This window comes from Marmota marmota, unplaced genomic scaffold (genome assembly GCF_001458135.2).
Source record: "Marmota marmota marmota unplaced genomic scaffold, marMar, whole genome shotgun sequence".
Taxonomy (NCBI): domain Eukaryota; kingdom Metazoa; phylum Chordata; class Mammalia; order Rodentia; family Sciuridae; genus Marmota; species Marmota marmota.
Window position 1 is genome coordinate 7,160,360 of NW_025999968.1, and position 72,089 is coordinate 7,232,448.

General features: G+C 37.4%; 2 protein-coding genes and 1 long non-coding RNA gene across 9 annotated transcripts; all 3 read right to left on the bottom strand.

Annotated features, from left to right (window-relative positions):
* Window positions 1-17,374: 17,374 nt before the first annotated feature.
* Cd200 (CD200 molecule) lies at window positions 17,375-44,569 on the bottom strand. Of its 7 annotated transcripts, none has more exons than XR_007347673.1 (7): window positions 43,305-43,396; window positions 36,998-37,079; window positions 33,705-34,031; window positions 31,293-31,565; window positions 28,811-28,961; window positions 28,300-28,419; window positions 17,375-18,687 (listed from the first exon to the last, which is right to left on the bottom strand). XR_007347673.1 is itself a non-coding variant. In XM_015478523.2 (7 exons), exons 1-6 carry the CDS (start codon window positions 44,372-44,374, stop codon window positions 28,328-28,330), a joined length of 894 nt encoding a protein of 297 aa, XP_015334009.1. In that variant the 5' UTR covers window positions 44,375-44,569; the 3' UTR covers window positions 17,375-18,687; window positions 28,300-28,327. The 7 variants fall into 7 exon arrangements, 6 of the variants coding, with proteins under 6 accessions (XP_015334009.1, XP_048659273.1, XP_048659278.1 ...); XM_015478523.2 differs by lacking the exon at window positions 43,305-43,396 and adding an exon at window positions 44,363-44,569 and having other exon boundaries at window positions 28,811-28,918; XM_048803316.1 differs by having other exon boundaries at window positions 28,811-28,918.
* Window positions 44,570-44,686: 117 nt separating this feature from the next.
* LOC125616897 lies at window positions 44,687-45,295 on the bottom strand. Its single transcript, XR_007347674.1, has 2 exons — window positions 45,158-45,295; window positions 44,687-45,043 (listed from the first exon to the last, which is right to left on the bottom strand). It is a non-coding gene; the product is annotated as an uncharacterized LOC125616897 (long non-coding RNA).
* An 8,857-nt stretch (window positions 45,296-54,152) lies between these two features.
* Window positions 54,153-67,216, bottom strand: LOC107136036 (OX-2 membrane glycoprotein-like). Its single transcript, XM_048803846.1, has 4 exons — window positions 67,103-67,216; window positions 62,810-63,148; window positions 61,827-62,126; window positions 54,153-54,262 (listed from the first exon to the last, which is right to left on the bottom strand). The coding sequence occupies exons 1-4, from the start codon at window positions 67,164-67,166 to the stop codon at window positions 54,153-54,155; spliced, it is 813 nt and encodes a 270-aa protein (XP_048659803.1). The 5' UTR covers window positions 67,167-67,216.
* Between the last annotated feature and the right edge of the window lie 4,873 nt (window positions 67,217-72,089).

Below are 72,089 nucleotides of genomic sequence, written 5' to 3' on the forward strand. Positions count from 1 at the left end.
TTAAGCCACTTTATTTTACAAGCATTTATTGAACACTTTCTGTGTGCCTGGTTCTGACAGCTACTGAAGATAGAAAGAATAATAAAATGTACATTCTGTCCCTACAGACCAGTGGGGAAAACAAGCACCTAATGTTACCAAATAAAGTACTAAAATATAAATCTACAAAAGTGCTGTGATATCTTAGCATGGGAAATCTGAAAACATCCTTTAAGAGGGGAGGACACAAGATTGTGTTTGAGGGGAAGCAGGACTTGTATAAACAGAGAAGATGTGCTTTGAAGATGTACAGCCTCAACAGCATCCTCCAAAAGGAATCACAGGGCAGGATAGACACAGCCAAAAAAATGACAAATTCAGAAACTTCTGGAATAATTCCTTTAGAGTCTGCCAGGAAAGACACAAAATAGAGTTGAATGAGTCCTAATCTACCCACCAGACATTTTAATCATTTTGACTGTGCTAAAATCCCAGTAAACACTGAAATTGTCTCTGCATTCGAGATGCTTGTCATGTGCTAAGAAAGGGATTGGACAGCTTAAAGAGGAAGACAGGTGGTAAAATGGAGCTGTGAGCCTTCACCCTGGGAAAGGGTGGAGTATTTCAGAGGAAGCTTCCTTTCAATCCAGATACAAATTCCGCTAAATCAGAAGTTGCAAATTCAAGCTTTATGAGAAGTCCGGTAACCAAAATGAAACCCCTTGGTTCTCCCATGATTAAGCAAAGGATGTGGTGATGAGGTCTGTGGAAAACCAAGGATCCTGGCAATCTAAAGGAAGTTGTGGTTTGTGCATAAATTGTACATTTGGTCAAGCATGGGCAGATTTCCTTTAAAAAAAAAAATCAAGGAATTCATACTTTTACAAGAAATTTTCCAATTTTGTTAAAACTTTTTATTGCTAAACAAAACATAACCACTAGTGGCTGAGGTCATTTGTCCATTTTCTAAGCCTTTTTCAGAATTCCATAATTTAAAATGATTGGAAGTAATGTAATACTTTCGTATGAATTAGCTCACTTTCTCCTTAATTGGAGAAAAGGGAACTAGTGCTTCCCTAGTCTCTTATGGGTTGGGTACCAAGAAAATAACTCCTAACACAGCAGAAGCAGTGGCTTTAGATAAAAAGGAAAAAACTCTGCTCTGCAAGGAAGCCCTCAGCTCTACACAGAATGAAATGCCAGAAACAGAAGGAATGGAACAAGATGTCTCCAGGAGAGGTGACCTTATTTCTGTCCTGTTTGCTCTTTCTTAGCAGAGTTGGGGGAAGAGAGATTCTTTAGCATGGGTGAGCTAGCTCTGGCTATGGATTATAGAAGAAAGGATGCAATGGGTGGAGAAAGGAAAGGGTGGGAAGGAAGGTCGTATGGGGCACTTGAGCAGGCTTTTCCCATGTAGAAGCAGGCATGCCCACAGTGGAGCCCAAGGGAAGGGAAACCACAGCATCTTCTTTCTCTTTCCCTCTCCCAGTCTCCCTACCCCCAATTCCTTAAAGGAGACATTCAACTGGATGCCCTGGATTTCCAGGATCTAGATGCAGCAATAGGTTAGGACCCTGCTTTCCCAGTCTGCCAATAGAAATGTGTACATTCCACCAGAACAAGGCACCAATGAAAGCTTTGTCAAAAATTCACATCCAAAGATCATGCTGTGCAAAGAGCAGAGGTGATTAAAAAAGAAAAAAATCGCAGAGTCAAAGAGCACATGTGATTCCTGTCAATGTTGACAGCTCCTTTAAAAACATTCCATTTACAGTCCCCACAAGTATTAGTCAGACCACGTACTCTGACTTTTAGCTGCCATCAGAGACGTGAGGAGTGTTCAGAAGGTTAGAAAGGAGTCTACATCTTGAATAACTTGTGAGTAAATGCTGTCATTTCCACACAGGGCTTGTGTTACTGGGAGAACAAGTGGAGTCAGTGGGAAGGAAGAAGGATCATGTCTTCATGGAGGATGAGTAGCTCCACTGGTTATGCCAAAAGTGATTACAAGATTTTTCTCCTCCAAACACCCTTCTGATCTCTGCTTCCAGTTCTCTTGGCCCTAACAGGGTGGGTGCTCTAAAGCATAGATGTCAGCAATTTACTCCAGGACCCAGTGGTCTAATACTTAGAAACATAATATGGAATCACCCTTAAGGGTGGGAATGCAATAGAGGAGGAAAGGAATTTTATTTAGTGTTGATGTCATACATGGGATTGGGCGTTGAAATGGGCACAGTAGGTCCATCATCTCCTTGTTTAAAGGGAGGCCCAGCTGTTATTTTATCTTCTCAAATAGTTGACCCTTTTCGTTACGCCAGTGGTTTCTTTTGCAACTCATTTTCCTCTGAAACTTACAGCCTTCTGTAGAATTTCCTGTTCCGTGAGTTCTGTATCCAGGACATGTCTAATGCACTTAGATGAAGGTTTCCAGCCCACCTTTTCTGTGTGCTTCCTTTCCTTCATGCCTCTCCCTCCCTCTCTCAGCTTAATTGAAGCTAATTTGAAGGCTGCTATGCTAAAGTGATGACATATTGCATTGGGTTTCCCCCCCCCCAAAATAAGGAACTCAAAACTGAAAAAAAAAAAACTAAGAAATATTTTCAAAATTAGTAGGTTAATACTGAGTAAAGTGAAGATTCTATCTCACATTTCTCTAGCTCCAAAACTTGGTACACTTTATCTTTCAGCAAGCCTGGTGGGGAATTCTCAGCATTTCTCAGATGCTTTGGAAGATAAAACTTAAAGGACTAAAGCCTCCTCTATCACATCTGAGAGGTAGCTGATGCAAGGCAGATTGGGGGCATTAAAAACAAGGGAGAAAGGGGGACAAAAGATGACAGAAAAAGTGTGCACAAAGAAAAAGAAAACAAATATATTTGTATGTTGGGAGACAGTGGTTTTGGCCTCAGCAAAACCTACACCAAGGAATATCCTGCTAAGGCTTAATTAAGTTCTCTTAATTATGTCTATTTTGCCACTAAGAAAGAAAGAACGAAACTGAAAATGTGCATTAGATTGAAGTCAAGACTATGAAAGTTAAGAACTTCATTTATTTAATCCCATTGACCTTTAGTTTCCTCACCCGTAAAATGTAAATAATGATACAATTGTGTGGATTTGCTGCAAGTATAAAATAAAGCAATGTAAACTGAGTTCAACATAGTATCTGGATTATCTCAAAAAATACCTATTTTATTTTGCAGTTATCTTCTGCTTGTCTCTATAGTGATAAAAATGCCAAAAAAGGAATTGATATGAAAATAGTTCTGCAAACTGGTTCAAAAGGCCAATAGGAAGAGAACAAAAACAGGAAGTAGAGGAAGTAAGTTTTTGGTTACCATCAAAGCTTCAACAGGACCCAAGATATTCCTATGTTATATGTTGGACCGCAGGCCACCAACCGAGTGCTCAGTTCAGATCCCAATTTCCCCAAGCTGTAGAACTTCCATCCTCCAAGTGTATCTTCCAGAGTCATATCATCTTCAGGAAGTGATTCTTAATGTTTTTGAGAATTGCCAACCAACTTGAAGTTCTAATAAGAACTACAGATCCTTTTCTCAGATGTAGGCATTCAGTCTTATCTGGGGCAAATATTTGCTGAGCACCTAATCTGTGTTCAGTTCTAGAGACACAAAATAAAATTATTTAAAAACATCTCTTCTTGCTCTTACTGAGACTGTCAAAAGGTGGTCAGAACTTTATTGCAAATTACGCAATTATTTATGTGGGTAGAAGTACTGACTCAAGAAGAGGATATCTGGGGCAAAGTAAGGAGACAGAAATATCTGAGCTTTGTGGAGGGGGCAGTTGTAAAAGGTTTCTTCTAGATAATTTTGTTATCTAAGTGCTGAAGAATGCATAGATTTTAGGCAGCCAAAGGGAGTGGTGAGGTCAAGGTGGAGCCTTGTAGAAACAAGAAGGAAAAGGGAATATTCCAGATATGAAGGCAACAGATTGTGATGATGATGCTGAAATTCCATTCTTTATCTTTACCCTTTGCTAAGTGTCTTTGATGTTCCTCTCACAAAAAAAGTTTCCATTTATTTTCATACATATATTTTCTTATTTTCATACTTCTTGAATCTGGGTTGGACTTGATTGATTTGATGAACAGAGTGTCGTGGAAGTGACATCTGCTGTTCCAAACCCAGATCTTGTAAGTTTCTACTTGTTTAGAACTTCTTTAATTGCCACAGGAATGTGTCCAGGATAGTCTGCTGGAGGATGAGAGACAGGGAGAGGAAAATTAAGGTGCCTCAGTTTTCCTAGGTGACTGCCAACTTGCTTCCCCAGATGAGTAAGCAAGCCTAACTAAGACCCGAAGGTATGCTTGGCCAACCGTCAAGGATACATGAGCAATATATGGTGGTTTTGTGTTCCTGTGATGTGGTGGTGGCTTGCAATATAATTGACATGAGTAACTGACACAGTCAATATGACTAAAGCCTACAGTGTCAGAGGAAATGGTTAAGGTGAAGCAGGTGAAGTAGTTAGAGTCTAGATTATTCACTCTGTTACAGATCTTACATTTTAAGAGAAATGTAAAACCATTATTGGATATGAATCAGAGGAATGACATTATCAGCACTTAGAAAGTTCTTTGGATATGTTGTGATAGGCTCAAGTTCAGGACCTCCAAAAGACCACCAGAGACCAAGATTGATGCAAGCAGCAAAGAGGAATTTTTTGTGAGCTAGCTTGGTCCTCTGTGCACACAGCAACTGGTGATGCTGAGAGGCCCCAAGCCCAGGGTTTGCAGAAGTTTTATACACTCTTTGGGGAAGGCAGGGACTTTACATACATCATAGCATCTCTTAGCAAATCATCACACACTGCTGGAAAATCAAACAACAACTCTTAACATTGATTAGCACATTCACTGGCGGGAACAAGTTGGGTAAGGGTGATTGGTTAGTACAATAGGGGGATTCCTTTGAACTGATTGGTTTAAGCCATGAGGGGTGTATGTACTAAACTACATGGTTTCCCAACATGTTATCAACCACCATAAACTACTGGGGGGTCATCTGGCATCCCAGGTATTTTCCCTGTCTCATGTTGATTGGTGGCTGCTAGGGAGTTGCTATGGGTCCTCACCTAGCCTAACTGAATCAGGGACACCTGGCTCCGAAGATCTCTCCTGTTATTTACAGACAAACAACTCAGCAGGGTGGCTATCTGCTTAGAAGTGCTCTGTGGGTTTTTTTCCCAAGGACAGGGGTCATGCCCCCTTCCTTGGACAGGCTTTGCTCTGAGGTAGAGTCTGGTTTCTCAAAAATGGAGTCACATCAGTTTCTCAGTTGTAGAAAATGGACTGGCAATATTTCAGACAAGTGATAATACAGAATAAAAATAGCAGTGGGGATTCAGAGATACATTTTTTTATACTTAGGATGTAATGGTAATAGGATTTTTATTAGTTGGGTATGGGGACTGATGGAAAGAGAAGCATTAAGCATATCTTCCAGAATTCTGGTTTGTATGTTGTAAAGATAATGACACCATCTGCTATGATATGGAAAATTGGAGGAGAATCAGTTATAGGACTGAGAAAGAGCAGAAATTCTTTGGACATGTTTGGTTTGAGCTGCCTATAAAGCATTCAGTGGAGATGTTTGATAGGCAGTTGGATGCACATATCTAGAGCACAGAAGAGAGGTCTGGGTTGGAGGTAGTCATTTTGTAGCTGTGAATATATAGATATTAGTCAAAACCATGGATATGAATGAGATCATGGGGGAAGTATATATAATAAGAGAGTAAAAAGACTTATGTCTGAGTTTTCAAAAGCTGAAAAATTTAAAGGTGAGGTATAAGACAGTGGACTAGAAAGATCAGAGGAAAACCAAGAGCCCATAGGGTCACAGAGGATAATGGGAAAGAGAATTTCAAGAAAGTGATATCCTGTGAGACATGCAGACAAGAGCTAAAAGATATTCATTAAATTGAGTGATATGGAGGTCATCTGATTTTTCTAGAAAGCAAAAACTGACTCAAATTTTGAAGAAAATCATGGAGTTGACCATTTCATATTCCTAGGTTAAGACCTACCTGTGGCTTCTGAATGGCAATCTAATAAGATAACCTAAATGAACTTAAAGTATTAATTCTCTTTTTTTTCAAAGGCAAGAAAAATGATTTTGCTAACTTTCAGGTCAACTCAAATTTTTCAAGTTTTGTGTCCCAGATTGGCTGGTGATCCAAAGAAAGAGACCATGTTAATATTAATAAGGCAACTTCTTTCTTTGCCCTTAAAAAAGTCTGATTTTCTACCAGCAAAGAAGCATTAGATGAATTAACTGCAGGGAGATGGTTGCACACATAGGAAGCCCCATCTGGTATTTCCAATCTGTTTTCCAGGCATTGTCAACAGAGACTTCCTCCTTTTCTGGAAACTAATCTTCCTGTTTGGACCTAATTGTATTATTCTTAACCCAATCAGAAATAGTGAACAACAATGTGAGTCTGGGGATTCCTGAGAAGTTATTCCAGAAAACTGTGTTTAGAAATATTAAATCTTAGAAAAATAACAGCAGAAAAGTCCCAATAGACCCCCAATTCAATGCAATGAGCTCCCTTCCTCCTGGCTATTCAGCCACTGAACCACATTTCCAATGATTGGAGCCAACTCTTTCCTAACAGCCTCTCACACTCCTGAACAGCTCCTATAATTTGAAAATTCACCTTTCTACTTCCTCCTAATCGGTCTGCTCTTCAGTTTTGTTCCCTAGGACTATCACAAATTTGATGGCCTAAAAGAACAGACATTGTTTCTCTCACTGTTCCAGAGGCTTGAAGTCTAAAAGCAAGATGTTTGCTGGCAGGGATGCATTTCCTCCAGAGGCTCTGGGGAAGTCTGCTCCCTGTTGACTTCCATTTTTGGTGGCTCCAGGCTTTTCTTGGTTTGTGGTCACATTGCTCCAATCTCTGCTTCATGATCACATTTCCTTCTCCTCTTCCCTGTGTGTATCTAAGGACACTTTTCATTGGATTTAGTGTAGGTCTAAATAATCCAAGATGATGTCTCTCAAGATCTTTAAACCTTAAATTATATCCACACAGACTCGTTTTCCAAATATGGTCATGTTCATAGATTCTGGGGATGAGAATGTAGATCTATATTTTGAGGGACTAAATTTGATGTTACAACCTCCAAAGAATACATCTATTTCTTATTCCACAGAGCTGCCCATTCATTGTTTAAATACAAGTTATTGGTTTTCCTCTTGTTCAGATTAAGGAAAAAATGATTCCCATTACTGAAGACTTGTTATGTTCTAGGCATGTCTAAAATTATATTATGATATATTAGTTTATAGTTTCTCCCTTCCTATTTATTAACATTTCTTTTCTGTGCATTTTTTTCTGTGCATTCTTTTTCTGTGCATGGTGATCTTTTTGTTTAATGTCTCACTTAAAAGGCGAGGGGAAAGTAACATTAACCTATTTTAATTTCGCAATATGCAGAAAGCCCAAACTCTTGGGTAGAAGGGAATTAATTGCACATGTGTGGGGAAGAGGGAAGGAACAGAGCAGAGCTGGGAGAAGGTCTATGGATCCCAAGAACAGAGGGTACATGTGTGGATGCAATGATGCTCAAGTATCTAAAGCAGATTAGGTTGTTATAAGGAACCCATGGCAAGTCACAACAGAAGAATTACAATTTCAAAGTACTTGGTTTTGGAGAAAAGCCATGAGTTTTTGTAAAACAAACAAACAAAAAACAGCTCCTGGTTTGAAATTGAGTCTTGGCATGTTCTAAATACATGGTCACCAGGATAAGTGAAGCCCTACTCATAATCATGATCTTTGTGATCTGACTCACCCAACCATAAAGTCTAAGGACACTGTATTATCAAGTATAATTACTATGTATAAGCCCAGGCTTGAGAAGGGCATGAGGATAGCAATTCTAAAAGATACAATTAAGTTGTTTGGGCATATGAATACTCTTGCAGTGGATGTACTTGAATTTTATCCCAATCAAGTCAGCTGAATAAGGAACACAAAAATCTGGCCTGATTTATAAGGTTACAAAGAACAACATTCTCCTGCTAATACTCTTAACGAGATTTTTGCTTCTTTTCTTAAACTGATCTGAGCGAAGCTACCTGTGAAGACCTACCAGCCAAGCCAAAGTCACATCATCATCTGTGTCCATAACCTTGAGTAAGTTAGAGTTCTTCATCTGCAAAATATGGGCATCTGCCAGGCACGGTGGCATATACCTGAAATCCCAGCAACTTGGGAGGCTGAGGCAGGAGGATCACAAGTTCAAAGCCAGCCTCAGCAACTGAGCAAGGCCCTAAGCAATTTAGACAGACTCTGTCTCCAAAAAATAAAAAATAAATAAAAAGAGGCATGTCTCCAAAAAATAAAAAATAAATAAAAAGAGGCATGGGTATGTGGCTCCGTGGTTTAGCATCCCTTGGTTCAATGTCCAGTACCAAAATATAAATAAATAAATAAATAAATAGGGGTTAGACATGATAAATCTGAAGTTTCTTGGTTCACTAATTTTCCTATTATATGATGGAGGCAATCTGATATTCAATGTGGAAAAAAGTTAACAAGGTCTAGCTATAGCACTGAATTCCTTTGTTCCTTTTGTGCAAAACCAGCAAAACCAGGACATCTCCCTGTTTGTTTGTTTGACATAGATTGTCACTACAGAATAAAATATACCAGGCTGGGGATGTGGCTCAAGCGGTAGCGCGCTCGCCTGGCATGCGTGCAGCCCAGGTTTGATCCTCAGCACCACATACCAACAAAGATGTTGTGTCCACCGAGAACTAAACAGCTCCTGGTTTGAAATTGAGTCTTGGCATGTTCTAAATAAATATTTTAAAAAAGAATAAAATATACCAAATTCCTGGCTTTGGAATAACTCTGAATTTCAGGAATCAAATATATTCCAGAGAGAAATATTCATCAATTCAATATCAAGTCTCACACTTTTAAGTTTCAGTACAAGATACAAAGCAAACTCCCTATGTTAGAATGATCTGTGGTGCAAAAGTATCCTGCTTTTCCCCTCTCTATTCATGGTCCTTTTCTGTTGCCCACCCCAAACCCTGGACCTCATGTTTCCCTCCTTAATCTCACCTGTTCCACACCTGCGTGTACCAGTCTGACTGCCTGAAGTATTCATCATGCTGTACTCCATTCATTGTCCTCGCTTATATGATGATTTCCCTGAACACCTCTAGAGAAAAGAGCTCTTCTTATTTATTTTGTATCATTAGAAGTAAGCAGAATCCCATAATTGATGCTCAAAAAATATTTGAATATCCAATCACATGATTAAACCAGTAATTTTTAATCTCCTGGCTCTGCCTCGGGGTAGAAGCAGTTCTCTTCTTTTCAGCCCATTCCATCCTTCAACAGTTCCCTGAAGATGATTCCTCTTTTATTCTCTCTGCTTCATTGATCTCCAGTGAAATAGTTTATGGAGAGGTCAATGAAGTGTCTTACTTCTTCTGTTTGTTTCTTCGAATAGAGGAGTGATATTTCTACTTAACTATACTAATCCAGAAATGTAACCTCAACTTATTCTCCCATTACCTTACAAAAGAGTAGAGTAGACTGTTTAATAACCAAAGGCTAAGATTTAGGTATGACTTCCTGGAGAAATTCTCAAAGAGGTTTTTACCAGAACTACTTCAAAAATTTTTAATGTGTCAAACTTTTTTCATCTAGTAACATCTAGCTTAGAAAATTTCTAACTGGAAACATTACTTAGCCTTCCCAAGTCTCTAGAGTTTGTTGTTGTTCGTAAATTAAATAATATTACCTTCTCACAGGGCTGTGGTGAATATTATATGGCATGTTTATGAACAGCAATCTGTTCCATTCCTGGTCAAATACCAAAGTACTCGATACATGGGAGCTGTTTTTGTTAGAATTACTTCATAGTATTGCAGTCTTCAGTTTTCCACATGTAAGCAGTGATTCACCTAATCAATCTCATAATCCCCTGATTGAATTACTGTTATGTCAGGAATCCTACGTCTGGCAAGACTTACCTCATATTGCCACAATATCAGTTTATTTAAGGATTAATTTTTATCTGCCCTTCCTTTTCCCAAAAGTCACTTGGAACAGCTCCAAAATATATAAACTTAAAGTGTAAATTGTAAAAATTAAAACTAAGGAAAAAGTGAACCCTCCTATATGAAACATAATGGCAAATACAATTTCACCAATCAAGTGTCATATTTGACTTTCACACACACATAAATATTAATACTGGCTTTTCTTGATGATGGGATTGTCCTTTAATTTTTTTGATAGCTCTCCTTTCCTCATTTTTACTCTTCTGTACTTCACAACTTCTTTATAATGAGCATATACTATTATAAAAATCAGAAAAAAATTTCTTAATAGTCAAGGCAACAAGGGAAAATTAGTCATTTATATAGTTAGAATCAGAAAGTAGGGGATATGCCAATTCCTTCAGTAAAACAATATTTTTTCTAGCTTTGCTTCACTTGCAGGGCTTAACAGTATGATGTATTTTGACCTCAGCACCTCTCCTTAGTAAATACACTGAAAATAGCTGGTGATACTTCTTGTAGCATTGTCCAAAAAAAAAACCAAAACAAAACAAAAAAAAACCAGAAAGTGCAAATAACTCTGTAATGGGCTAGGATGGTGTGCTTCAAGAATAAATGCCAATTAGATGGATTTTGTGCCCTTAGTCAATTGCCCCTAAGGATCAGTGTGAGATGAGCCCAAGAGGGAGAATAAATGCACAGTGATCAGGTCTGGTGTGACTTTCCTGGCTTGAATATGTTCTTGGAGCTGGCTCTTGTAGCTTGGAATATCTGAGGATGATAAACGAAGTAGGAGTTAAGTTTTGCAATATTATTGTATTTTGTATAACTCCAGAAATGATGAGGTCCTGGCATGGGTGAGAGGTTTCCAGCCTGTACCCAGTCTGTACTTCTGGTTGTGTCAATGTGGTCACAGAGGAAGATGTTGATACTACCAGAGGATGTGAAGGGAATGTCACTCAGACCTTATTGTGTGCAATAATGCACGCTTTGATAAATCGCTGGCAGTTAAGAAAGTCACACTAACTAGTCAGAAATGATTGTAAACCTCTAGAAAGAAGAGCCCAATGGACTCTTCAACAATTTCAACAATGATCAGCATATGAATAATCTTATTCCTTATTATCCATGTCCAGGATATTTGCAATTATGTGGAAAAAGAATACAAATTTAATTATAAAAAAAAATACTCAGCTGGAGCATCTCTAATCTGGGAATCTGAAATCTGAAATACTCCAAAAGCTGAAACTTTTTGAGTGCCCACACTATGCCACAAGTGGAAAAACCCCACAGCAGAACTTAAGGGAAGGATTACAGTTAAAATGCAGGCACACTAAAAATGTATAAAATTATATTTAGGCTATAACTATAAGGTCTATATCAAACTTACATGAATTTTGTGTTTAAACTTGTGTGCCATTCCCAAGATAGCTCCGTTGTATATGCAAATACTCCAAAATCTAAAATCCTTCTGGTGTCAAGTATTTTGGAGAAAGGATATTCAATTTGCATTTCTAAATTTTACTTTTATATTCATGATATGACTTCATGAATTTCCACAAGTTGTTTCTAAATATATGCAGATAGTTTTACTTTGTCTCTTCTTAAGTGTTAAATCTCTCCAGGACAGGGTTTTATTAATGCCTTCCTTTCCTACTATCTCTCAGGACCCAGTACAGTGAGGTACCTATCAAATGACAGCTTAGTAAATGCTACCCATTGCCAGACATACTGACCCCACAACCCCAGTGCTAGGGATTGAACCTAGGGCCTTATGTACCCTTGCTCTACCACTAAGCTACATCCCCAGCCCAAAGTGCTATTTTGATCACCATAAATATTACTGTGCCAAAGCACATATATAATATAGTAAAGAGATTTGTAATGTTGCCTTCTAACAATGGTATGTTTAGAAAATTATTAGAGATTTATTTTTTATAAAATCCAATAGACACAAACTTCATTTAATGACATCAGCATCTGTATTCACTCTTTGTTGAGTAAATCAAGCCAAACATGGGCCCCAAACTTTTGAAGTCACTTGTTTTCTTTTTCTTCATCTTTTTTTCCACTGTTGAAATTTCTCTCTGATATGTTTGTCTTTTGAAACTTGATGAGAGAGAACAGAAATTCATTTGCGTCTGGCTTTGTAAGTGTTTGCTTCTTGAGTGTATTTGCGTGTTTTTGTGGCAGTTGCTAAAGGTATCTCTGGATACCTCCCCCTCCCTAGCCAAGCATGCACTCATACACTCAACTCCTGTGCTTTCTCTGTCTCTCTAAGACCTAAGGGGGGGAAAAAAAAAGTCTTTCTGAAAACAATCACAATGATTCTAGCCAAGAGAAATCTTTATACCAGAAAAGGTGTTCTCCAGAACTAAGTGCAACATCAGAACTGTTCATACAGATTATCAAACCAGGTGTGTACTTTTCCACTGCCAAAGAAGCTGGAAGTAAGTCAAAAAACCAATGATGGGAATAGCTTTGAAATACAGAAGCGGTTAAGGAAAGTTTTGGATTCCAGTAAGCTCTGAGGTCCTGACACTCTATTTAAACTTAGGAAGTGGCTATCTGAGCTGAGCCAGTGCCCAGACCAGACTGTTAAAGCCACAGGAGAGTATTTGTTTTTAATGGTACTGAAATTTCTGCCATCTGGTTCTCCCATCTATCCCCACAAAGATGTGTGTGGGTCTTGTGCAGTCTCAGGAAGTCCCTTCACTTTGCTAGACCTGATATCTAGAAAAGAGATCCCTTCTAGTACTGACCTTCTAGGGTTCTCAGCCAGTCTCTTCTAGAGACTCATAGGGTACTTTGCCTCTTGGTGACCAGCAAGAATTTCAGTATCTCCAAGGGCATTTTGTCCTTTGAGCACTGAGACACCAAGTCTCAAGCTAACCTTTTCTTATAACAGTGGCTTCTTGTGGCACTTTGAGATATGATCTAGTTAAATCAAATGCAGTATGATAGGCCTGAATTCTCTGAAGGAACACATTCTTTCTTTCTAAGCTTTTTTATATTTTGTTAACTGGTTGTTTTTAGTTTTGCATGACAGTAGAATCCTTTTGACATAATTTAAAAAGCCTGGAATAGATCTCATTCTTATCCAGTCTCCATCCAGTACCTCTCCTCTCCCTTCCCACTCCCTAGCTCTGGCTCCTTTCCCTCCACTGATTTTTCTGCCGTAGTTATTTTTTAAAATTAATTCTTGTGGTTGTACATGATGGTTTGTAAATTAAAGTTAGCTCTAAAATGAAATAGAAGCATCTTTTTTCCCTGAATAGCTCCAACCATGTCTGAGCAGCCCAAGAACCAGTTTGACCTCTCTGAAATCCACTGGGACAAGGGGTAGGGGAGAATAATGTCTAGGATAGCTACAGGGTATATTTCACAAACACTGCTAAGCCAGTTCTACCTACCTCTAAAGGTTCACAGGTGATCAGTGTGCTTCCATCTGACTGCTCACTGTTTTTGCAATTAGTTACTGAAATTGTAGTACTTCCTGATGTTTCTTAACTAAGAGTCATCCAGTCTCTTAATCAATATGCTATTTAAGGATATTTAATCAAAGCCAACACCTGACCTAATGTTAAATGAGATCTATATGATAATTATCATTGATCTACCAGAAAGGAAACCAACATGTGTAGAATTTAAGAAAATTATTAGGTACAGAGCTAAACATCACCACTTGATCATGAGGTATTTGAGCTTCATAACCTAAGCAGCTGGGCTTTCTGTACCCGGACTGAAAAGGGAAAACTACTCCCAGAAAAATGTAACTACATATTTTTTTTATAACTCCATTTTTGGATTCCAACTTTTTTAATTTAAAATTTCTAAAATTAACACATAAAATTGTACATATTCATGGGGTACCAGCTGGTGTTTCAATATATTTTTGAGTTGAATACTCCACTATCTAGACTAATATTCATCAGATTAAAACTATCAAAGAATTTGTTGAGTTCTCTGAAACCACTCAAGTTCTGGCCAGATCTTTCTGTCATGACATGTTATCTCTTTGATTTAATAACATAACTCTGGAAAGGGAAACCAAGCATGTCAGCTTTGGCATCGGCTTTAAGTGATCTGGAATCTCTCTGCTGTCTCTGAAGGGGTCACAAACAGTCATACTCCAGCGTCAGACAACACAATTGTTCTGGGCAAGCCAACGCAGCAGAGACAGACTTTGACCTTTTCCATGTTTTTCCTTCTGCCTCATCCTCAGCACAGGAAAGGCCAAGTCATGCTGGGTAGTACACTCAGGCCTCTGCTTCTGAAGCAAAACCCAATGGGTTTTCTCTCTGCTCATCCAATGGCAGCTCCCATGGGCTCCAGGGCTCCACTTCCTCCTCAACCCTGTGTGTAGTTCTGAACAGGGATGAGGCTGACTGTGGGGTGAGGGGGCACTGGACAGGTCACTGAGGATAAGAAGCTTGTGCTGATGCAGTGGGAATTTTGATGTCATGGAGAAGAATTTACTCCTTGTATCTTTGAAACTTGTAACCACCTCGGGAGATAGATTTGGTGCACACTGTAGTTTATACTTGAGAAAATATAATTCCAAAGAGATTAGGTGACTGGCCCATGATCACACATACGAAATGCCAAGCATAGAACGAAACTCCATTCTTTGGGATCCATCATGTTTGTTTCTGTGCTTCACAACTACCAATTTCTCTCAGTCCTTTTTTTTTACACTCATTCTCCCATAGGGCAGAAAGGATGCTCCAGTTCAATGTCTTCTGAACTGCTCCTCTCTCCCATAAGGTATTTGTAGGAAAAGAATTCACTTGAGAAGGATTTACTGACTGATAAAAATCTCCAACTCCCATGAAGCTTACAATCTAGTGGAAGGAGACAAATAATAAATAAAACAAGCAAGTAAAATATATAGAATATTTTGAATAGTGATGGTTGCAATGGAGGAACCACATGAAGTGGGAGAGGGAGTTAGGGCATGTTGGTCACGGGGGTTGAGGGGGGACCACATGTGGCTCTCTGCAGAAAGAATCTTCCAGAGAGAGAAGAAAGTGCCAAGGTCCTGAGGTGGAAACATGTCTGGAAGATAAGTGAAACATCAGAGAGGCCAGAGATCAGGAGTGAGAGCAGTAGGAGATGACTTCAGAGGAGGAGGGAGCACCTTCATGTGAAGTCTTATGGACCATGTAAAGACTTCGCCTTCTGTTGTATGTAGGATGGGAAGCACTTAGACCCTTTGTACCAAGGAGTGGCATGATTTGACTTGATGTAGTTTAGAAAAGTTATGTTTAGAATAAACTAACCAGAAGAGAAGGCAGAAGCAGAGAGATTAATTAAAGCAGTTGCCAAGAACTAGGAGAATGATAAGATGGTTTGGGTCAGAAGGTAGGACTGGAGGTAGGAGTTGAATTCCAAAGCAAACAGGGTACACTCACACGTGGGAGATAGGATGGATCACAGCAGAGGTGGTAGAGCAGAGGACACTGGACAGGAAACCTGGAATTCTGAGTTGCAGTTTTGGCCCCATAACACATACTCAGTGATACTCAAAGAAAGTCGCCGAAAAAATTGGAGTCTTGGCCTTTATACCTCCACAAATGGGCTTACCAGGTATCTGTGCAATGATTATGGTATCTGTGCAAGTGTTGACTGGCTTGGGTTGTGTCCTAGCTCTATGTGACCTGCTCAAGTTAATTATTCTAAGTATCCATAGAGGGGCACTGAGATCAACTCTGGAATATTTTGAGGACAAATACAAAAAAAAAAAAAAATTATAATTTTGAGGAAATAATCCAAAAATAATCCAAAACAAACTTATTTTAAAAAGTGAAATCACTGACTTGGTAAGTTATACATATATATATCATGGAAGAAATTTGTTTCAAGAAAATTGTTTTAACCAAAGAGTTCAGTTCTTAGTACTAATATGGATTTTGTTTTCTTCCAACCTAGATTTATGAATTATCTAGTCAGTGACTGATGAATAACTACCAAGAAAAAAAAAATCCTCAACTTCAGATTTCAGTTTCGGTTAAGGACACAAATCTTCTTTTGTTTTCCCTTATCTCTGAGCAAGCTTACCAGCACCCTGGAATTTTTTCAAATTTTTACTAAGAAATATGAGATTGAATTATTCTAAGTGACTCAAAAGTTTACAACTTCCTCAATTTTGCTTAAATATGCAAAGTCCTGGTTACCTCTTTCTAATTCACAAGTACAAAAATCACCCATAATCTCAAGTTCAAGATGAGTAGAGAGCGGGAGGGCTGGGAAGCCCCTCCCAGGGGTGAAAGGGCAGGAGTCACAGGGAAGGCAGGACCACAGTGCCACACACTGTCATGCCCTTTCAGACAGAGGCACTTGCTCTACCTGACCCCTTCCTGCTCCTCTTATCTTCTCTCTGACCCTCCAAGTCATCTCCATCAAACATCCCTGTTCTAAGTCAAGGGTCTTAAGGTTCCGAAAGGTAACTGATAAGCTGTTTAATACCCAATGTAAATTGAATGATTAATGGTGAAGAAGGATTAGTCTCAGGGCTCTCTGAAATCTCTAAATTTTGAAAGAGAGATTCCAGAAAGGCCATTTCTTGAATACAGTGCTGGTGAAATGGTGAAGTGCCCACAAACTCTGGTAGCAGCTGTCTAGGAAGGAATTCCTTTGAGAAAGGCTCATGAAATATTCTTATAAGGTGTTCTCCTGAGAAGTCTTGAATATTGTCTCTGAGACCATTTCAGGGGTCCATGGAATCAAAATCATTTTCATAATTACATCAATCCATTATTTTCTCTTTTCTCTCTCATGGTCTCCCAAACGTGCCGTGTGATATATGATGTTGGCAACACTCAGAGAGCTACAATGATATGTGATTATAAATTTTTGATTTAAAACTTTATAAGTTTCCATTTCAAATATCGTTAATATGAGCATATATAATTCACCTTACAAAACAGCTCTTTGGAGTCCCCTTAAGTGCATAAAGCAGTACTGATACCAAAATGTTTGAGAACTGGTGCTTTCAGTTACTCTGACTGCTCTACAGAAATCTAGCAAAATACAGAGTGATGGTTCCACTAAATTCAAAACTATGTGAGCTATTGAACCTTTGAAATCTTTTATTTTTTTGGTATCTAAAAGCAAAACCAAAACAACACACATCAGGAAATGTACCATGACCCATGGTCCATGTTAAAAGACACAAATTGGGGGACCTTCCTCCGGCCAGGTCAGAGTCCTCGATTTGTGCTTTTGTGATTAATCAGAAATGTCAACTGCATCTTTTATGGAGTGGGAGATAGAAAAGAGAGAAGGGTTTCACACACACAGAGAAAAATATAAGAATTCCACATTTCTCAAGAGAGTAGCATACATCAAATATTTATAGGTGACACGTTTAATTGTTCAGTACTTTAATACAAATATAAGAAATAATACAGAATTAAATAACACATGAAAAACTTACTAAATATATAAATATTCAATTCAACAATGAAAACAACTTACATTTTAATTTCTAGGTCACTGGATAGAGAAAGACAAGGGAAAAAATACTGAAAAGAAACACACAAATTCGGTCTTATGGTTAAGAATCCATATTGTTCTACTAGTTAGAACAATATCTTTAAGATAAAGTCATTGTAAGTTCATACTTGTCTCCTCTCCTGTGGTGAGAAGTTGTTAATTCATGGGAAAAGGATCCAGGAGAGGCCAAGTATATGAACAGGCTGACTGCTCTACAGGATGTCTAAATATCTGTTTTCATAATATATTTTCTTTACACTAGACTGAGTTCAGAACGAGGGCTGGGGTCATAGGATGGGACAAATGGTCAGGGGAAGCATGCTGTCTTTAAAATGTGAGCTATTGTCTAAGACTAACACTATTTATACTGCTACAAAAATAAGTTAAGTAGATAAGTTAAGGTTGCCAATGTTATTTCACAATAAATTCTGTCCTATTTTCATCATAGTAAACTTCAGAGAAGCACACACACACACAAAAAAAAAAATGGCAGGGAAACCAAAGGTTCTAGCAAGGTCAACAATTAGCAAAACAGTGAGCAGCTAATAGACTAGATCCCAAACAGCAGGAAAACAGGCTCCTGGGCCTAAGAACAACAGAAGAGACAGAACAACAGAAAGGCAAAGGTAGTCTCAGAAAAGTTCTTTGGACCCTTCATATTTTTTCTTCTCTCTCTCATTTCTTCCTCCTTTTCCTATTCCTTTTTTTTTTCTTCCTGGAATTTCATCAATTTTTACAACTGCATGGTAAATTATCAGGTCCAACACTGTTACCATTTTGGATGAGGACACAGACACTCATTGAGGTAAAGTGACTAACACAGGGTTCCCACCGGTGGGAGCCCACGTCAGCCTGTGAGCTCAACGTCCTGATTCTAAGTCCAGTGCCTTCCAACAGCACAACACTGCATTGCTTTACAAAATCAAGTCCTACAACAGACCTGAGAGGTAAAATGACTTTCTCTTGGACTTCAAACACTGAGTAGCTTAGATGGCAGTGAAAAGTCATGGAATTCTTAAAACATTCGTTCCCGCCTCTTTTGCTCATATAAGTGCCTTGGAGAATGACCTATTTTCCTCCTTCTTTCCTCTTACATCAGATTCAAGTAGATCAGGGAAAATCTTTCAGGGTTCCGTGTGGCTCCTCTAGGGCTCTGGATAAAAGAAAGACCAAGATGTTAACTTTGGACGTGCATAATTTCTATGTTCATGTATTTTAAGAAGATATGCAATAGAAGGTTTAAGAAACTCAGAAATCTAGTGTATATTTCATCAGTAAAGATGAAGAAGTAGATGTTCCCCACCCAAAATGATAAGTGAACCATGATGTTCTTTAAAAAACACATAGGGCATCCAAGAAATATCAGTCTGGAGAATCACCTACGATTACAAGTAAAAGGACATGTTCAAGAATGTCAAATGATCTAAATGTGTTTTATTGATAAGCCCTGGAGCTTTGTTCCCAATGGAGAGTAACTTGATCGACCACACATTGGGAATGGTCACAAAGTAGACACAGGGGCTATTGACTTTCTAGCGCATAACCTGAGAGGACATGCTCCTCTCTACAAGGCATGTGGACTTGAAATAAGCCCTACAATTTATCCTGGCTCTAGTTCTCACTCTCTATGTAATCTTGGGTAATTTACCAGAACCTGTGAAGTTCTGGATATTTCAGAGCCTGTCAACATGTCTAATATCAACTATTAATGTTCCACAGAAGTACAATTTCCCCCCCCAAATTAGCTCAATACTAAAAAACAAACAAACAAAAACCAAACCCCAATGAATTATTACCAAAATAAAATATATATAAAACGTAACTCTAGTTTTCTAACTATAATCTCATTTTTAATTATTGGATTCAACAGACATAAAATTACTGTCAAATTGTTATCATGGTATCTACTCAGTTATGTGCTTATTTTACTTCAGATTTAGTAAGAAATGGTTCTCAGAAGGGCAAACATCCTCAGACCATATCTGTGTAACATTGTTCTATAATATCAATGAAATTTGCCCTGCAGTTTTCACATCTGCCATTCGTTTGCTAGAAGCCACCTCGCCTTCTCTCCTCTATGGTTGATTTATTCTCTCCTTTCAAATCTAGTGTATATTTCATCAGTAAAGATCATTAAACATCACCACCTCAGAGAAATCTTCCAAACAAATTGCACATAAATAGTTTTCTTGTCACCTAATTCTCTTTCCTTCTGTGTGATGTACTGTGTTATTTCCTAACAGTCACATTCTCAGGACTTAAGAGCATATCCTTTCTTTCTAGTTCACTGGTGGCTTCTCTGTCCCACTGGCCTATCATCTCCACAAGAGTGGCAATGTCCTTTTTTGCTCATTATAATTATTAAAACACACAAGGAAAACTTATTAATAAATATCTGTAAAATGAATGAATGAATAAACTTCTGCAAGCCTTGGTTTTATCATCTGTAAGACAGAAATAACTACATCTTCCTCATACACTGCTGTGAGAATTAAATATAACTTCTAGAAAATCTACTCCTTTCGTCCCATGAACATCCTTTTAAATATTTTAGTGCCCAGTCCATGTTTTCCTCTCATCTCCAATAACATTCCCACTTCCAAAGTTTTCTCCTCTAAAATCTAAGCACTTTCCCCTATGACTATTTCTTTTGGATTTTCATTTAACAATAACAAACATTTTCGTATGACCCAACCACTGACTGGAATCCAGAATAATAATCCAAATGACAGCATAGTTTTCTTTAGAGAGCACTAGAATAATTTGATGTTTAAATCTCTTAAGCCTGACTTTGAATGACTGAATGTTTGATTTTTTGCATCTAGTTTAAAAAGTTTTTTTCCTTTCTCTAAAATATAGCTTTTCGAGCAAATATATCCATATGCCCTCCCTTCCCAACAAAAGGGGCCATACTTCACTCACAACTCTTACTCAAATGGAACCTTTGAGCTTCTGAGCTCTAGGATGCATGAGAATCACCAGAAGTACTGGGTCATTTCAAACACCTAGGACACACTTAGAGATTCTATGGTTTTAGGCAGCTCAGATGCATCTTTTAAAAACAAAACAACAAAAAAAAACTGAGTCATCTATGAACCACTTTTATGAAAGAACAGAAACTATGAGTTATGTTTAAGATACACAGAACAGAGGATGAAGAACTTGTTTAAAAAAAGGAGGAAACAGTAAGAATAGGGAAACCAAATGGAACACCCATGATTCAGTGCTGCTGAGCAGCCCAGGGCAACTTGGGACCCAAAGCCACTGCTAGCATGCTTTTCCTGACATTTTTGGTTTCCTAGAAACCCATTCACACACTTCTGCACAGTAACTGTTCTCATTCTACACCCTGACTCCCAGTAACTTTAATAATTAACTATTTTTTTTCATCCTCCAAGAAACAAAAAGTCTAATCAAAACAGTTCCCCATATCCAAAAAGAAATAAATACTATACACATATCTAGAAATCAATTTAGGTATCATATGTTCCTTTCAGCACATGCAGGCTTTTGGGTACATATATTTTCTGATCTTATCTCCCCTCTTACCTTCACTCCAAACTTCTCTCAAGACTGCTACTTCCATATATGCCTGCCCTCATGTCTAAATTTAGGTATCTTCTAAAATCTTTCTCAAAACCTACCTGCTAATAATTATAATGTCTTCCTCCATTTAGCTATTTAACTGGACACCCCTCTATCATTTGTACAACTCACAACACTGATAAAACTTTGAGGGACCTTAGATTTAGTAACAACAGAAACTAATTATTTACTGGAAACTAACTATGTTGCATTTGTGTGCTGGACCTTTATTGATTCACACTGATGGTTAAATTGTTGGTAACCTGAAATTAACCATGGTGGGAATATCTGCGCCACAGAAGCTGGCAAGAGCAGATCTATCAGCGTTCCCCAAAATTGGTTTCCCAACACACCATTGTTTCAAGGCACTTTTCTGGTCCCAGGTATTCCCTTCCGAATCCTCACAATGGCTTGCCCAAAAGTACTCAGCTAATTTGTCAAAAGATAGGACTTGATCTAAATCGCTGAGTAATTGGTCACAGTTGCAAGTGAAAATAATGACTGGTTGGAAAATAACCAAATCTATAGACATTTATAATCATCTGTGCTAAAGTTGACAGTTAAAAATTTAAAGTCTTAAAGGAAGAAATATTTTTATAGAATTAAAATATCATGTTTAGTTTCTGAATTATTTCATGCAACTTTGCATAAGATTAAAATAATTTCAGCCAGATAGGAGGAATAAGTTCAAGAGACCTGTTATACAATCTGATGACTATAGTAACAATATATTGTATCCTTAAAAATTGCTGAAAGTGTAGATATTAAGTGTTCTCACTACAAAAAATAAGTATATGAAAAAATGATACATTAATTAGCTTGATTTAGCCATTACACAATTACAAACATCATGTTATACACAATATATATATATATATATATATATATATATATATATATATATATCTGTACTCAATTTAGAAAATTAATAATAAAAATTAAAGACACATACTTTTAAAGTAGATTAAAATAAACTTGTCTACCTAAGTCCCAAAGATATTCAATAAATAATCTTTTTTTTTTTTTTTGTACTGAGGATTTAAGCCAGGCATGCTTTACCATGGAGCCAGATACCCAGCCCTTTTAAAAAAATTTTTCGAATTTTGATACAAGGTCTCACTAAGTTGCTTATGGCCTCACTAAATTGCTGAGGCTGGCCCTGAACTTTAGATCCTCCTGTCTCAGCCTTCTGAGGCACTGGGATTACAGGCGTGTGGCACCATGCCCAGCATAATCTTTCAAAGACTCACAGAATATAAGGCCAGTCCTCTCTTTTTGATGTACAAATATAAGAGAAATTTGGGGAATTTACAAATCAGTGACTCTTAGAACTAGAAGCACTTGTCAGCCTTAGTGACATTCTGTATTGTGTGTTTACCAAGGGCAAAAGGTTCTTGTGGTGTTCTCTTGTCCATAGATGTTTCCATAATTATCCTCCATGACATGTAGGATTTAACACTAAAGTTGTGATTTTTGCAAAACTTGTCTTGCAAAATCTCATTTGTTCATCATTTTCTAGATGAAATATATATATATATATCTATATATCCAATATATATCCTGTTAGAAAGACTTCATTTATTCATTTCAAACACCCTGAGAATTTCTTAATTTATTTTTTCTGATAATTCTAACACTTTTACACCTGCTATGTTTAGTCAAATATATATATAATACATATTAGATTATCCAAATTATATAACACACATATATGATCTGTATACAAAAGAACTTTCATACTCTGGTTTCTCTTCAGAGCAAATAAGTCTTTTTCCTTTAAAAAAAAAAAAAAAGAAACTGCTAGTGGAAGAACTGCTGCACAGTATATGGGCTGTTGACATCAATTTGGATCTATAAGTAAGGATTTTAAAGAATTTTAGAAATGATATGGAAAACATTAAGGTTGCAAAAACTATCATGGCTTTACAATATTCTGCAAGTATTATGGACTCAAAAATCACTGTTTTAATGAGCTATAATAAACGGGAGAAGACCAATGTGGTATGCCAAATGTCACTAGATACAGCAATAAGTATAATCTTTCCACCTTTACCTTCCACAGAGAATCCAATGAACTTACCTATGACTAAGCTATTAAAGGAACCCAGAATTACCTGCCTTTGTGAGGGGGTTGTGAGTAGAGAGAAGCCAGAAATACATGAGAACCAAGATTCCAAATAAAAGGAAAAGGTTTTGTAACATTAGAGTTAGTGATGGTTAGTAAAAGGGAAGACAGCAGAAGTCATGCTTTTGGGTTATAGAATTGAGAGGCAAAATACAACATTGAAAAATAAAGCCCTGCCTTGTTTGAGATAGGAAATGGATGAGAAAATCAAAGTGATGTGCTCAGAGATTCTGACCAGTTTCTGATGTTCTTTGACGTAGGGTAACCACAAACAAAGCTAAGGCTGTGGAATTACAGACACAGAATGCTTTCACTGGGAAGTCAGTTAACAGCTGCTCCTCTACCCAGCTCACTCCCAACCCCTCAATGCATTTGTGGTAGCCTCATGATGGTCACCTCAAAGGTCCACATACTAATTCCAGGAATCTGTGAATGTGTAACTTTATATGGTAAAAGAGATTTTACTGATTAAATGAAGGGTCAGGAGATGGAGAGATAATCCTGGATTATAGAGGTAGACACAATGTCATCACAAGGGTCCTTCTAAGGGAAAAAGGGAGGCAATAGAGTCAGCCAGAGTGATGCAACAGGAGAAAGACCCAACTGGCTGTTGCTAGCTTTGCAGGTAGAATGTGACAAAAGGATCAGGAAAATGGGTAGTCTCTAAAAGCTACGTTTAAAAAAAAAAAAGGATTGTCCACTACTCCCTCCAGAAAGGAAGGAAGCCCTGTTAGATAGATGGCTTGAGTTTAGTGGATGAGAACCATTCTGGACTTCTGACATGCAGAACTGCAGGATAACAAATTTGTGTTGTTGTAAGCCACTAAATTTGTGATAATTTGTTAAAGAAGCAATAGAAAATTAGTACAACATTTATGATGTTTCCTTCTCAGGTAAGCCATGCTGAGTACTTTCATAAAGGAATCCAATCTTTTCCAGATTAAGGACCATCAAGTTGATTTCTTGTAGCAGCGGGGAGTAAAAGCTTAAATCTATTCAGAGCCAAGCTTAGTGGTAGGGATAAGATGAAGGGCAAGACGGTGGAAAAGAAAGCAACCAGTAATTAGACTCTAAAGAACGCAAGCTAAAATGCAAAAGCAACAGAGATGTGGGAGGGTTGTTCAGCTGGGATATTTTCTCATTCTTGATTTTTCATTAATGTGTCTAACAGAAGACACTAATACTGATGGCAAATCTCCTTAAAACAGTCCCATGACTGCAATGGCGCCAACTAAATTCCATGCATTTATGATTATGTTAAAATGAACCCAACTCGTATGTATAACTATAATGAACCAATAAAAGCAACAACAACAACAAAAATTAAACAACGCAGCCAGAAGGATAAGGAGCCAAGGGAATGAGTGTGCTATCTGAGAAGTGAACTGGGATTTAATTACTGGGTAGGATATTGTGAGGTTTTGACTCCTAGAGGTATTCCCATACACTAAAAAGCAAAATTTGGGTCATGTAATCTAAGGTGGGTTTAAGTGTTGAAGAGCAGAGAAGCAAAGAACAGCTCTAGGCAAGAATGTCCAGATTTTAAGGGCCTGTAAGGTAAGAACTTTGTGATCAGATTTTATTGTGCTATTTAGTCATATCGGGTGATATTTATACATGTGTGAAAATTGTAAACTTTTTTTTTTCAGGAAAATAGCCTTGGAGTGTGAAATGTCACCTAGAAAGTGACTTTTCACTGAGCAGTTCAATAAAGATTCCCCATTGCTTTCCCCATACAAAGCATCCCATTCCTTCTCCTTGGAAGTCTGAGGACACCAAGGTAGGAGTGGGGATGAGTATGAAAATCTTATTTTGCAATCCAAATTGTCTTAGGAACAATATTTGTAATGTCCTTTGAACTGATGACCTCCTTCACCACCACAACTTGTTTATTGAGCTTTTTTTATTTGAGGTAGTACTAAGCTTAAAATAGGAGACAGTGTTGTGCTCCTACCCAGGAAATGGGGTTTTCCTAACATGGCGATTGTTTCATTGCAAGGATCCATTCACAGGTTATTGTGAATTGAAGGAACTCAAGGCAAACATGAAGATCATGTGGCTGGAAAATATATTCCTACATGAAATTGCTAGTAGTTTAAGACAAAGTGAAGTTAGAACATGTATGTTACACTATTGGTCTAAATTTTCTATGGTTTTTCAACTCAGCACTGCCAATCAAACAAAACAGACAAAAAAATGACAACTCAAATATGTCCACAATGGTCTGCTCTTAAGTAAAATTTCTTGTATTTTTTTTTTCTGAGAAACATGTAATCATTGGTAGGTGGACTAATGAGAAATAAAATATTATTCTCACTGGGTGCCATGGTACACGCCTATAATCCCAGTGGCTCAGGAGGCTGAGTCAGGAGGATCATGAGTTCAAAGCCAGCCTCAGCAACTCAGCAGGACCCTAAGCAACTCAGCAAGACCTTGTCTCTAAATAAAATATATATATTAAAAAAAGGGCTGGGGATGTGGTTCAGTGGTTAAGCATTCCTGGGTTCAATTCCTGGTACCAAATAAATAAATAAATAAAATATTATTCTCAACCTCAAGTCTGAACCTCTTTGTCCTATATGGGGAAGGCACAAACTTATGACACCACTGCATTTTAATAGAAAGAACTATTATGAGATGGAAAATTTCCCTAGGAAATTTTAATGTTTTTCTCATTTTCTATTTCAGTAATAAAGTACTAGATTTATGAAAGAAAAAAAAAGTATATTCTCTGAAGTTTATTAGTCTTATTACGGTAGTCACCAGGGAAATAACTCATGATCCTATTAGGAATGTGCAGAGAAGTGGCCTATAATCCATCATATCTTCCTCCAAAATGAACTGTACAGCTGACAAAACCGGTGTCATGCTTTCTGTCATTAAAGAACATCACAAGAAAAGTCAGTCAAGGCTAACTTCTTTGCAAAGATAACATCAACCATTGGCGATGACCCCTCTGTGCAGAAATTATAAATTTGTTGACTTTTGTGGGTAAATGAATAGTAATGATGAGCTTAAAAACATTTTTTTTTGGTCATTTATCAAACAGGGCTGACTTGAACAGATTTTTATTACTGGCTACTGGGCAGCTCCACAAAGATGATTAAAGAATCATCTTTGATGATTCACTTAATAAATGCAAGCACTAATTCATCTTTCTCCTCTCTACCTCACTACGAACTCTGAACACACACCTACACCCACAAATACACACACACCTCAGTTCCACTTTTTCACTTCCTTATTTATGCTCACAGCATCATTTTTCAGGGTTCAGAATCCTGGCTCTGGTTCTATATGATCATGTTTCCCTGCCCTCAAAATTTAGTGCTTTAGAAAGGTGATGAAAAGAAAAGGAAAAAGAAAACAAAAGTAAAGTAAGGAAAAATGAAAGCCCTATGTATAGGACTATTCCCCTTTCTCACAAATTAATCATCAAAATTCCTTACTTGAAGAAATAATTTTTAAAAAAGAAAATATAACTTAACATTTGGTCTTAATGAAACACCATTTCCTTAGCTCTGAGCATGTAAGCTATCAGCATAATTGACATTTGGTATTACTAGCTGTATACAGAATCATTCTCTGGCTGTCAATTTTTTTTTAATCAGTCAAAATCAACTCATTTAGAATATGCCACAGAACATTCAGAGAAATTTACTGAATTGGCCATATGTCATGAAGACATCACCAGTAAATGGTAATCCTAGTGCTTACAAGCTTTAACACAAGTTGAGGTGTTTATTTCATAAATGAGGAAAAACTTGGGCATAGAAATAAACTGTCTCTTTTTGTTTCAAGAATTGGATATGGTTTTGAATAACTGCATTTCCCAGAAAATCCAACTTTCGCTTAATGAACACAGGGCAATGACACTGCAAATATCCCTAACGAGTGGAATTTACCTTGGGCTTTAACAGTTTGTTTTATAAGACTCTTTTCCAAGAGAAACTTAAAAATTACTTTGACTACTCTATGCTTTTCTGCTTGCATTTTCACAAGAACAATACACTAAGCACAGATTAAAATTAATGCAACTGATAACAATAGCTCCGTTCAAGTCAGGAATCCAGGGCATCTGTAATGAAAAGAGCATTCTGGCAGAGGTCAGGAGACCCAGGTTCTAGTCCTAGCCTGCTGTTAAGAAGCTGTGTGACCTTAGAGAAGGAAGTTGAATTCCCTCTCTGAGCTTTAGTTTCCAAATTAGAAAAGTAAAATATTTGTATAAAGAGGAATCAAACAAATTTCAGTCTTTGATATTCTGTCCAGTGCTTATGTGTTTTATGGCATGTGTTCATGTGCCATAAGAGTATCTGATCTGTAATCTCCTCTTCCAGATAGAACAAATTCCTTCACTTACTTTTGCAATAGGGCTGACACTGACACTGAAGATTTGCTGCTTCTTTTATAAATTCACAAGAATTAATTTGGGATTAATGTAAGGCTTATGCAAAATAAAGTGATCAAGGAAACTAGAACATGAAAGACCCAGTCCATGAAACATAAAATGAAAAGGAAAATAAGGTAGTCTTTGAAGGGGATTTTAAATTAAAAACTAAAATAACACTCAAAACCAACATTTTTTCTTTCCTGAGCCCAGACCTTCAGCCATCTAAGATGCAGGAAACTCCCATATTACCCCCTCGCCCTAGGAAACTCCCATTTCACATAACACAAACTGAAACTTTGTGCTCATTTTAACAACTTGTGCAATATAGTGCACTGTTTTCAGAAACTAAAGAAATTTTAATCTTTCTACATATACAGGTCACTTCTCTTGTTTCTAAGGCATGTCTTCTTCTATAATATCTCACAATATCTTAGACTTGGCATTTATGAGGTAATGAATTTACAATAGAAGGAAGGAAATTAAAAAAATTCATTTAAAAAAATCTATCCATCATCCCTTTCATTCATTCATTCATTCAATAAATGAACATTTATTGAACATGTGGTATAAATAAGATGTCGTGATAGATGCTGTGGGGGATAAAGAGAAACTCACAGCCTACAAGGGCAGAATGACATGACACAATTACTGTAAGTGTGGATCACCTGTATGTTGCCGATAGTGTTTGAGACATCATGGGAGTATAACATAGGAAGTGCTATTTAATGAGTGATCATATTGGACAATTTCACAGTCTCTTAAATGGGCAGCTGGCTTGTGGAATGCTGTAAAAAGAGAAAAGATTGTCCTTTATTAACAGGTAGAGAGGACCTTGCATGGGTGCCAGACTTCTTTCTTTGGTTCTGCCATCAAATGACTCCATTGTGATCAAATAAACACTTTATTCTCATTTCTTTCCTCTCCTGAGCCCTCTTTCTCTCTCGGCTCATAAAATAATTCATCTTTGAAACATCTTAGCAAATGAAAAGGAGAAATATCCAATTGCAAGAAAATAATTCTAAAGCATTTTAAAACTGCACCAACAATTTATGTATTTTGGAAACAACAAACAAAACACATGTGGCCATCCCCTAATTCATAACTTCAGATGATTCCCAAATTATTAAAACAATCATGGAACCTGTTGCATTCTTTATACTCCTTGTAATGACTCACCTCGGTCCTGATTCCGGTGACGTTTCCAGTATAATAAGATTGAGATTAAGACCAGAAGAATTACCAGGGAAACAATGCTTAACAAGAGTGGAATTGAAAACCAAAAGCCTGTGGATATTGAAGGTAGAAAAAGGAAAATCACAAGAGGAAGCTGTTGAGGCAAAAAAATACTGATATAGCAACAGGTATGATATGAGATTTTACAAGAGTTTTTAACTGAAATTAACCTTAAATGCACACCTACGGAGATCTATATTCATGACTTCAGATGATTTTAATAATATCTAGATAACGTTAGTAATGGTAACATGTTTTATGCAGTTACTATATAGTAAGGTCTTTGTATTATCTCATCTAATGCTCAAAATGTTCTAAGTCAGGTATTATTATTATTATCTGACAGATTTTTTTAAATCCGAACCTCTGAGAAGCCAGTGAGCTTCAAATCAAAGCAGCAAGAGGAAGAAGAGCAAAGCACATATTCTTTTTCCTATAATGCAAGTTTATTGGAATGTACTAAGTAAAAAGCAAAGAAAATCATGAACCTCATGATTTCAACTCCCAGATATAACTTGTCTCGATGTTTTTACTGCATTTTTTCTAATCTGTGTCTTTGTTTTTAAAACTCTTTCCAGGTGTCAGTAATGGAACTTGGCCTAAATGTCTTCCTCAATACTACTTTGAAACACAAAGCAAAGAAAGAGCTGAAGTGTCTAGCATCTTCTCCATAATGGATTTTTTTCACATCACAATTTAACTAACCTTCAGACAGGGATTTATCTAATTTCTACAGTTCCAGTGCTTTGTCTAATACTTTTCAAGGTTTTTAGTAAATGTTCACAGAGTAAACTAATATACCAGTGGCTTTAAACATTATATAAGATATAAGTCGAATTTAGCATTCCTCAAATAGAAAATATGTTCCTCTTCTTGTTTTTCAGTGAAATTAACACTTTGCCTTGGCTAAACCTGAAAATCTCTTCACAAATGCCCAAATCTAACACCACAACCCTTTTGGCCAGTGAGCTTCACACAGGAAAGCTTTGCCACGTTTTTTTTTTTTTAAGCACCCAAAAGAACAGCAATATTTTTAGGAAGTTTATTACTGAGTGCTCATCTAAGAGTTGATGCTTCAAAATTACAGGAGAAATAAAATTCTGGCTATCATCACTAAGACTTGCTCCCTTTATTCCCTCACCCAGTTCTCACTTCTTGTATCTGTGAGGCTCATAGACAGTAGTTCAGAAGGAAACACAAGAGAGCAAAAGGGGCTTGAATGGGAGACAGATTGTTTTAAAGTAGTGATGAAGACTCTTCAGATGGGCCCTTTCCTACTGTAGGTTATACAGAGATTTCATCACAGATGTCAGGTCTTCCTTCCTAATCCCCCCAACTGAGCTGATGCCCCACCTCTCCACATTCAGTCCCCATATGGTGAACCACTACTTTCTTTTTGAAGCATGAGGTTTTACAATTTCCCAGACACTTTTCTGTATCCCTAGTAGGCTATAAGCTCTGTAAGTGCAGTGATTGAGTCTTGCTTGTTGTTGAATTTGTTGTGTTCAACCTAAAGATTAGTATATAACAGACACTCAATAAATCTTAGAATGAAACAAATGAATGAATGAATGAATGAATGAATGAATGCATATCAGCAATAGCATTTGATAAGTGAACAATGTGCTGTATCACATTCCCCAAAGTACAGTACTACCCCTTATTTGCAATTTGATTTCAGTTACCCATGGTCAATTGTGGTCAGAATATACTCAATGGGAAATTCCATAAATAAACAATTCATAAAATTTAAATTGCATGTCATTCTGAGTCATGTGATGACATCTTACACTATCCCATTCTATCCTGTCTAGAATGTGAATCATCACTTTGTCCAGTGTATACACACAGTGTATACTACCAGCCTGGTAGTCACTTAGTAGCTGATTGGGTTATCAGACAACTGTTGTAGTATCACAATGCTGGGTTCAAGTAATGCTTACTTTACTTAATAATGGACCCAAATCACAAATGTTTATTAAGGTACATTGTTATAATTTGTTTATTTTATTATTGGTGTAAACATAACTATAATAAAACCATATTATATATAATATACATATATTTATATTATGTATATATGTATATATATTATATAATAAATATAATTATATATAATATAATAAAGCCATATTATATACGTGTGTGTATACACACACACACACATACACATACGGTTTAGTATTTTCTGCAGTTTCAGGCATCCACTGGGCATCTTCAAATATATCCTCTGTAGATAAGGGGAGACTACTATAAAATTTGCTTTATTTGCTTCCTCAACTCTGCTTCTCTTTCCTTACTTGTACCTTTCTCTCCCCAGTTACTTCCTTTGTTGAGAGACTCAAAGTCTCTGAAGGATATTTGCCACCTTCCAGTCGGATATATGCAGATGTGACCATAGCCATCTTTGCCCTCCTTCTCTTACCTTTGTTCACAGTTTGCTTGTACTCAGTCACAGTCCCCTGGTACAGCACTTGGCAGATTACCTCCTTCCCCACTTGACTTTTGGGGTCTTTGACACGGAGTATGCTGGTGACAGATGTGGTCCCGTTAGGGTGTAACAGACTCTCGGTACTATTCTCAATCCCTGACCCAGCAACCTTCCAGGAGATCATGGGTGCTGGGCGGGCAGTGGCAGAGCAAGTGATATTTAGGTGGTCTTCAAAGAAATTGTAGTGAAGGAATACTGTGGGCTGTACTGGGACAAAAAATATATATATATGACCTGCCATCAGTTAAGCACATAGTCTCCTTACAGAGATGAGGAAAAGGTCCTTACAGAATGACAAATGGAAACTAGTTAGATGAGGTCGTACATCCCACACCCACTGGGGCTGGGGCCTTCCCAGTTATTTGAGGTCTCCTTCTCTGATCTGCAGGATAGAGAATGGCCTGGTGTAAACCTACGATGAGAAAGGCCCTTTCTGTAACTGCCTCCAGCAGAACTAGCTGGATGGATAGAAAGTTATGGAAAAGTCAGATGTTACTTGTCTCTCTCAAATATTTTAAAGCCTAATTATTATGTTCTCCTCTTGCATGAATAATGTAGCACCTCTCCCTTCTTTTGAGTGTTCCTCTCAAGTAGCTTGACAGCAACCCCCACCAGCACCTGTATACATGTACTCTGCACCTATCAGAAGCACAAGGGTAGGTGCAGAACAGACAGCCCCAAGAAGGACTGCCACTTAGTGATACCCATTCTTTTTTTTTTTTTTCTCAAAGCTGAATGAGCAAATAGGATACAGAGAGAAGACTTGGAAAATCTCTGTTTGAAAGATGTACACAAAATACAAACTAGCAATTCCAAGCCTATAACCTGAAAAATCAAAACACGGCAGTTAAAGGACTTTAGGCCTCACCTAATAGAGTTAAGGGAAAATAACTAGCTTATGAGAAAAAAATATAATTTTCAGGCCAGCCATAGCCTATTCCCTTTTAAAATTTCCCCAATGACTTCATTTCATTGGAATGTAGACTTTATCTCTGCCAAGCAGTGCAGAATATTCTTTAGTTGGCTTTGGAGCCTCCAAGACAATTACAGGGCAGCACCAAATTAAAGCTGGTCTATACTTTTAGGTTCAAGAGGTGGGTGGATAAGGAGAAGTAGGGTTGTAGAACTACAGCTGTGTCCAAAGAATGTCCAGATTCCAAACAAAGCAAGCACTGGAGGTAAAGAGAACAAAGGAAGAGAGAGGAATGTGATTAATGTGGCCAGACTAGGTGTCCAGATTCTTTGGAGATGTACCAAAGAATGGCTTAGAAGGAGAGGTTTGGTGGAAGAGAACAGTATTACAAGCTGCAAAATTCAAGGGTCATCTGATTTTCAGGTGAACAATAATACAGAAAATTAGGAGTAAGGGAGACAGAGTAGGAAAAAGATGAGAGAAAAAGAAGAGAAGAAATAGGAACAGAAATCCGAAAATTATGACATAAGAAAGAAAAAAAAGAAAAACAAGATAAGGAGAAGGGAAATATGATGGAAGGAAGGACGGAGGTGGGAGAGAAGCGAATGGACAGACAGAAAATGACAGAATCGAAAAGCAAGAAGAAAACCTGACATAAGATTCTGCAGAGAGGATCCAGCATGGGCAAAATAAATGAAAGAAACTTGTATTTGGTATTGTGGTGCCTTCCTTAAATTGTGACCTCATTGAATCTCCTCTCCTCCTGTGGCCAATAATGTTGGCATGCTTAAAGTCTCACATTAATATTTTTAATAACCCTGTCTAAATTTGTCTTTTCCTTCTTAAAGCCACTGCCAAGTGTGCCATGTCTCAAAGTCATCCCTTATCCCTACATCCTAATCCGTAGCAACATGATAGTGAAGAGGAAAGAAATCTCATCAAACTAAGCCTATTGGATTTTAAGAGAAAGCTGTCTCCAGGTCAGCAAAATCTGGCTTTGTCCTTAGATCCAAGAGGGTCAAGTTGTAGGAGACTCCAGGGATAGTCTGTTTCACATGTACTGTCCAGACAAAGAAACTCCAGTGGAGAAAGCATACCAGATATTCTGGGGCCACATGACTGATGAGGGCAGTGCCAGGTCTCACTGGTGCCACTGATTCTGAAGAACTTGCTGCCCTCATTATTGCCCAAAGTCATGTGGACAACAAGATCTCCAGAGGAAAGAGAGCTCCAGCAGAACAACTCAGGATAGCACCACAAACCCTCAAAGAAAAGGAAAACCACAGCAAATAGCTGCTAGAGACATGAAAGGCTGTGTCTTCTAGTGAGCCATTCTGTGATTATGAACCTGAACAACTAGCCATACCACCATGTTCCAAACATTCCTGCAAATAGTGTCTCCCCACAGGCAGTGCATTCCCAGAGATTCTCACCATAGAGGGTGAGGCAGGCTGTTCCCGAGATCTTCCCAGAACTAAAGGTGTTGAAGAGACACATGTAGCACCCCTCGTCCTCCAGCGTTGTGTTCCAGAAGGTGATGGTTGAGTTCTGGAGTCCCAGCTCGGTGATGTTCACTCTGCCCTGGTAGGCGGGCTGGACCACAACCCCATGGTTCCTGCTGTAGGTAACCATGTTTTCTGGGCTTACAGCCTTTTTTTTCTGCCATGTCACAATCAAGGCTTCCTGGGCAGATTGCAGAGAACATCTTAAGGATGCAGGTGTGTTCAGCAGCAACTTTTCATCCTGGGTCACCACTTCCTCTATAGAACCATAAAAGAACATGTGTGTTTTAAGACTTTAATACATACTTTCATACACACATGAACATGTTTTCCTGATAATAAACAAGGTGTATGTGAAAGTCAATTTTTAAAAAGAGAAAAATGCAAAGAAGAAAACAAAATTATTTACATACCTATTCTTGGTAGAGAAATATATATTTGTTCCATCTTTCAAAGTAGAGTAATAGAGTATAATAATAAGAAAGAAAATGCTCAGAGACCAGGAATTGTGGAGAATCCCTGTAAGTTGGAAAACAAGTAGAATGAGATTGAAGATGAAAACTGCTAGACTGTATAGAAGATTCACCAAGTACGTGCATGCTTGGAGAGGTAGAAGCCAGGAGCCAAAGGACAACAGGCAGAGTGGTCAGTTTAAGCAAAGAAGATAGAGCAGCTCTATTCATCACACACACACACACACACACACACACACACACAACCTACAAAGGAAGGAGATATCACAGAGATGGCTGCCTCCAGAAAGCAGGAGGATAGGCACATCGGATAGAGAGATATACAAGACAGCTCTCTGGGAGGCTTGTGGTACCTATGAGGACCTTGAAGCTTTGGTACCCAATGACAATCTATGCATCCCCATTTTCACTGAATTTTATGACAGTAATTTCTTGTGTTCTGCAATGTTGGCCACTTACTCTCTATGACAGAGAAACCTCCACCTCATAACAAACAACCACGCATTTGAGAAAACTAACACAAGGAAAAGGGAAAACTAAAGTCCACAAACCCAAGAAGCCAGACCAAATAAATAAAGGTATCATAAATCAATAAATACTTTGACATGAATATATCCAAAGTGTGTAAGAAGACAATTTTGTAAATGGTAGAAATTAGAGATGTGCAAAAAGAAAAATACAAAATCTCAACTGATTGCTCAACTAACAGAATGGATACCACAGTAAATGGGTAGAAGTTCAGGTCACAGAATTCCTCCAGAATGTAGCACAAAAGGATAAGGATATGAAAGGGATTCAAGAAAAATTCAATGAGCAGACTTAAATGTTCCAATATCAATCCAATAAGATTTGTAAAAAGAGAGAAAAGAGAGTAGTAGACAAAGCATTTTAAGAAGGAAAATTATTCAAAATGAGGAAAAGAACAATTTAAAGTTAGATATATCAGTCATGAATCTTCATGCACCTAACAACCTATCTCTGAAATATATAAAGCAAATATGAATAAAATTACAAACAAAAATTTAAAAACCCACACTTATCATAGGCATTTACTATACATCTTTCAGAATCTTAATTCCATTATATTAAAATAAACAAAGAAAAAACATCAAATATAAGGATAGAGAAAATTTGAAAAAAATGTTTATTCATATACTTTATATATTTAGCATAAAACATTTCATATTTACATACATACTATATAGCATTTATGGATATATATATAACTTAAATATATAATACTCAAAGACTGCATAATCTTTTCAAAACACATATAAAATATTTCCTAAAATTGAAATCAGCTACCAAAATTTGCTATACTTTGTGGACTTGAACACTTTTCACAATGCAATAAAATCATAAATTTACACACTTCTTTTAACTTTTTATCAGAAACCATAAATTATAACTAAATGACAGTGATAGCAAAAAATGTTAAATCTGTGGAAATAGGTAAAGCAATTCTTAGAGGGACAAATCTTATCCTAATTATGTTTATTAGAAAATAAGAGAAATTGAAAGTGAATATAAACTTACTCCCAAACCTACACCCCCCGCTTAATGAAGATAAAAGTATCCATTAATATACCAATACATAAAATGTAGACTTGATTAAAAACACCAAATTTGTTTTCAAAGATGAATAAAATAGACAAAATGTTGGCAGCTATTGTAAAAAAAAAAGAAGACTGCACCAAAAAGAAAGAAAGTTAAAAAAAAAAAAAACATAACTCCCCAACAGTACCAGGGTTAAAAAGAGAAGCAGAGTAACAGATTATATTCTGGACCCCTGTTGTGTGACTCAAGATTTAATGATAGATACTCTTGGGGCATAGAGAAGGTTCTGGGAGGCAACACCTGTTGGTGGGGTTGAGGTGTCCTGAAAGTTTGTTGAAATTTTGGAGAGCAAAGAATGGAAGAAATCGTTGCTTTCAGAACGTGGTGGAAAAGAGATCAAAAGTAGGTTTCAACACCTAGGTAATTTTTTCCCCCTTGACTATGAAAGAAGCCACTGATGGGAAATTTCACCATTCTTTGTTGCTGGTATGGAACCCATCTAGATTTTCCAATCAGTTGGTAAATACTGGATATTGTGGACCAGGGTTTTGATGGGCATGAAGCCCACCTGTCCTTCACAATCATCACCTTCCCCTGTGGGCAATGTTGAGAAACAATACACTGAAAATGATTAAAAATTAAAACTTAGAAAATAAAGTCCAACAGAAAAGTAAGCAGTGACCTATGGGGTCGAGCAGGGAGAAATAGGGAATTCAGCAGTCAGATGGCATGGGTACGATTTTTACATGATAAATAATGTGAACCTACATATCCTCTATATTTCATTACTTTCTATATTTTTCTGTAAAAAGAGGGCATGCCCAGTTTTAAGGTTGTGATATTGTCTTCCAAAAATATCGAATCCATTCAGACTCCCATAATCATTCCCATATCCTTACAAACAGAGGAATTACTATGTCTTAAAGTCTTTTGGTGGGTGAAAAATGACAACATAATTTAACTCAAAGAGAATATTTTTCATAAGCCTGGTTCATCTATGGAAACAGCTGTTCTTCTCTTCTGCAAACAAACATGTGAAAAGCGGAAAGAACCACTCCCATTCTTCCAAGCAAATTACATGCTTCAATAATTCATGCAGACAAATGGGACTAGCATCACAAACAGTGGTTAGTGGCCAAAGTGTCCACCCCAGACATTGCATTTACTCGGGGTGGGGGAACTGAGCATCATTACCTTGTGCTGTACACAGCACCACTGCTGCCATGCCCCAAATCAGGCTGTAGGTGGACAGATGACAGAAGGGCTTCCTGAATACCTGAAGACAGAAAGCAAAGTACAGAAATGGGGTTTGCATTTGGATAAGGCCAAGGAATCTTCCATCTAAGTGCTATTTCAGGACATGTTTGGAGAGTTAAGTTTTCCCCAGAGAATTTGGTTTTGTGGAAGTAGTTAGAGGTTATAGATAGAAGAAATAACAGAGTATTCAGGATGTGGAGAGGGCAAAGCTGCAGTGTGGCTCTTTTGTAATAGCAATTGGCCCTTGCAATGGGTGGCCTTGCTCCTAAACCACCATTGTCAACAGCAAAGTCTCAAAGATGTAGGATCACTGGGGAAAACACACTACCTTAAATAAATACACAAAATGCAGAGAATACAAATGGAGAATGTATCCACTCCTCAAATGGTCCATGTCTGTTAGTATTAAGGGAAAAACACTTCAGAAACACGTAACCACCTAGAGATTTGTGGAGTCAGATTCCCCCGCAAATGTCACAAGTTTTGTATAAATTGCACCTTTTAAAAAACCAGTACTGGTTTTAATTTGATTGTTTTTTTTCTTCGTTGCTTTGTTTCCATGTGTCTAGGCAGAAATCCTTGGCCTTCTTGTAAGCCATGGGGCTATTTAAGGGAATGTTATTTGGAGCATCACTTTCTTCAAAAATGAGCAGGAAGGGTGTATTCAGTTGAACTTTTCCCTACAGCTGTCTCATGGATTCCTTCACTTGGTCTCCATGGATGTTCATTTTAAGGAAGACAGCAAGAAATGTAACTCAGTGAGACCCTGTCTCTAAATAAAATACAAAACAGGGCTGGGGACGTGGCTCAGTGGTCACGTGCCCCTGAGTTCCATCCATGGTACCAAAAAAATAAATAAATAAAATAAAATAAAGATGTGTAAGAAATTTAAGTTTTCTCTAGCTTTTTCTGGCATGAATTTTATGTCCTTGGTCTTTCATATGAAACTTGAATGTTTAGGATCTTGCTTGTGCGAAACTTGAGATTCCTTCCTGCTTTCTTGTGGCAGAGCTCTAAAGTAGTGGGTGCCTGACTGTCTGGTTTAAAAAACCAGGAGACAGAAGCAAAAGACCAGAATCCAAAAACATACAAGATAATATGTGAAAAACGACTCTCCAACTTCCATTTTGCCTAAGGTGATGAAACCACTAATGATGACAACCTTTATTGAATATTTCTTATGCACCACACACTGTTCTTAGCACTTGAGATAAACTACTTCATCTAATAGTTCATATAAACCTATTACAGAACCCTCTTACTGAAACCAGATTTAAAGATAGGTAGTTAGTGTAGTTAGGTAAATCGGGTCTAATATCAAGTAAGATGAATAAAATGGAGGCCATCATTGAGAATGGAATCCAGGAAAACAGAGCAGCACTTGGGGAAATTGAATTGTTATGTCCCCAATGCCCAGAGCCCATCCCAAGGAAACCTTAATGAAGCAGCTGGAGGCAAACACCCCAGGCCCTTCCTGCCCAGATTACTCTTTCAGCCCAGGGGTCCCCCATCCTTTGGGCCTTCCCACCTACATTCCATCACTGCAAGATAAGGGAGAACAAAGGACAGGGAATGCCACAGGAATGCCAGGAAAGCTAAAGTAGACCTTCACTATAAAACAGGGAAGACCTCCTCCTTCCAAGGATTCTGCCTTTTGGGTCCCCTTCTTCCTCCTGGAGAATTCTTTTCTGCTGTCCTTTAATAAAGCTTCTACGTTCCACTCTACACTTGCCTCCATGTGCTTCTTTGGTGTTATATACTTCAGCATTGGGGGAAGCAAGGACTCATCACTGGTAAACAGCGGTAACATTATTATCACCATTTCCAAAATGGAGAATATGAGACACAGAGAAGTTAACTTTCCTAAGGCCACACAGCTAGAAAGGCTGGATTTTAAACCCAGGCAGTTTGGCTCTAGAGCTCTTAACCATAATCCACTACAGAAATACTGTAATGTTTCTGGTTTTAATAAAATGATATTGTTACTGCCTTTTACCAAATCACTATTATAAGGAATTATTAAACTCTTAGTCACACAGAGATCCCTGCTTCATTGCCCTGGAACAATATACTATATTCAATTTTGAAACTAGTACCCTAAGGAACATTTAGTGAGAGCCACTGAGAAACTTTCTGGAAACTCTGGTGGTGATAAAGCATCCCCCACAGATGTCTGACTGGAGTCTTTGGCTTCCATCTCCACCCCTGGGGCTCAGCACCCCCAGAGATGCTCTCCCAGCTCACTCACTGTGCTCTCCTCCAGCCCTCCAGCTCCCCCTCACCACCCTCTGGATGCCTTGAAACTACCAAGCTTTTTTCTGCATCAGTTCTTTTAGGTTTTCTGTTAGCTTCCAGTGCTGTGGGTCCAACGAATGAAAGGAAAGGAGTGAATGAATACATTTATGAATGACACTAAATTCATCAAAACGACTTCTTGTGAAATCTGATCTCCCAGTCACTGGAGTCATCCTGGATTTCACATTCTCTCACTTCCCAGACATGTCATTAGTCACTCTACACAATACATCATACTTTGTGAAGTCCCTGCTCCTCACCTTTCCTGGTCTCGACTCCTAACACTGGGTGTTTTGTGTAGTTGTCTTCCTACTTACTGAGCTTCTGCTATCATTTATTCTGTCATTAATAATCTCTCCTGAGTCTGACTTCATGCCAGTCACTGTCCCTGATGTTTTGGAGACAGTGGTGGATCAGGCAGACACGGCATCCCACCTCAAATTAAGTTCACCATCCAGCTTATATACATACATAATACTATTAGACAGATTTTCCTTAATATTCATCTTTGTACAAGTTACCACACCCTTAAGAACCTTCTATCTTCCCTGGTTTTTTAAAGAAAATAGTTCCAGCATTTTCACCTAACTTGATCCATTCCTGAAAACTCATCTTCCACTGCTTCCCTACACGTCCTTCCCCTCTTATCTATTTCTCAATGCACACCACACAATTCCCTACCTTGGCATTTTTGCTTAAACCATTCCCCTACCAAAAATGAATTCCCTGACTTTTATTTAGATCTTTTAGGGCTTTCTGTGAACCTGATTTCAGTCATTTTAGGGCACAGCGATCTTGTGCCTCAGAAGCATTTTTTGGTTAGGTCTGTGAGCCTGTTGGTGCACCAAACAGACTTAATCGCCCCCCCCCCGCCCCCCAAAGGCTCCTACTTCCTTATGTCTACCATCCCACCAGTTCCAGATCTTGTTTAAACACACCAGTCCACTTTCCACCTTGAGAGAAAATGCCCTCTTCCAAAACATAGCTCCCCCTATGCCCCAGACCCTGAGACACTGCTCCTAACCTGCATGCCACCTGTCTAGCACCCCTCACCCCAGTCTGTTATTCTGTTTCTTCGCTCTTGTCCATAGGAAACATTTAATACTAAAACATGAACTGCCAATTTTGAAACTTCTTCTCAGACTGTGCTAAATTTCAGAGGCTGGGACATTGTCTTGTTTGGCTAGAAATAATCTCTTATCTAACCACTTTTTCTATTATCCCACAAAAACCTCAGGACATCCTGACCACTTTCTCCAAGTTCCAATCTATTGCCACAACAAACCCAGCGTGGGTGTTCTGCTCTAAATGTGCAGATGTTTTGTCAGACCTGCTTAGCTCCAGCTTCTGCTATAACTTGAAGATTCCTTCTAAACTATTTGAACCATATCCACTTAAACAGCCTCAGTTCCATATCATGGTTGCAAAGGCTGGTACCTGAGGGATTCTCATCACCTCATTCTCATTGGTTGCCTTAATTAAGCCTTGTTTTTACAGTTGCTTTTAAATACAGTGATTAAAGACAGAATAAATGATAGCAAAAGCTCTGCTAGAGTTCATTTTCCCCAATACCCTAAACTGGATCCTTGAAATTTCTCTGGGGTTTCTAATTTCTTCTTGTGGCCTTAGGATTGGGGGGAACGGTGGGGGAACAGAGTCTTTGACGACCTAAATATCGTTTTTTTATCTGCCACAGGAATTTATCTTTCCTTTTCCTGTTCCCAGTGGGAGCATCCCAATTTTAATAAGTTTTTGTCTTCCCACTGTATAGACATCTTAGTTCTAATTAGTACATATCTTTTCATCCCTCAGAGGGTAACCATGACCTAAAACTTACTGAGAAATGTTCAGTAGAACTGTCAACGCAGGTTAGATCATCCGATGTTTTGCAAACATTAATCTCATTATGCAACCTTGATTTTTTTCTTCAGGAAGAGAGGTAACCACCTGCCTAAGCTACACTTAGGCATATGGCTGTAATGAGAGGAGCCCCAGTTGTCCTGGCCCAGTCCGTGGTTTGGGATTAATGTTGTGATGAACATCAGAACCAGGCTTGTCTCAGTTTCTCTGGGGCCCACGTGTCCTCAAGAGGTGGATGTATTCATGGGAGCACCTGAACTGTCACAGTCTGGATGAATCCCTGGTTCTCTTCTTTCGTATCCACTGAAACTGCCAGAGATGGAGAATCTCCAACACATTTTCTATTTGTGTCCTTTGTAGATCTTTTGAGAGGGATGCCCTGGAAGGGATGATGTATCACCTCTCTGTGGTCCTATCTCCAGTGCCACCCAATATCGGAGTAGTGCCTCCTCATCTTCAGACAGGGAGGCCCAATCAGACTTTCTGCCTAAATCCCAAGGAATTCCATCATGGTGCACACTGATATTCATCTATGTGGCACAAGTTGGTTTTTCCCTTACATTTCTAAGGTTATGGGGGAATAAAATTTATATCTGAACATGCCATTAGGACAAATTACCATTTGCACATGTATTTTATTATTTAATGTCTAAGCATACCATGAGCATGCCATGCCTACCTGCTGATTTCTCCCCTTTTTTTCACAGATCTAAGGCTAATACCAGTTACTGCCTTTAGGAAGTCATGGATGATGTGCTATCTGAAAATATACTCAGCCCCCATAACACCTGCTCACCTCGCACTACTCACCAACTCACAGGCACCACATTAAAAAGCCTTTAGTTTTGAAGTGCCCCAGTGACTATTTGAAAAATTTCTCAGTATTACCGGGACTGCCCCATTCTATTTTATAGTGTGAGAAAGTCAGAAAAAAAGTCAGCCAAGTGTTTCCTCAGGATCTCCTGCCAGATACCAACACATTTTGTTTTATTTTCAGTTAAAGCTATTGTGGCGAGAGATATTGGCATCCTAATTCCATGCTGTTATAAGAAATAATTATGTGCTTCTCTCATTGAAAACCCAGGCCCTAGCAGGCTGTCATGAGAAAATGCAGAATTGGGATTTCATAGAGAAAATCTATTTCAGGACAAGAGAAAAAGCAGACATATACCAAAATGCAAAACTGTGGACTGGGAGCCAGCAATATTAAGAAACAAAAATACAGTGACAGAGTCAAAGGTAATCTGAAAGAAAACCCCACTGTTAAAAAAAAAATCACAATTGTTCCTCTACTCTAAGTAGAGTAACTGAAAATACTGCCAACTTGAAAACAACAGGATTTTTATTTTTAAAGAAGTCTATCTGGCATTACTGTATGGTAGCCACAAAGGAAGACTCTGGCTGACTTGAATTTTGTCTAAAACAAATACTTTAATGTATAAGGTAAGACAAATCATTTTACCAGAGACAAAAATAAATAAATAAATAAATAACAGTATTAACGTCATGGTTAAAAAGACTAAATGAAATACAGGCAAGAGATCTGAAATTCATAATGCTACAAAAATCTAAAACTCTTCAATGTTAAAATGATGTCATGGTGGAAAATTCTACACTTCACATTATCTGATACGTTGTAATCATAAAGGAGGCACTAAAAATATTTTATGAAATTACCTCCAGGCTGTGTGTATAAGGTCTACATTAAAAATGAGTGAGACTTAAGTTTGCTTCCAAGATATCTCATTATGTATAAATTATGTATATATTCTAAAATTTTTTAAAAAATACATACAGTCCCATGCATTTTGAATAATGGGTATTCAGCCTGTAACACGTGCAAAGCTCCTAAAATAGTGCCTGGTACAAATAAGCACTAAATCAATGTTGCTGTTATCTCATAAGCATATAGTAGGAATAAAGTATTTAGCAGTATTTACTGCAGTCTAGGATTTAATAAATGCCAAAACGTGTGAGGTAGCTAAAGAGATTAATCAATGGAAACAAACCAGGATTCCAATCATGAAAACAAAGAAATCCACAATGGCCCTCACAGAAAAGGCCAGATTTACCAAGGCCCAGACCTTACCTCAAAACAGCCCACCTGGCAGGTACACATCTCTCTTCCTCTGAGAGTTTCTAAGTCTGAACCCCCACCCTACCACATGTAGCCACATGGTCTTAGAAAAATTAATCTCTCTTCCTGTTTCTTTATTTGTAAAATGGGGTAATAATTCCTTGTTGTGATGATCAAGAGCATCTATCCAGAAAAAGACACTAGCTCACGGACTACCATTCTCCTTTGTTAAAAAAAGATAATGAAGTAACTGGCTGTGTGGTCTTGCCAGTAAACTATACATGAGTATATTACCTTGAGGCTTTAATCGTATTTGATTATTTTTACCTAATTATATACCAGTAGGGCATACGAACATCCTCGCCTTTAACTTTGGTCATATAAACAGATCCAGAATAAACAAAATGTCGGCCTCCCTAGATATCCTGGGGTTTAACCCTTCCAAGAAACAGGATCACAAAGCGTTTCAATCCCCTCTCAATTGTTGCTGCCGCTTTATCGGATCTTTCATGGCTTCCCAAGACAAGAGCCCAGAGGAGGCAGCAAGGCTGAGCACCAAAGAGGCAAGAGAGGGAGCAAGCGAGATAGGAATTCTGCATCCCCACCGCATCTTTGGTCGCCAGCGCAGAGCCAGCCCAACGCTTGTCATCCCCTTCTTGGGGCAATGTAAGACAGGCTGTGCCTTGCTCTCCCCGGGAGCTGCAGTCAGCCAGTGGAGACGCCCTACGCACCCGCAGCCTCCAGCGCTCGCCTCCCGGCCCCAATTTCTCTGGGCGGAAAGCAGTAGTCTTTCTCGGGGAAGCTTCGCCCTCGCCGGGTAGCATCCTTTCCCCAGGAGAACCACTACACCAAAAACTGCCTGTCAACCACCCTTTAAAAGGCAAGAGTCGCTTCTCAGCAGGGTAAATGTCTGAGAAGAATGCGTTGGCCATCAGCACCTCCGACCAGCTCCGACTAGACCGCAATCAGCCGCCGCTCCTTGCATTCTTCCTGCCTGCTGTCCGCCCCAAGACCACCGGCTCCGCTTCGCCCACCCAGCGCCCTCCTTTCCATCCCCTAGCCCCGCTCACCAGCTTCTCCATTCTGGATCCCAGCCGTGCGCGCGGGGTGGCCGGCTGCTGCTAGGAAAAGGGCCGGCAGTTCTCCCCGACCAGTCTTTGCCCCCGAGCTATGCCGGGGAGGGGAGAGGATCCTAAGCGTCACCTGCTTCAGTCTGTATCCTTAGCACCAGAAATGGTGGTGCCCCTCTCTGCTCGCTGAAGGCCTCGGGCTGGGTCTCCGCCTCTTTTCCTCCTCTGCCTTTTCCACCGCCCCCGCCCCCCGCCCCCACGAGCTCAAAGGAGCCTGGATCAATTCGTGGGCAATGGTTTTCATATTAATTCTAGCTCATCTTCAAATATTTTTTTTTTCCTTTTTCAATTTTTTTTTTAAACATGTTCCTGATACCTGTACTGAGAAAGGAAATGTGGTGGGAAGAGGGAGAGGTGAATTCTTTAAATAACTATGTTGGCAACTGAAGAAATGGCAAATATTTTGAAGTTGAATTGAACCAGTGGATCACTTTCTTTAAAATTTACCTTTATTATTTTTAATTCAGGATCAAATTATATATTCAAGTAATCAATTTTGTAATGATTTCGCCTTTCATGATGTGATCAGTTTTTTTCTTTATTGAGGAATATCCTTCCGCTTGCATTAATGATGAGGATGCTTAGGATTGTTTTTGTTCCTGTTTTCCAGAATTCGTGAGTCTAAAAAAATAAAAAGATAAAGAGATCAATGAAATGCTCACTTCTAAATGCTCAGCCCTCTCTCCCCCACTCCACTCCTACCTCCAGTACTGCAGATTGAACCAAGAGTCTCACCTGTGGTGTTAGACAAGCACTCTATCACGGATTTACATCCCCAGCCCACCTAAAAAGCCTTCTATGTTTTACTGCCAGTACCTTCTGATAAGGTGCTGGGACAGAGCTTTTATGGCTCCTCCTCTCTTCCTCCCCCACTTTATTGAGGAATGATTAACATATGTATACATACTGCTTATGTACAATTTTCAGGCTCCTCCTCTCTTCCTTCCCCACTTTACTGAGGAATGATTAACATATCTATACATACTACTTATGTACAATTCACAGCTGTAAGCAACTTCAAGATAATATACACCTGTGAAATCATCCCTTCTGAAAGTTTACTCACACTCTATTTATTATTACTATTACTTGAGATAAGAACACATGATAGAATTGACCCTCATCAAAATTTTAAGTATACAATATTGTGACCTATAGGCACTGTGCTAGATGGTAGATCTCTAGGACTTATTCAACAATATAAAGCTGTAATTTTGTATTCTTTGATTAATATCTCTCGGTTTTCCCCTCCTACCAGCTTCTACCAACCACCATTCTACTTGACAATTTTAGATTCTTCATTAAGTGGTATCATGGAAATTTTTACTTGGAAGCATAAATTTCTTTTTCAAGACCTTCATCATTATATTTATGAGTCAAATGACCTATGAGCTAGGTAAGTGACAACCACAATTTAAAGAGGGTTATATGACTCAAACCCCATATAGATAGAACCAGAAACAGCATACAGCCAGGAATTTATGAAATAGCTATGTGACTGTGGGCAAGTTCTGAATGCTTTAGACAGAGGAAAATGGAAGAGTTATACCACCAGACTCATAATATCTTGTGGGGTTAAAGCAATTCCTGGCACATGGTGAGCTCCCAGGGCATATCACTATTATTTGTCAGAGTGTGAAATTACTCCACACTTATCAGAATCAACAGAATAACTTTGAATTGATAGAGGTTAGAATGGCTTCTGAATATGAGTTAACTCACAAACTCAAGAAATTTTTTAACCCACTAATAACTAGTCAGATTTCATTTTTTTTAGAGAGAGAGAGAATTTTAATATTTATTTTTAGTTTTTTTTTTCTGGCGGACACAACATCTTTGTTTGTATGTGGTGCTGAGGATGGAACCTGGGCCGCACGCATGCCAGGCGAGCGCGCTACCGCTTGAGCCACATCCTCAGCCCAGATTTCATTTTTTTAAAAAAGATATTATTTATTATGGTGAGCAAAGGAAGAGTACAAAGGAATTAACTCAGCAAGAATTACACAAACCTTACAGAGAGAAAATTTAATTTTTCTCCTAAAATACTTTCAGAAAGACTTGACTAAATAGATACCAGAATATGGGTGGAGCAAATTACACTAAAAAGATATCAATACTTCTTAAAATTTCAATAATCCTTTAATAAATATTATAAAACACTGATGGAAGAAATTAAAGGAATCACAAAAAAGTGCAAACATATCCCATGTTCATAGGTTGGAACAATCAATATTATAAAAATGTCCATACAATTCACCTTTTAAGGCAACTTCTACCAAAATACTAATGACATTCTTCACATAAACAGAAAAAAAAATCCTAAAATTTTTATAAGACCACCAAAAATAACCTCCTAATAGCCAAAGCCATCTTGAGCACAAAGTATAAATAAGTAGGCGTTATACTACCTGATTTCAAAACATACTATGAAGCTGTAGTAATGAAAAGAGCATATTTTCATAAAACAGACACACAGATCAATGAAACAGAATAGAACCTAGAAGTAAACCCACATGTCTATAAGCCAACTGATTTTCAACAAAAATGCTAAGGACACATACTAGAAATGAAATAGTTGTTTCAATAAATAATGCTGAAAAAAATGAATATCTATATGTGTAATAAAACTAGATCTCTACTTTTTACTAGTTACAAAAGAACAACTCAACATGATTGAATGACTTAAATCTAAGACCTGAAATTATAAAACTACTGGAAGAAAACACTCAGGACATTGGTATAAGCAATAAGTTTTTGGAAAAGATTGTAAAATAACAGGGAAAAGCTAATAGACAAACAGACAAATAGGGTGATCACATCAAACTAAAAAAGTACTGGTCAGCAAAGGAAGCAATTAACAAAGTTAAGAGACAAGTTATATAATGGGAGAACATCTGACAAGTATTTAATACTCAGAATATACAATGAACAAAAAAATCTTAATAGCAAAAATTAAAAAATAACCTGATTAAAAATAAACAATAAATATTAATGACCTAAACAGACATTCTTTAAATGAAGACACACAAATGTCTAACAGTATATGATAAAAGGCTCAACATCACTAATCATCAGGGAAATGCAAATCAAGACTACAGTGAGCTATCACTCAGGTAAGGATGGCTATTATCAAAAATAGATAAAAGATAACAGTGGTCAACATGGACACTGTTAGTAGCAATGTAAATGAGAATAACCATTACGGAAAACATTGTGGAGGGCTCAGGTCCAAGATGGAGGAATAGAGGAGGTTGCATGCCTGGCTGTTCCATGGTGTGAAACCAAGAAAGCAGATAGGCAGCTTCTCCATAAGGTAGGAAATGTTCAAAAATGGGGGGTGGGGGACTTTACTGGACACTAAAACTGGACATTCAAAGCAGACCAGGGCACAGGAGGTTGGATATAATAAAATAAGGACCCCCCCGCCCCCCCAGTGGATAGCCACCACCACAGCTGGGCTGGAGGCTCTAGCCAGAGAGGCCCCTCTGTGGGTATAGTAGAGGAATAATGGAATTAAAGGAACCCACATTTTTGGGAGGACCGAGGAGTGTTTGGGTACGGAGTGTTTAGAGACCAAGGATATTGCCCAACAAACCTGAAGGACTCACTGCATGATATATCCATGTTTGGAGAAAGAAACCACCATCTCTCTAGGTGGCATGAGGAAGAGGAAGGAACCATTTTGCAGCTGTGGCTAGGGGTTGGCAATGCAGGAAGCCGATTCCAGGCAAACCAGAGTTTGGCCCTAAATACAGGACCAGTAAACACGCTCTGCAGGGCACAGAGTGTGCATAAGTGACCAGAAGAAAATCAAATGTGGAGAGCGATTTATGTAGGGGACAACTGGTCAAGGAAACCCGCCTGGCACTACCCCTCCCTCTCTAATTCAACTGCTTGCAGCTGGGAGAGACCTATCTGGCCAGGAACTCAGAAGGGCAGGGCGGGAGAAATTGTTTGGAGACTGAACCCAAGACCAGGAAACCTGGGGTCTGCAGGTGACATAGGGAACTAAGAATTGGCTCCCCCACCACATGAGTGGAACCCAGGGGAGACTCCTGGGGTAAAGTCTTCCAGCATGGACCAGCAAGTACTGGGTACTGGAGGTGTGCTAAATTTCCAGACCAATTAGCATTCAGCAAAGAGCCTGGAGCCTGCCTGAGCCTAAACCATGCTTCCAAGAACTCCACCTACAGGATTACCTCTCTCACTCCAGCAATCCAGAGGGTGGAGCATCACACTCCAGATGACCCCACCTAAAACTGCTGAGAAACTAAGAATATTTTGAACTCCAAAGAAAGAATTCTTTAAATTTTCATCAAGGTTTTTATTTATTTATTTTTTTTAATTTTTTTTCACTGTTTAATTGTGAGCTTAATGGTACATGGCCATTTATATAGTTTCCATTTTGCTTCTTCTTCTCTTTTGAAGCCAGTTATTTTAAATGGATTAGTTTTTTCCATGAACTAGGATTTTGATTAATATATTTTATTTTTGTTTTGTATTCTTTTAATTTTTATTTTTTAGAATTTTTGCTTTCTATATTTTTTCTACCTGTTTTCCCGAATTATCTCTATTATTCTGCTCACAGCCAACCTCTATTGTTCTTTCACTCTTCTTTGATTTTTTACTTCTGTCTTCTTTCCTCCTCCCTCATAATAATCACATCCTATATCACTTCTGTTCTCTTACTGTCCACCATTTGAAAATGTAAACCCTTTTGCAAACTTGCTGTTCTTTTCATAGGCAATAACTAATCATATCCATTTTTGTTTATTGTGATAATTAATATTGTAGATGTCATAGTAGGAACTATTTTATTTAATGCTGTAAATTGTTTACATTGGTGTTATTATTTGTCTCCCCCTAAACAGTGAGGTATGTAAACCTTCAAAGATACTGTAAGTCCACAGGGTAGAAACTCTACTGCCTCAGATCCATTCTGGTAGATGGCTAGGCACAGAAACCACATGAAAAAGCAAGGGAACAAACAGTTGCAAGCAAACCAAGATACTCCAATAGCAGAATCTATCAACATGACAGTGGAAGAAATGTCAGAAAAGGAGTTTAGAATGTACATAGTTAAACTTATCTGCAAAGTAAAGGATGATGTACGAGAGCAAATACAGGTAGCAAAATATCACTTCAAGAAAGAGGTACAAATTCTGAAAAAAGTAGAAATCCTTGAAATAAAGGAAACAGTAAACCAAATTAAAAATTCAATAGAAAGCATTACTCATAGAATGAATTTGGAAGTTCTCCCTCTTTTTCTATTTCCTGAAATAGCTTGAAAAGTATTGGTATTAGTTCTTCTTTAAAGGTTTTGTAAAACTCTGCTGTATACCCATCCAGTCCTAGGCTTTTCTTAGTTGGTAGTCTTTTGATGGCTTCTTCTATTTCCTCAATTGATATTGGTCTGTTTAGGTTGTCCATATCCTCCTGACTCAATCTGGGCAGATCATATGACTTAAGAAATTTATCNAGCTCTGAAAGAAAAATGGATGCCAACCAAGAATCCTATATCCAGTGAAATTAAGCTTCAGATATGAAGATGAAATAAAAACCTTCCATAATAAACAAAAATTAAAAGAATTCACAATCAGGACGTTTGCACTTTAGAATATTCTCAACAAAATATTCCATGAAGATGAAATGAAAAAAAAAAAAGTGAAAACCAGTGAAAGGAGGAAATATACTAAAGGACTAGTCAATAAAAGGAGAAACAAATTCAAATAAAAAAACAGAAATAAACCAAAAATGACCAGAAACACAAATCATATCTCAATAAAACCTTGAACATGAATAGCCTGAACTCATCACTAAAAGACACAGACTAGCAGATAGAATTAAAAAACAGACCCAACAATATGCTATTTCCAAAAGACTTACCTCATAGGCAAAGACAACCACAGACTAAAGGTTAAATGATGGAAAAAATATATTGCTCACATGGATTGTATAAACAAGCAGAGGTTTCTGTCCTCATATCAGATAAAGTGGACTTCAAGCCAAAGTTAATCAGAAGGGACAAAGAAGGAGATTTTATACTGCTTAAGGGAATTATAGATGCATCAGATATAACAATCATAAATATTTATGCCCCAAACAATGGAGCATCTATGTACATCAAACAAATTGAAGCAAACAAAAAAAAATCCAAAAAATTGACAAATGAAAAGTTGGATCTTTGTAAAAATAAATAAAATTTATAAGCCATTAGTCATGCTAACAAAAAGAAAGAGATAAAAAACTCAAATTACTAAAATTTGTGATGACAAAGGAAATATCATTACTGACACTTCTGAAATACAGAGATATTTAGAAAATATTTTGAAAATTTATACTCCAATAAAATAAAAATTCTCAAAGACATGACAAATTTTTAGAGACATATGACCTACCCAGATTGAACCAGTAGGACATACACGATTTGAACAGATCAAACTCAAGCAATGAAGATGCCATCAAAAGCCTAACAATTAAGAAAGCCCAGAACCAGATGGACTCTCGGCTGAGTTCTGCAAAACCTTCAAAGAAGAATTAACACCAATACTTCTCAAATTATACCATGAAATAGAAAAGGAGGGAAGCTTTCCAAACTCACTCTATGAAGCTGGTTTCATTCTGATACCAAAACCAAAGGCACACCAAGGAAAGAAAACTTCAGATCAGTATCCCTAATAAACATACATGCAAAAATTCTCAATAAAATTCTGGCAAATCTCATACAAAAACATATTAAAAAGATAGTACCCCATGACCAAGTGGGGCTCACCCCAGAGATGCAGGGTTGGTTCAACATATGGAAATAAATAAACATGATTCATCACATTAATAGACTTAAAGACAAGAATCATATGATGATCTCAATAGATGTAGATCAAAACACTAGAAAAACTAGGAATATTAGGAAAATACCTCAATATTGTAAAAGCTATATATGCTGAACTCAAGGCCAACATTATTCTAAATGGAGAAAGATTGAAAGCATTCCCTCTAAGAATTGGAACAAGATAAGGATGCCCTCTTTTACCACTTTGATTCAACATTGTCCTTGAAACTCTAGCCAGAGCAATTAGAGAGAAGAAAGAAATTAAAACAATATATATAGGGGGAAAAAGAACTCAAACTATCACTATTTGCTGACAACATTGTTCTATATTTAGAAGATCCAAAAATTCCACCAGAAATCTTCTAGAACTAACAAATGAATTCAGCAAAGTAGCCGGATATAAAATTAACACCCATAAATCAAATGTGTTCCTATACATTAGTGATGAATTCACTGAAAGAGAATTTAGAAAAACTAGTTATATAGGAGGAATAACTTCCAGTGTGCTATTCCACAGTAGGATAACTATAAATAATGATAAAATTCTGTATATTGTTAAAGGCTAGTACAAATAATTTTACATGTTTTCACTACAAAATATGATGTTTGAGGAGATACATACATTTAACTTGATTTAAATATTATATGTTTATGTAATTATATAATATATACCTATATCTATACATCACAATATTTGTCTTTTTATGTATCAGTTAGAAAATTTAAGTTTTAAAAATTAAAAATAAAGCAAAGGTATTAATATTAACTAGCCTCATTTGAATCCACTACTTCATAGAATTGGATTATATATTTAAACAAATCAATCTTTGTTTCCCTTTATTTCTAAAATGATAATTGCTGCTACCAAATGCATAATTTAACTTGGAAAATTAGGTATTAAATTTGAGGAATACACAATAACAGTAAAAAACAAAATCAGGCAGTGCCAATCACCTGTGTGTCAGATGAAATTCTGTCTCTCTTGACTGTAACGATGATTGTTCACACAGGTGCCTAGACATATAGTAACATTGATGCATCCATAAGATGAATATGGCTCAAACACTCCCCCTCATGGCAGTACATTGTAAAAATATGAAATATGAAAACAAAACATTAATAAAATATTGGAAGACTCTGATTCAAATTCTCTTGAGAGATTGTCAAAATATCTTTTCAAGTGCTTAGTTCAATATAAAAATACTCCAATTACAGGACCTGCATATTGTTTCTATTCTATAGTAATGTAATTTATGATTGTCCCATTGGAGACTTATACCTCTGGTCTTTACTCCCTAAATTTCAGATTTCATATATGTAGATACTTAATTAACATATTCCCTTGGATGTAAAATAGGCATTTCAAAATTAATTAACATGTTCCACATAGAATTCTTAATCCTTCACCCAAAGCTTCTTCTCTGTTCTTTCCCAGATTTATAAATTGTCTTTATCTAATGTTCAAAATGTACTCCAATAACATCATTGTTCTATGTCTAGTAATCAGCATACTTCTTTCCTTTTGCTCTTTCTCCCCATCTGATCTTTCAGTAAATCTTGTCATCCTAAACATACCCCTGGGCAGTGAATGTAGCTCAGTGGTACAGCATTTGCATTAGGCCTGACTGAGATGCCCACATCCTCTTCTCCCAATGTACAGATTCCAAATACATCACTAATGCCTCCATTCCCTTTTCTACCACTGTATTCCAGACTGTCTCACTTCTCTTCTCTTTGTCCTTCATTCTTGATTTCTAAGGAACCTTGTCCACATTCTTGCAAGACAGAGCTTTTGATAGTGTAAATCAAATTCTTGTGCTTCTTGTTTCCATGGATTGAAATTGCAGATGATAAAAATCCCAAGCCTGTGGGCCTAACCTATTCTGGCCACCACTTCCATTTCCATAACATTGTTCCAACCACATTGACTTTTTTTTTTTTTTAAATATTTTTTGGTTGTTGATGAACCTTTATTTTTATTTACTTTTTATTTATTTGTATGTTGTGCTGAGAATCGAACCCAGTGCATCACACATGCTAGGCAAGCGTGTTACCACTGAGCTACAACCCCAGACCCAACTTTCTTTTTATTCTTGTAACACACCAAGCTTATTCCCACATTGGTTTATGAATTAAATATTCTTCATTTTTGTCTGTAATGCTCTTCACCAAGCATTCCACTCATGCTTATTCAGGTATCAGTTATACTTAGTTATACTTATTCAGGTATCAGTTGAAACGTCCCCATTCCCAGAGACCTCTTAACATAAACTAGCCACATGTCTTTCAATCATATCATTCTGTCTTATTTTTTACCCAGTACTTATCATTGCCTGATATTTCCTCTTTCCTTTTGTCATTCCATGGTCTATTTCTTTTCACTAGGATGTAGACTCCTTAAGGCAAAGAACTCACCTGTTTCAATTCTGTCTTTGATACTGAGAACAATGCACAGCAATACAGAGGCCTCAGGAAGTATTTGTTGGATTACCGAATGGATATTTTATTATATTAGTCTTGTAAAAATAAGATCACTTTCAGCTCATTATGGCTTAGTCAGACTTATTTGGGGCTCCCAGTCTCAGTCTTTTCTACTACACAGTGGACTCCCTCCCACCAGTTGTCTAGGGTCCATATGCAGTCTCCTATAAAAATCTCAATAAAAAATCTTAAACTCAATTTACTACAAGCATAAGTGGTTACACCTTTATGGCAATCCTAAGTAAAGTATCATTTTGACAAAGACACACCCCTGATAATGGGAAGAACCAAGCATATGGAAGAGTTTTCATTCCTCTTTTCATGATGGATTTTGCCAGATCCCTTGGAATTATTGCAAAAATATTTAAAACTAATCTTGTTTTAACAACTTTCTTTATCACAAACATATAGTAATATGACTTACTTTTTCTTTCTCCAAACAAAATAGAGAATGAGGAGGAGTGCGCTAAGAAAAACACAAACGAAGATCATCGAAACTATATATATGCAAGTAGAAGAACAAGTAGCACCTGAAAGAAAAACCAGAAACATGTTCTTCATGACCATACTTTTTTTCCTCTACAGTGTACTGCATCCTGGTACCTTTAATTTGCAATATTCCTTTTTTTATTATTAATTTTATTGGTTTATCATAATTACATGTGCTGAATTCATTGTGATATGTTTGTATGTACAAATAATTTGGTTAATTTCATTCCTCAATGCCTCTTCTCTCCTTCCCCCTTTCCCTTTTTCTTCCTTCTCTTCTTTTGATTCTTACTGCTTCACTGACATTCAAATTTATTCTTTACAAGAATGTGCCATATTCCAATTTATAAAAAAATATAGTAAAATATACTCAAACTGGTACATATTCTTCAAAATAAGACATGTGATATTTAATATAATCCTATTGATCTCAAAAAGGAGAAAAAAATTACATAACCACTTAAATATTCATCATAGAAAAATGATTAAGCAAAATATAGTATACTGGATGACTACATTACCAAAATGAAATTTAGAGTCTGTAATAACATCAGAAAATGAATTTCTAATAATAACAAATATTTAAGATTAACATATAAAAAACTGTAAGAAGCTTTTTACAAGGATTATTTACATTAACTGGTAGGTACAGTTATTAGGTACAGATGGGGAAATGCAGTGTCTGTAGTTAAGAGAATCACTTAAATACACAGTGATTAAGTGGCAAAATTGGGAAACAAGTTCAGTTCCAACTCCAGAAGATGAACTCTTGGGAAAACAAAAAACAAACTGCAAGGTTTTGAGCATCAACACTTTTAAAAATAGGGTTTTTTTGACCCTAGTGTTCCCAAATCATATGATAGATACCTCTTCTTTCTATGTTGCCTTTGAATATAATTCCTACTTCTTTTAATATAATTTAAAATTAACAAAAGGCCATTCTTAAGGATTAACAATGATTGTTCTTAGATAAAATAGAAAATTGAACTTGTGTTTTATGTTGGCCCCTAAGAAAATTTGAAGTTATGTTAAATGCATGAAATATTGTGAGTTTTATATTCTTAAGTCTTGTCAGGGTAGGGGTTTATTTGTTTATTTGTTGGTCTTGTCCTTTTTAAAATTCTCCTAAATATAAATATTAATCCTATAGTAAACTTTCACCCCTGTTTAATTTGCTGGTTTGAATTTTCTATTACCAATGAAGGAAAAGAGAGCCTTGTCACTAGTTTCTTCTTCCCTAAATACTGTTAGAAAAGCACCTGTGTTTTAGTTGAATAACTTTGGCCATTTACTTTTGAGTGCTCGGCCATTGTTTTGTGTGAGCTTCTGTTTTTACTGATGTTCTTATTCAATGAGATACTACATACCCATTCTAAATGGTCAGAGGAGACTGAACCTGAAGACCCAAATGTGAACATAAATCTCTAAAGTCAACAACAAGGAAGCAAAGGGGAGCTAGGCATGGTGGCACACGCCAGTAATCCCAGTGGCTCCGGAAGCTGAGAAAGGAGGATCGCCAGTTCAAAGCCAGCCTCAGCAAAAGTAAGACTCTAAGCAACTCAGTGAGACCCTGTCTCTAAATAAAATACAAAATAGGGCTGGGGATGTGGCTCAGTGGTCAAGTGCCTCTGAGTTCAATTCCCAGGAAGCCTACGCGTGATGGTGCACACCTGTAATCCCAGCAGCTTGGGAGGCTGAGGTAGGAGGATTGTGAATTCAAAGCCAACCTCAGCAATTTAGCAAAGCACTAAGCAACTCAATGAGGCCCTGTCTCTAAGTAAAATACAAAAATAGGTCTGGGGATGTGACCCAGTGGTCAAGTGTCCCTGGGTTCAGTTCCTGGTATTGAGAGGAAAAAAACAAAACACAACAAACAAACAACCCCCCCCACACACACACACACACACAATATATATATATTCAATGAGATAGTACATACGTCACAAAAGTAAGCAAGAATAATGCTTTTATAAATTCACATTACTTCTTACAGACTTTGTACCTTAGTAAGAAGTAAACTTAACCATAAGTTAACCAAACTAGCCAATAGATTGATGGGAGATAAGATGGGGAGATTTACCAGGAAAAAGAAACTAATTAATTTCAGCTTCGAGAGACAGATAAGCAAAAATATTTATTGAGACTTAATTAAAATTATAGTGATAAAAGTAAAAGATTTAAATTCAAAACAACAAAAATACTGCAGAGGAACTTCCAGTGATAAGAAATTATGAAGAATCAAACATAGCAGATGTAAAGAAGACAAAGCAATGAGCTATGAAGGTACAAGATAAAAGAGGCTGCAGCCTTGGGGAGGTACAAAGCAGACAACACACGAAGAAAAAGCCTTGAAAAAGCAGAAGATGACTCAGGGGGGGTAACAAAATTTATAGTTAAAATCACCTACTTTATATTCCAAAGTGCAACGCTGGACAGCCAAGATGCTTACAACCCAGCCAAAATAAAAATGGAGGAGTAGGCGTGACTTATTGAACTCACTTCAAATAACTAAGGGCTATTTAGTTCAGGGCTCCAGAATGAAGGCCTTTACACTCTGATTTTCAGGGTCTCCTATCTACACTCAAAAGTTCACCCCACCAAAAACTGTAGCCTTTTATAAACCTCCAATAAAGAAAGCTTCATCCAAGTGAGGCGGCTAAGTAAAAGAAACATAATGTTAAAATGGTAGGGGTGGAGGTAAGGGAAGACAATTAAAGAAACAGAAGTTAAATATACTCTTTACAAATTATTATTCCCAGATATATTTGATATTACTTTCTTAAAGTCTATAAAAAATAGACAATTTTCATTTTAAATCCCCAAAGCAATTCTAAATTAAAAACCTGATTTGTCCAAAAAAGGAAAAATTCAATGAATCAGTTTGAAGATAATTTTGAGAAAACCTTCCAGCTAACATGAAAAAGAGAAAAAAAAGATACGAAAATTCGAAAAAAAAAATCGAATCCAAATATTTCAATGCTTATTTACTCAGAGGTTTATACAAAAAGAATCAGTTAGATGAACAGGCAGGAAATTATCAGAGAAATGAGAAAATGCTCAGAATTGAAATATTTTAGATTAAATGAATGCAGCACATGTATTCACATGGAAGGATAAAATGAATAAACAAACAAAACAAAACATGGCACTAGGATTGTTTTAATCAGTTTTTTCATTGCTGTGACCAAAAGATCTGACAAGAACAATTAAAGAAGGAAAAGTTTATTTGGAGGCTCACAGTTTCAGAGGTCACAGTCCGTGGATGGATAACTCCATTCTCCGGGACTCAAGGTGAAGTAGAACATCATGGTGGAAGGGTGTGGAGGAGGAAAGCATCTGAGAACATGGGACCGGAATGCGGAGAGAGCTCTGCTCAAGAAGGATATAAATATAAACCCCAAAGCCACACCCCTAGGGACCCACCTTCTCCAGCCACACCCCAATTACCTACCGTGAGTGCCCAGTTAATTCCTGTCAGAGGATTAATACACTTATTAGGTTAAGGCTCTCACAACCCAATCATTTTCTCTGTAAGCTTTCTTGGATTGTCTCACACATCAGCTTTTGGGGGACATCTCATCTCCAAACCACAACAAAAATAAAGAAGAAAAGAATATGGAGTAGTATATGCTATTGCAATTAGCAGATTGACATGTGACTTCTCGTCAGGACCAATGGACGATTCAGGCAGAAGGATGGTTAACATAAACTATAGAATATGTGTGTTAGTCAGCCTTCCATTGCTGTGACCCAACAAGAACAAGCTGGAGGATGAAAAGCTTATTTTGGCTCATGCCTTCAAAGGTTTATTCCCTGATCTGTCAAGTCCATTGCTCTGGGCCCAAGACGAGGCAGAACATCATAACAAGAGAGGGTGGTGAAGTAGCACTGCTCACCTCATGATGGCCAGGAAGGACAGAGGGAGAATATGAATATGTGCATGACTATGGCACTGGGGACATGCCCCCAGTGACCCACCTTTTCCAATCATGCCCCATCTCTGAATATTCCTGAGTTAACACAGGAGCTTTTGGGTGACACTTGTATCCAAATCTTGTTCTGTAGTGCTTATCCAAACATAAAGGGATTCCCAAAATAGAGCAAAATGTTAGGAGTATCATTTCTACCTTCCTTCACAAAAAAAAAAAAAAAAGAGGATGGAAATTCTGGTTAGCAGGTAAGTCAGGATCTCTTCATCATTTCTGTAGAGAATATCTAAGGCAATGTGATAAGGGTTGAAAATGATGCTGTCTTATACTTCTGGGAAAGTGGGTTCAAAGCACAGCAATTCCTGAACATTTTGACAAGGGCCCCATGGGCAACAAAGCTATGGAAATGCAGTTGTAACAGAAGAAAAGATGCTTATCAGTATGAAATTGGGTAATATAGGCAGGTTTTAATTCTAGCAATGACCTAATTAGTTTGAGGCTAACCCTCCCACTGAAGACATTAAGAAAATATGGACAAATTACTTTAAAAATGTTCTGAAACATCAAAGGGTTACCAGATCATTAAGAATTTATAGACCTAGTAAAAGGAGAAAGCCAAGAGAGGGAGTGTCTCATTTTAAGATATGTTTTTACTCAGTAGAAGCACAAATTTTTAAAGTGAAAGCCAAAGCTGAGATACTGAAAAGCTGAGCAGAAAAGTCAGCAATAAAGCCTGGAATTAAAAGTCTACCAAGGCAAAGGGTCCTGGTAGGACTTGAGGCTTAAAATTCCAAAGAGTTAAACTCCAGTAGAAAAGATGAACCAGAGCCAGGCACACACCTCTAATCCCAGCAGCTTGGGAGGCTGAGGAAGGAGGATGGCAAGTTCAAAACCAGTCTCAGCAACTTAGTGAGACCCAAAGCAATTTAGCAAGACTTCATCTCAAAATAAAAAAGGACTGAGGATGTGGCTCAGTGGTTAAGTAACCCAAGTTCAATCCCTAGTACCCAAAACAAACAAACAAAAAAGCAAAAACAACAAAATCAAAAAAGAATGGACCAGAAAGAGACTCCACTTTTCAAGGAGCGAAGAGTATAGACTATTTCAAGTCATCTAATCCCTAATTGTATTAAGGCAATCTATCCCTAATAAGCACCTACAGAAAGCAAAAGTAAATGCTTTCTGAGAGAAGATAAAATCATACATCACAAAAGACCACAAATATGATTACATTTACATGAAAATGTACAGATGTATAGATATATAAATCAAATTAGTTTTTCCCAGGGCTGGGGATATGAGCATTTGGGAATTTAGGTTAAAGAGTATAAAGTACTTCAATAACATACCCCTTCACCTCCACTGCTATGGCTATAATTTCTTTTAAAATTGAGAGAATAAAAAGCATTAGAAAGATTGTGAAGAAATTCAAACATTCGTGTATTGCTATTAGGAACTTAAAATGGTTCAACCACTGTGGAAAACAGTTTAGTAGTTCCTCAAAAAGGTCAATATCATATTACCATGTGAACCACCAATTTACTTTTGGGTATATTCCCAAGAGAATTGGAAACATGCACATGCAAAAACTTTTACACAAATATTCATAGCAAAATCATTTGCCATAACAAAAAATGAAAATAACTCAGATATTTATAAACTGATGGATGGGTAAACAAAATGTGGAACATTTATAGAAAAGGATATTTTCTCCCATATTAAGAAATCAAAAGGCTGGAGATATAGATAGCTCAGTTGGTAGAGTGCTTGCCTTGCATGCACAAGGCCCTGGGTTCAATACCCAGCACCACAAAAAAAAAAAAAAGAAAGAAAGAAAGAAAAAAGAAATCAAGGGTTTTGGACAACCACAAGCAGAATAAGAATACTACATTAGGGCACATGATAATAAAACTGGTAAGCAACAAACACCAGGAGAAAATCTTACACATAGCCAGAGCTGGGGATGGGAAAGATACTTTTCTTTCTAAAGACTAAGCAACAAGACAAAGAAATGTCTTTTCAACAGTAATCATGGTAATAGAAAGTCAATAAAATGACATATTTGACATTGTCAAATTAATGCAAAAAAATCTGTCAAATTGGAATCACAAATTTTGTGAAAATGTTCTTCAAAAGTAAAGACATATTCTTTAATCAAAAATATTGAGAAAATTGGTCCCAGGTAAGCCTCTACTAAAGGAAAGCAATAGAGAAATTCTCCACGTAGAGGAAAAATTATTTCAGAGAAAAGCATGAAAAATGGGCAAGGAAATGAATAGCAACAGAGAGGGTAAATCTAAATGAATAGTACAACAAATAACAGTCATAGCAATGATAATATGCTATGATATATAAGCATAAAGAATGCCCAAAAATATTGGCACAAGGAATGGGAGTTAATATAAACTCATTGCACTGTTGGGAAGTGATTACTAAAGTATTAAATTTTTTAGACCTTAATTAGTCATGATGTATGTTATAATTTCCAAGTCAATCACTAAAATAATGTAATCTGTAAACCAATATATGGGGGAAAGGAAATATAGATAAATCATTAACCAAAAGAAATTAGTAAAAAAAGAGAGACAGGAACAGGTGAGCTAACAGAAAATGATAGGAGTGTGGTAGATTAAACCCTTAAATTGTCAGTATGTACCATAAATATTTAGAGACTAAAGGTGAGATAACAGAAAATAAATGGTAAAGTGGTAGAATAAAACCTCAGATTATCAGTATGCAGAGTAAATATTTGGAGAAATTCTAATTTTAAAAGATTATTGGGTAGAATATAAAGACATTATTCACATACTATTTCTTGAGCTCTTTAAAAATTATCCCATTCCTATTAACCCTGTTTAATTATGGTTATAGAACTGAGTGAGCACCCACACCCAAGCTAAGGAAACAAGATGAGATAGTCGTCACCGAGCACAAATGTGGGCCCAGATTTGCCAGAACTTTCCATTTTAGAGAAAAGATGAAACCCATAATATTCACCTGAAATTTATGGATCTTTAAATGTTGACAAATAATTTAAACTGTTTAAAAAGAAACACTTTGGGGCTAACCTATTTAAGGCTTCTAGTTTGAGAATGATGTTGTATATAAATTTTTATTTCATTAAAACCTTAACATACTAATTACAAATAATTACTTTTTTTACTCCTTAAAGCCTTCTTTCTGGGAGTCCATCAACAATACTTTGTTATTTTACTTTGGTAAAAGAATAAATGGTTTATACCTAGTCATAATAAAAAAAAATTATGGTTATAAATACAGTTGGCAGAGCTTGAAGGGAAAGAAGGCAGAAAGAAATGGACAGCAAAGAGAGACTTTTTGTGGAGTATGAAACAAGAAACAGGCTTAACCATAAAGGTTGCAGAGGAAGGGAAAGGGCAGAGGAAAAGTTGAAGGTAGAGTAAATAAGCCCAAAGTGATTGAGGTAGAAATTGGGTAGAAGACATATCAAGATCAATTTCAAAATCTTCTATTTAAAAACAGCTGCCCCAGGGAGCAGGTGAGCAGGTTTATGAGGCTGTCTTCATTATTTCAGTCTTTTAACTATGCATGTGTATGACTTTTTTTTTTTCAAAGTACATGACTTAACAAACACCTATGAAAGTGAATTTTAAGGGAAGATAAATATTTCCCCTCTCTGGGCTTCACTGCTACTTACATTCTTGTTTTTCTGGCAGAGAAACAATCTTCTCTTCATTCCTTAGAGGGTGATCCATGTGCACAATCAGGTGTTGGAGTCCTAGGGACCTCACAGTTTCCATAGAGATGGTGTACATTTTAGTGACCGTTATGGTACCATTGGGGTTCTGAGCAAGGTACTCCTCAGGTGGACAATTCAGGATCCGTGAGGGGAAAAGAGAAATTCGAGGTGCAGGTTTTCCCACGGCTGAATAATTAAAGCTAAGAAAACCTTCAGAGTCAGGACTGAATCGGGGTTCCGATGTTAATTCAGTTACAGCTGAGGCAGAAAGAGAAACACAATTAAGTATGAAAATATACCATACCAGATTCCTATGCTGTTAAAACTTGGCCTCCCCAAATTTTTATATGATCCCAAAATGTTGAGAAGAGCCCTCTCAGATACCTTTCCTTGCATTTAAAAAAAACAAACAACAACCTCATAGTATCATTTCCTATACCCACAGCCCCTCCAAGGTGAGAGGAACAACTGGTGTCTCAACTTTCATCCAGCCTAAAAGTTACATTTATCACAATATAGTAAGGTGACTGTGTCGCACTGCCACAAGCCATGAGACATTTTGTTTATTTGAAGACTGGAAACTCCTTATTCTCTTAATCCTCATCATTCTTTCTCTTACCCTAAAGTCTTTTTCTTTTCCTCACTTTTCTCAACTCTCCAGCTGAATGAAGGGATGCTTCACAGATGAAAGCCAGTGCAGGGTAAAGAAGTTAGAGGACAGGGGAGAAGGTCCTGCACTGTGTGAACATGGGCAGTCACTTGATCGTTACTGGCTTTCCCCCAACCCCTTTTTTTAATCCCTTACATATAGTAAATGACTTGGCTGGGATGCTCTCTATCAGTCCTTCATCCTCTAACATTCTCTGAATGCCAACCTTAAAATACCACAAGCCCATGATTTCTGCCTCAGTACTCTGACCCCACAGAAAACATTTAAATACTTAAGATGTTCAGGCAGACTTTTCCTCCATGACTTCCATGAGGAAACACGTTAAAGACACATTTGTAGCAGGCTTCGTCGTCAAATGTTACTTCATTGATTGTCAGGAAGGAGCAATTGGGTTCAATGATCTTGCAGTGCAGCCTGTCTATGTATGGTGGAAGAATCTTTTCTCCGTATTTACTGCTGTAAGTGCCAATATTTTGTGGTAGAGAGTCTTGGATCTTCTGCCAGGTGATTTGCACGACATTTGCTGGAGTTGTCAAATTGCAGAAAATGGTCACACTTGCTCCTAATACAGCTGTTTCATTACTGTTATGCTTTATTTTATGTAAGGAATCTGAAAATAAAGTTCAAAATTAAGAAAAATGTGCTTTTATGCTAATGCATATCATAGCACTTACCTCTCTATCTTTTAATTATCATTTATTTATCTGTCTTGCTCACTAGAAAATAAACTCTTCTATATTGAATATCTAGTTCTAAAATTATTTCTGGCATATATTACCTAATCAATTCATATTTATTGAGTACAAAAGTTGAAACACAAATTAAGCAACATGAGTATTGTTAGCTTTTAAAAATGCTTTTTAGTTAAAGTAGATCACAAGGTAAGAATGCTACTAACTGATCTATACTAAAGGTGAGGTGTTATGGGCATAGAATTCATAGAGCAAATAAAACCTTTAGACCTTCAAAAGCACTGATTTCCTTAATCTTCTGCTACAATAGAAGACTGGCAGGAGGCCACAGTTTCTCTGTTGGTTGAACAAAAAAAATTTAATAATTTTCCTGATATGTAGAAAAGGGCATCTGATTATGTATTCTCTAATAGAAAGTTAAGTAAAATGTTATTTTGCTTCTGTAAAGACTTTGGAAAATTTTTATATTAAGTGATATGTGTGTGTGTATGTGTGTGTGTGTGTGTGTTTGAATGTGTTTTCTAAGTGTCACAATCTGCAAACCTAAATAAAAACTAGAATCATAAAATGTCATAGCTAGGTAGGATGGAGTACTCTGTGGGATATTAACACTCTCTGAGAACAACTAGGAAAGTTGAATTAATTACATAACAATATACTTAAGAGCATCAGACAACGGCAAAACCAAGAAAAACTAGAGGGAATAAAATTTCAGGAAGAGAGAATATCTCAGAGGTGAGTAATCTGGGGTTGTCAGTTCTCTGTAGGTAAGAAACTAGAAATCAGGGAATAGAGAGGTGTTTGTTTGTTTTGTTTTTTAAAACCCAGAGCTAGAGTGTATTTCATTTAATGAGATGTCTGCCCAATAACATCGCTCCGCCCCACACCCCTGGGTACAGTGATTGAAATCAGGGTGCTTAACCACTGAGCAACTTTCCTGGCCCTTTTAATTTTTTATTTTGAGACAAGGTCTCACAAAGCTGCTTAGGGCCCCACTAAGTTGCTGAGGCTGGCCTTGAACTTGTGATAGTCCTGCCTCAACTTCCTGAGTCCCTGGGATTTTAGGTATGTGCCGCCATGCTTGGCATGTTACACAATTCTTTTAATATGTGGTGTTACAGTTTGGATCTTAGATGTTGCTGATAAACAGGCATTTATCCCTAAATGTGCTGCAGTGCTATTGGGAAGTAATGCAATCTTTAGGAGGTGGAACATAGTGCAAGAAACTAGGTCATTAGGCCAGGCCCTTGAAATGGATGTTGAAATCCCTATAGCTCCTTTTTCTCTTTTATTTCCTGTTGTGCCCTAAGGTGAGTAGCTTCTTTTGCCAAACATCCCCTCCTCAAAATAGTCATGGTCATCAAAAACAAGGAAACTCTGAGAAATTCCTATAGCTAATGGGGGCATAAGGAGATATGACAGGGTTGTGTAATGTGATACCTTGGATGGGATCCAGGCACAGAAAACACATTGAATACAAACTAAAGTAACATAAATTTACTACGGATGTTAGTTATGGTCAATGTATCAGATTTGGTTTATTAATTTTAACAAATGTTATCATACTAATATGTGATGTTAATAACAGGAAAATCTAGTCATGGGAGTTACTGAAACTGTCTACTAGCTTCTCAATTTTTCTATAAGCCTAAAACTTTCTAAAAAAAATAAGCCATTTTAAAGAATCATTGTATCTCTATATATGCACACTAAGCAAGTAGAAAATATACACTTGAGAATAGTACTTACAATAGTTCACCCTCCTAATGAAAAGAAAATCTAGAAATAAACAAAATGGAAGATATATAAAACCTCTCTACTTAAATCTATAAAAGACTTCTTAGAAACAAAGAAGATATATATAAATTTAGAAATATACCATATTCAGATAGAAAAAAAATTAAATGTCAATCCTCCCCAAGTTAAATTTGAAACTCAGTGGAAATTTAATCAAAATGCAAGTAGTTTTTAATTTTTTTTAAATTCTTGAATTAAGGAGTTGATTCTAAAAAGCCAATACAATAAACTGAAGACTTACTATCTAGATGAAAAGCTAAAGTAATGTCATGTTGCATAAAAAGATGATCTTCCCAATAAATGCTGTGTCCATGGGACATCTGTATGGACAAATTATAGATTGGCCACCACCTAAGACCAGAGACAAAAAAAAATCTATTTAAAATGCACTGAAAATCTAAATGTGAGAGATAAAACACAGTTTTTAGAATATTGTATAACATCTATATGACTGTGGTAGCCAATGATTTCTCTCTCTCTCTCTCTCTCTCTCTCTCTTTTATTTATTTATTTATTTTTTTGATAATGAGGATTGGACCCACCACTGAGCCACATGCCCAGCCCTTTTTTTATCTATTATTTTGAGACAGGGACTTGCTAAGTTGCTTAGGGCCTTGCAAAGTTGTTGAAGCTAACTTTGAACTTTCCATCCTCCTGCTTCAGCCTTCCAAGCCATTGGGATTACAGGTCAGTGCCACTGTACCCAGTGCCATTGATTTTTTAAATAGGGAATACATTGTTATTTAGTGTCTTATTCCTTTCTTGGTGATATGAAGTAATAAATGAAAAGCTAGCTTATCCTAGGATTGAATAACTTCAATTCACCAAAAGATACGTCTTCAAAAGTAAGGAGGCAACCCATGGAGTGAGAAAATATATTTTCCATATGTGTACATGACAAAGATTTATACCCTAATGTATATATATTTCCACAAATCAACAAATCAATGGAAAACTGAACAAAATATTTGAATACACACATCACACACAAAATAGAGTATTTAAATGGCCAATAAATGTATTTAAGTTGCTCAACTTTGTCATCAGGAATACACTAATTAAAATGAGGACTATACAAGCACTCCTATAATCAGCCAATCTACTTCTAACTACATGCCTAATAGAAGTACATGTATAGATTTTCCAAAAACATAAACAGAGATGTTCAAAGGAGCATTCCTTGCTAAGCACCTTCTGTACCACTATACTAAATCTTGGTCACAATGAGCTGTGCATTTTAGGTGCTGAAGTATATTAGGGGAATAGAACAGAAAGAACAGGACATGCTGATTTCTTCTATGTCACCACCCATTGGCCTCAGCTTCTGTCATCCATCATTCAACTTTGAATTCAACGGAATTCAAATATCTAATTGAATTCAAACGATACCTCCCCCAGGGGAAAAAAAAAAAAACTCCTTAACTAGAAGTTACTGTTTTTCTTTGATCTTGAAATCACTGTGATTTAAAAAAAAAAAAAATCTCCTGAATTCTTAAAGAACACTGGTTATTGCTTTTATCATGAACCAAATGGATTTAGAAGAATTCAGGTTAAATATCTTTAATTAAATAATTTTAAATGACTAAAAATAATAGGACCGAATACTTGTTAATTCTTAAAGCTCGTAAGGATAGACAAACCCACAAAGGAAAAGATTTACAGACTTGATAGTATCAAAAAGGTCTTCATGAACAAGAAGAGACACAGAACAAGTCAGACTCAAAACTAAAAGGCAGATATGCTGCTTCAATATATTCACAAGGACTCCTACAAAGCAAAGCAAGTTTGCCAAGAGTTCATATGCTTCTGGTTGGTTTATAACCTCCAGTTTGAGTTACTCAGATACTCCTCTGATGCAGAAAGACTCTTCATTCTTACCTTTCTTGCATTCTGTTGAATAACTCATTGTTTCAAACATACTCAGTTTAAACAACTTGCTAGCTACATGATTAAATAGCCACATGATACAGACACAAACATACCACCTTGTTTACCTCACTGTATAAAAGTAAATAGGCATTTTTTAAACTATTGATTCCAGCCAAACATGTTTGAAAGAAAAACTGTAGAGTTACCTGATTGTTGTGCACAGATGGGAAGAATCAAGAGGTGGGGGACAAGATGGAGTGGGAAACCCATGGAATTTGTTGATGAGAACTTTCACTATTGATGCATTTTCTTATCCTACCTCCAGCACTGTGAACCGATAGTGAATGTGCACCATTCACTACCTCCAACTTTTCCCGCCACAGGCCTGTTACTCATTAAGTCTGTAAACTGTTGTTTTTCAACTTCCTGGTCTGCCTAGCCACCAGTTCTTTTCAGGTACTTAGATCTATAAAAACATTTTTCTAAATATCTGTCTGCTGTTTGTAGCTGATTTATTCACAGGCTCCTTTTCTACTGATTTGCAAGAAAATTTAATTAGCACTCCTTTTGAGGGTGTCATTAAGCCTTTCCTAATATTAATGTCCTGTTATCCATGCACATGACAAATATCGAGCTCATTTATCCACAGTGAGTGAGATCAAGGAATAAGACTGCTTTGGGTGCCTCCTGCCGCAGGGCAGAGCCCTGCTGAAAAGCTGAGGCAGACCTGAAGGCCCCCCTTATCCCAGTTCTTGCTGTCATGCCAGAAAGATTTCAGACATGTCACTCATAGTAACAGGCATGCGCTTATTAGAATGGAAAGGAAAAGGGAAAGGGGGATGTTCTCAAGGCAGACAGTGGGTCCTCTCAGGGAAGAGAACAGTGTGCTTCTCCAGCCCTCCAGAGTTATTGGGGGTTCCAGGGAAGTCTCCAGAGAGCACAACCCAGGTCCACCTTTTGACTTTTGACTCCCGGCATAAGAACTGCAGACTACCTACAAGAGGGGGTGGTATAGTACTCACAGAGAGGAAGTTTTGAAGGAAATTGAGTCCCCCCTGTTTTTGCCTCAATTTCCTGCCGCCTTAATCAGTTTATTACTCTTTGAGAAGAATTCAGCAAGCATTTTTAGTGAGGGTCTTAATGTTTTGGTTGTCAGGGTGATTGGGGGTTGTGACATGGCTTCAATGATAAGGGAGGGTCCAGGCTACCTGGTGGAGTATGATCTTGAAACAATGGATTTTCTTAGGGGATACAATTATGACCGGGACAGGTTTAACACACAGGTGCTATAACCTTCCAGGTGTGATCTGTGAGATAAGGTTCCGTGTGGTTTTCAGTCACCCTTCATTGTCCTTTCTCTGCTCCCTCATTCATGGTTGACTAGCTTCCTAAAACCTAGGAAAGTTTGTTGTTCAGGGCAGTGAGACAGGATGTACTCATACACTGCTGGTGGGACTGCAAATTGGTGCAACCACTCTGGAAAGCAGTATGGAGATTCCTCAGAAAACTTGAAGTGGATGGACCATTTGACCCAGCTATCCCACTCCTTGGCACATACTCAAAGGACTTAAAATCGACATACTACAGTGATGCAGCCACATCAATGTTTATAGCAGCTTAATTTATAATAGCTGAGCTATGGAACCAACCTAGGTGCCCTTCAACAGATGAATGGATAAAGAAAATGTGATACACACACACACACACACACACACACACGATGGAATATTACTGATCTATGAATGAAATTAAAAATTGTCAGGAAATGGATGGAACTGAAGGCTATCATGCTAAGTGAAATAAGCCAATCCCTCAAAACCAAAGGTCAAATATTCTCTTTTATATGCGGATCTAATACATACACATATAAAAGAGAATATTTGAGGTGGGGGTAGGGAAAAATAGAAGTTCTTAGGATTAGACAAAGGAGAAAAAAAGGAAGGGAGGGGAGATGGGAATAGGAAAGACAGTGAAATAAATCAGACATAACTTTCCTATGTTCATATAGGAATACATGATCAGTGTACATTATGTACAACCATAAGGATGGGAAGTTATACTCCACACATGTATAACATGTTACAATATGCTCTACTGGCATAGATATCTAAAAAGAATAAAAAAGAAAAAGAAAAAAACATAAAGACTCTAAAGAATGTGATAACAAAGGAAATGGAGAGGGGAAAACTAGCCAGTTCCTTTGTCTCCAATCTTTAAGTGAAGATCAAAGCAAAGCAACTTTGGTTATAAAATAAAAGAACATACTCATAAAACATCTGAAGAAATCCATCTGTACAGCGAGCATGCAATCTGTCTGTACATTCCCCCTGCCTTCCGGAGCATCTCTGCCCTCCATATCGTTCCACTCTGCAGCTGCCCAGGACGACATGAATAAAAAAATGTCCAAACCCTCTCTGTTGAGTCATCCAAGTTCTTTCTCTGGGATTGAAAAAGAGTACAGTGAGGCTTCCCAGCCCTGGGGTTGAACAACTGTTTTCGAAAGATATATGCCAAGCCTCTGAAAAATATTCTTCTTGCCATCTTCCCCCAAAGAACTGGAGTAGAAAAATTAAAAATTTTTATATCCTATATAATTAAAAATAATTAAAAATCATATCCTATAAGATCATTAAACACTTTCCAATTAAATACTATTCACTTGCTAAGATGAAGAGAGGGAAAGTGCTCCTTACCTGGTACTTTTAATTACTCTTTTTGACATTTAAATCCCAATCCAACCACCTGCCTGATGGCGTTCCACACCCACAATTTTGCATGTTTCCCCAGAATGCCTTCCTCCTGGAGAAGCCATGCACATTCACTACCAGTTCACAGCATATTTTAATGAGAACAGTCCATTTGAAAATGAAGATTTTTTTCCCCAAATGTGCTTGGTATTTTAATCATCATGGTCTTCAAGACTATATGTTCTGCCTTAAAAATTGGGGATGAAGATCTTTAACCCTATCTCCTAAAGTATTCCTAATTAGCCACATAAATCAAAGTGGGAGAAAATGAAGCCAAATCTGGGACCTGGGGCAAATCCTCAACTCAGAGGTGTACAGTTGGTCTTGTCTTCTTCAGACTGAGATCAGTATCCAGCATCCATGTCACACACACACATAGTTACACAACCCAGTCCCCCAACCCAGGACTGCAAAGACCCCAGTGTATTGTTTTCCAGTCCCAAAGAAGGAACTTGGAGCGCTTATCAGAGAGAGTTTAGACATTTTCTGACTTAGGCAATCATGGGTGGTGTCAGGCCAGGATAAAATGATCAGCCTTATCATTCCTACAGGCAGTGGGAATATGTTGGGTAGACTGCATGTCAACAGTGCATGTGAGATTGTTTTATGAGTATTTGACTTTACTTCACAGCCGAGATTATCCTGCTTTGATTCTCACCTAAAGATAAAGGGCAGTGGCCAATTTCCCTTTTCTTTATCTCTTAACACATTCTTAGAGGTCTTCTGTTAAGGTCTGTAAACAAGTCAAGATGGCGCCTGGCATTTTGCCAGGGGGAGTGGTTTATGAAGTAATGCCAGCGAGTCATTAATTGTGGAGATTCCTTATTGGTTGACTGCTGTATCTAGTTTATGTTAATTAAGATAAGCTGTGTGTAATGTTTGTCCTTCCTATGGCTGTGGGTGTTGGAGACTCTGCTTCCTTTCATCCCTTCAAACAAACCTTCCCTCCATCTATATTCCAGCCTCTAAGCCACTACCCACCTGAGAGCTATTTTCTTGGTTAAGAGAAAAAACCAGTTTCCAAAGGGAAAATGAAACAGATTCTGTTACCTTGGGTTTTGGAACCATTCCTGAGGCCTCGTTAGTGGCCTGGTGTTTGCATCAACGAGTGGCACAGCTGCTATGCTGAAGTGCCGGAAATTCTATTGAGTTGAAAATCCAGCTTCTTACTCACTTTTTTGTGAGTCATGAAGATATGAACAAAGAATTTACAACTTTAAATAACTACTCAGATCCCCGATCTAAAGAAAACTATGTCTAAATAATTAAAGTATGACTGTGATAATGAAGGATATAAAAAAACCATAACCCCCAGGGAGAAAGGAGGACAGTGGTTCCCAGGGAAAGCAGGAAAACAATGTGCTCTGGACCATTTCCCAGCAACAATGGACTTTGAACTTGTACACCTGTTCCCCCTGACTGCCCAACTGACACATTCTGTTATGATTCAAGTCTCACTTAAACCCTATAAAAATCAGACCCCTGTTGTAACCAGTTGCCATTTTTTCTCCTGAAAATGTGCTGTTCCACTGCTTAATAAAGAAAGCCTTGCTGATCCATTGAGGCGTTCAGATCTGTTTCCGTTTTGTTTACTTGTACTTTCAGATAAGATGGATGAATGTATAAAAACAACCCATCTACTTGCTTCCATTCCACATCAGTTTTAATAACCTACATAGATTGAAAATGAACACATGGGGGGGGGAAGATATTTTATACAAATGATAACCAAAACAGATCATGGGTGGCGATATCTGCATGAGATGAAATAGACCTTATATGAAAACTGTCACAAAAGACAGAGAAGGTCATTATAAAATGATAAAGGAGTCAGCTCATCAATAGCATGTAACCATTATAAGCACATACATACCCAACATCAGAGCACCTAAATATATAAAACAAGATCTGAACAGAGAAATAGACATCAATGCAATAATAATAAGGGACTTAAATATCCCACTTTCAACAATGGATAGATCCTCCACACAGAAAATCAATATGAAAACAGCAGAACTGAACAACACTGTAGATTAAGTGCACTTAACAGACATAGGTAGAACATTTATCCAACATTAGCAGAGTAAATATTCTTTTCAAGTGCATATAAAATATTCCCTAGGACAAATCATATTAGGTCAAAAAGCAAGTCTTAAAACATTCAAGAACATGGAAAAAATGTCAAGTAGGGATTTCAACCATAATGGTGTAAAAATATAAATCAATAACAGGAAGAAAATTTGAAATTCACAAACATTTGGAAATTTTAAAACACACTCTTGAAAAATCAATCAATCAATAAGATAATACTGGGCACACACCTGTAATCCCAGCAGTTTAGGAGGCTGAGGCAGGAGGATTGTGCAAGGTCAAGGCCAGGCTAGGCAATGTAGCAAGTCCCTAAGCAACTTAGTGAGACCCTGTTGCAAAATAAAAAAATAAATAA

Excerpts from the sequence above, each read along its gene's own strand:
- Cd200 (XM_048803316.1), bottom strand. The coding sequence starts at position 43,334 with ATGTGTACCTGCCAGGTGGGCTGTTTTGAG. Across the intron at positions 37,080-43,304 it reads GCCAGGTGGGCTGTTTTGAG|GTATTCAGGAAGCCCTTCTG; the intron begins GTAAGGTCTGGG and ends TTCTGTCTTCAG. Across the intron at positions 31,566-33,704 it reads AGCCTGCCTCACCCTCTATG|TACAGCCCACAGTATTCCTT; the intron begins GTGAGAATCTCT and ends TTTTTGTCCCAG.
- LOC107136036 (XM_048803846.1), bottom strand. The coding sequence starts at position 67,166 with ATGGGTTTCCCACTCCATCTTGTCCCCCACCTCTTGATTCTTCCCATC. Across the intron at positions 62,127-62,809 it reads AGTCTGCCTGAACATCTTAA|CTGTAACTGAATTAACATCG; the intron begins GTATTTAAATGT and ends TTTCTGCCTCAG. Across the intron at positions 54,263-61,826 it reads TCTGCCAGAAAAACAAGAAT|GTGCTACTTGTTCTTCTACT; the intron begins GTAAGTAGCAGT and ends TTTTTCTTTCAG.